Source organism: Narcine bancroftii, chromosome 12 (assembly GCF_036971445.1).
Source record: "Narcine bancroftii isolate sNarBan1 chromosome 12, sNarBan1.hap1, whole genome shotgun sequence".
Lineage (NCBI taxonomy): Eukaryota > Metazoa > Chordata > Chondrichthyes > Torpediniformes > Narcinidae > Narcine > Narcine bancroftii.
Genome location: NC_091480.1, coordinates 91,353,350 through 91,416,696, shown reverse-complemented (window position 1 = coordinate 91,416,696; position 63,347 = coordinate 91,353,350). Strand labels below are relative to the sequence as shown.

General features: G+C 41.1%; 1 protein-coding gene and 1 long non-coding RNA gene across 2 annotated transcripts; one reads left to right on the top strand and one right to left on the bottom strand.

Annotated features, from left to right (window-relative positions):
• Positions 1-3,819: 3,819 nt before the first annotated feature.
• hrob (homologous recombination factor with OB-fold) lies at positions 3,820-30,873 on the bottom strand. Its single transcript, XM_069904702.1, has 10 exons — positions 30,774-30,873; positions 27,215-27,265; positions 25,127-26,374; positions 23,541-23,624; positions 18,309-18,449; positions 16,942-17,050; positions 13,201-13,286; positions 12,749-12,871; positions 9,244-9,445; positions 3,820-4,051 (listed from the first exon to the last, which is right to left on the bottom strand). Exons 3-10 carry the CDS (start codon positions 26,177-26,179, stop codon positions 3,996-3,998), a joined length of 1,854 nt encoding a protein of 617 aa, XP_069760803.1. The 5' UTR covers positions 26,180-26,374; positions 27,215-27,265; positions 30,774-30,873; the 3' UTR covers positions 3,820-3,995.
• A 2,844-nt stretch (positions 30,874-33,717) lies between these two features.
• Positions 33,718-48,005, top strand: LOC138746501 (uncharacterized). Its single transcript, XR_011346996.1, has 3 exons — positions 33,718-33,968; positions 38,837-39,102; positions 47,833-48,005. It is a non-coding gene; the product is annotated as an uncharacterized lncRNA (long non-coding RNA).
• The last annotated feature ends 15,342 nt before the right edge of the window (positions 48,006-63,347 follow it).

Genomic DNA, 63,347 nt, shown 5'->3' with positions numbered 1-63,347 from the left:
TACTGTCTCATGAAATTCAGCCCAGTTAACCTACTAACCACATATACTTGAAGGTGGGAGGAAACTGAACAGGCGGAGAAAATCCACACAGATCTCAGTGAGAACACGCAACTTCAAATTCCTGGGTGTCAACATCTCCGAGAATAGGTACTGGAGTCTTCATGTCGACGTCATCACGAAGAAGGCTAACTAGCGACTATACTTTGTGAGGAGATTCGGTAGATCACCAAACCCTCAAAAACCTCTACAGATGTACTGTGTCAAGTTTTCTAGCTGGATGCATCACTATCTGGTATGGTGGTGCCATTGCTCAGGGCAAGGAAAAGCTCGAGATGGTGGTTAACTCAGCCAGCATCACTCTTCACTCCATCAAGGACATCTACAAGAGGCAGTGTCTTAAGAAAGCAGCCTCTATTCTCAAGGACCCCCCCACCACCCAGGCCATGCCCTCTTTAATCCATTGGGTAAAAGGTACAGGAACCTGAAAATTAGCACCCAGTGGTGCAAGGACACCTTCTTCCCTTCTGCCATTAGATTCTCGAATGAACCACAGACAGTTTGACTTTTCCTTCCAGTATTTTGTAAGGTGGTTCATATAAATATTTGCCCCCATGATTCCAGCTGCAAAACAACGAATCTTGTGACATGTTGATGACGATAAATTCTGAACTCCTTACAAGCAGAGCCAGATTTGAACCCGAATCTCTGGTGCGATATAACCATGCTGCCCTCTGAAGGAAGTCAGACAGAGGGTCAATGCAGAAACATGGCACTGGCACAAAAGATCTTACTGAATAGCAGAGCAACCACAAGGGACCATGGCCTACTCTTGTTTGTTTTTTAAAAAAAAATGTTGCCATCTCAAGTACGTCACAACAATTCCGACAGAAAAGGGCAGTAACACTCAGTTCTTTAAGTTATTCTGTAAAAAGTGATGGTGGAAACTTCTATTGTCATATTTTAGCTCCTCCGAATGTGGTGCTAGGTTGCTGCTTTGCGCAGTTATTGACCCCCTGCCATTTTACCATCAGCAGATTGAGTTACTGCAGCTGATATTTATAAGTTCAGGCAAAAGCATCCTGAAATAGAACTGACCAATCACTCTTAAACAACTTGCTTGCATTTATATGCAACTCATTTACACACAAACATTTACTTAATCAAAATCCTACTCTAAAATTGATTCAAATCTGGAGAAAAAAAAAAGTTTTTGATCAGCATTAGAATTTGGAAATAAATAAAAACTTCCATGGAAGAGAGGTTCGACAATACCACTGAAGAATGAATAACTCAGCAGAATTTTAGATTAAATTATCATGTCTTTGTGACAAATGAGAAACTTTCATGGAGAGATACATTTTATGTCAGTGAAATTTCATCTAGATTGGAGGAAATCAAAAAAACAAAAGTTTTAACTTTCAAAGAATTGTAAGGTATATAGAGAGAAAATTTGAATATCTGTGACGGAGCCAAGGCCATGACAATCTGTAATCAAAATTGGATAATCTAAGAGGGGATCATTAATCATAAATGACTCATCTGCAGGAGGCAAGAACAGAGAAAAAGTAGGGAAAAGGAAAAATGTTGAAATTATGAGATAAATACAAGTTGATGCACATCTGTAGAGAAAGTTGTAAAATGAATACTTAGCAGGTGGTACATGTCGTGAAAAAAATTAAGATTCAAAAGATACCCATCCCACTTGGATGAAAATGCTAGAGCCATTGTCTAAACAGCAGAATAAACTAGCTTCCCATTGATGAAAGACAGAATTCTTTGGAGAACCTAATAACCACCAATATGAGGCAACTCAGTTATGGCTGCAGATTACTAGTGGAGTAAGGAAAAAAGGCAAATATAGTTTCTCTATTTTATGCCAGAGATATAGGTGGCATTAATACAATTACATGAAGATGGAGGACATTGAACTTTGCCCATTTATTTAAATTACTTATTTCTGTGATGTACACAAGATATGATGCAATGTCTTTCTATGGTGGACAGTAAAACAAACATATACAGTTTGAAATCACATTTATCAATTGCCATTCCAAACATCTAGAAATTTAACCAACTCATCCCATTTTAACTCTTGTGCAGACAACAGTTGGAGATTTCTTGAATATTTGACTTTCCCCAAAATCAGTCATCTTTTAAATGACAGGGAACAAGGAAGGACATGTTGCACGTGAAACACCTGCCAGAACCAGCTTCACAATCCAATTCTGCCTTTGAACCCACACGCCATTTCTTGAAACACCTCAAATAATCTGCAAATAAATATGGATAGTGAAGGTTAGAAGGACATGGACCAAACCTGGGCAAAAGGTGCCAGATCAGATTGGCAATTTTGTTGGTAGGGTCAAGGGCCCATTTCTGTGGTATAGCTTTGACTCTTTGTAATTGGTTCACATATTAATAACAAATTACTAGCATTATTTCCCTCACATGGGCATCATCCAGAGAGATTTGGACAGTCCACGTGATAAGCATTTTTCCTAAAGACCAACACAGCCAAGGTCAACATTTTCTCAGACATTGCCATGCGAGATGGAAACATTATATGGGTTATATTTTACAATTTTAGGTAATTTGGTTGTAGATTTGCAGACCAGTTCCAATCATGTAACAACGGCATTAAACAGTCAAAGAATCTTGCATGTTTAGCTTTTCTTCTCTTAATTGTTTGGATGAGAAAGCAAGGCATTTGTGCAGCACGGAAGCAGGCAAGACCATTATGTAGTGAATTAGATTTGAAGATTAAGGAAATAAGCAAGAAAACAAATATGAAAGTATTCTTAAAAACACTCTGCACCAATGAGTCTCAGAGAGACAAGAGCCCAATCCTTAATCACCATCACATGACATTAAAATGTAAAGTACTGCGCAGAAAAAAAATATGCATTTCGATGTGAAAGGTCAACATGATGACTTATTTGTGCCCTTTCTAAATACCAATCTTTCCTTTCTCCACATTCATAAATTGAGAAACTGCAATCTTTCAATTCAATAATGTTCAATTTAGAAGTTAAAATATGACAATAGCAGTTTAGTACTTGGGTATGTCTAACGCACAAGCAAAGCTGATCCAGGATTCAGCAGTTACATTAAAAGCCAAAAATGCCGGAAGCTGGAATGGTGCACTTTGACCACCAGCCAGTGCTGTTGCCTTTAATATTGATTTATAAAGAGCAATACTTTTGCCCTGGTGCATTCAAATCCCCAGAACAATTCTATGATCCGGAACCAAATCTAGCTCTGAATATCTGTCGTAGCTAGTAGGGGGGGGGGGGGGAACCAATGCAAATTGAAGTTCGGCGCACTGGCAGATTATATGCTCACGATGATTGAATATGCATAGAGCAACCTTGGTAATCACGAACTCTTGAGTATGACCCTTAGTAGAACTTTGCAAAGAACACTTCAATTAAAACTGCAAGCCACAGAAGCAGAAAGTTTCTGGCTCAATGAAAACAAAATAGCACAAGTATGTTGTTTGTTCCTTATGAACATTAAAAATGATGGAAAAGTGAGACTGCAGGGAAAGGTACTCAACAGAAAAACTTGCCCTGGGATCAATTGGTTTTCATCTTCTGTGATGTGGAACTTTCTTCCACTATAAGCTTTTGAATACAGACTCCATCCTTCTAACAAACAAAATCCATATTTTAATATTTTCCAAAAATCAGAAATCAATATACAGCGACTTAACAAAAAGATCCAAACTTACACAATGACAACAAATTAACATTCCAGTTTGTTTTAACTGAATAGAAGTAGAAGACTGTTGTGATACATCTGAAAAAAAAAGGTTCCAGATCAGAAGGAAAATGTCTTCTTTATGACCATAATTTCAAGTCTTAAATGGATCTGGATGATCTAGTGTTAATCCAAAATCCAGTGCAGATTGCAACCCAGATTTATCATCTTGAACAAGAATAAAATAAATAATTAACCAGTTTTCCAGGATTAAATTCTGTACTTCATTGGAGATTCTAAAGGGCTGTGAAGAGTTCCTCTGGCAGTTCAGCCACCAGGTCATCAAGATCATCTGAAAAAACAAAAACAAAATAAATTGCAGACAACTAGGAAACAAAGCATGCTAATTTAGAGTTTACATCTTACTCACAAGAATGATAGAAAATTACTATCTGCAAGTTTCTGCAGTTGATTTATAAGTTTGATCAATGGCATTCCTAGCATGGAGAACTGAAACATACGAATCAGAATTTATTGTTATGAACAAGTCACAAAATTCAGTGTTTAGCAGGCAGTAATCACAGTGCAAACATTCTTATTATGAGTCATTTTACCACAGTAATATATAAAATATAAATAGTAGGGCACGAAAAAATAAGGCAATGTCTTTGGTTCATTGATCATTCAGGAAACTGGTGGCAGCAGGGAAGAAGCTCATCTTTCGGCTCCTGTACCTTTCACCAGCCAGCCCCCCCCTCCCCCCCCTCCACCCCACCCAGCCATGGAGCAGAATGAAGAGGGGAAGAGGGCATGGCCTGGATGGTGTGGTCTTTGAGGAGAGATTTTACTTTCCTAAGACACTGCCTCATGCAGATGTCCTTGATGGAGTGGTCTGGTGCCTGTAATGTCACAGGCTGAGTTAACAACTCTCTGGATTTAATTCTTGTCCTGAGATTTGCTGCCTCTATACCAGACAGTGATGCCACCTGCCAGAATGGTCTCCTGTAGAAGTTTGAGGGTCTTCAGAGACATACCAAATCTCCTCAAACACCTCACAAAGTATAGCCATTTCTGGGCTGCCTTCATGATTGCATTAACATGGAGGCTTGAGGACAGATCCTCAGAGACGTTGACACCCAGGAATTTGAAGTTCTTAACTCTCTTCACTACTGAGATCTCGATGATGGACACATTGATTCAATAATGAATGCTGTATTATCTTGCAAATTCCTCAAACCAGAAATCTCCTTGCAAACTTAGCTTTGACTTTGAATAATTCAAGAATAATATAGTGGACTCAATTTGTACATTATGGCTATTGTTGCTGTTTGTTTCTCCCACTGGAAACTGTGGTTTTGACCATTGACACAAAGTAGATGAACCACAATTGAAATTGCAACTTTCACCATTAACACACATTTCTACAGCTATGGTATACCCCTTGAAACATTAATCAGATACTGGAAAAAATAGCAAGAAGATGTTTAATTTTAAGGAAATTTTAAAGTAGAGGAACATGGAAATGCAAGTATTTTAAAGCTTAAACAGCTGAAGGCATGGCCACAAAAAGTTGTAGATAAGATATGGGATAGTATCTAATGAGAGAATTCACCAGGTAGTCATTGGCTGTATGGAAAATAAGATGGGGATTCCATTTCCTCTTCAGCATACTTATTATCTGGCAATCTTGGCAGAAGAATGCAAGACTCACTATAACTTCATTTGATCAGGCCTGAAGATGAATGCCAAAACCAGATTTGCGTCATGTGCCCTCAACTTCAATCGAGGTACAGGGTAAAAGAACAAAGTAAATCAAAGAACCCATCAGACTACAAAGCAAGGCAATAATATTGAAATGTGAAATATTTTGGAGTGAACCTTTTTTTGTAAAGATTACCGACACAAAAATATCAACTGATTCACAAATTTCCAGTAAAACACCAGTAAAGATTCTAGATCTCCAAACTTTACAATCAGAATATGCACAAGGGTGGGATTTTACCCAATAGATCAGTGGTTTTCAAACTTTTTTTTTCCACTCACACACACCATAACACCTATGCTATAGGTGCACTGATTAGTAAGGTGGTACGTGAGTGGAAAGAAAAAGTTTGAAAATCACTGTTTTAATCGTACCTATAACAATTACAGCACAGAAACAGACAAATTTGGATCTTCTAGTCCATGCCGAACACCTTCTCCCACCTAGTCGCATTGACTCGCACCTTCTACACCTCTCTCTTCCATATACCCACCCAACTATTCCTTAAATATTAAAATAGAGCCTGTATCTACCACTTTGGCCGGCATCTCATTCCACACTCCCACCACCTCCTGAGTGAGGAAATTTCCCCCTCATGTTTCCCATATACTTTTTCTCCCTTCAATCTCAATCCATGTCCTCTTGTTTTAATCTTCCCCACTCTCAATGGGGAAAGCCCATCCATATTTACTCTGCCACCCTCACAATTTTAAATACCTCTAACAAACCACCCCTCAATCTTCTATGCTCTAGGGAATAAAGTCCTAGCCTGTTTGACCATTCCCTGCAACTCACACCCTGAAACCCAGGCAACATTCTTGTAAATCTTCTCTGCTCTCTATTTTGCTGATGTCCTTCCTATAATTCAGCAAACAAAACTGCACACAATATTCCAAATTTGGCCTTACCAATGCCTTATACAACTTCAATATGACATCCCAACACCTATACTCATACTCTTGATTTATGAAGGCTAACAAACGGAAGCTTTCTTCACCACCCTGTCTACATTTGACTCCACTTTCAGGTAATGATATACCAGTATTAAACTCTATTTGCTGTCTTTCAGCCCATTCTTCTAACTGGCCAAGATCCCACTCAAACTTTGAAAACCTTCCTCACTGTCCAATACACCACCAATCTTAGTAACATCTCCAGACATACTAATCCAATTTATCACCCCTTCTTCCAGATCGTTAATATACATGACATCAAGAATTAATCCAGTACTGATCCCTGAGGCACTCCACTAGTCACCGGCCTCAAATTTGACACTGTTGAATCCATTTTACTTCAACATTAATACCAAATGATTGAACCTCTTATGCAGAACCTTGTCAAAGGCCTTACTAAAGTGTATATGGACAACACCCACAGTCCTCATCAACCTTCTTAGTAACCTCCTCAAAAAATTCTATATGATTTGTTAAACATGATCTACTACACACAAAACCATGTTGACAACACCTAATCAGTTCTTGTATATTCCATTTTTAAGGACATTCTCCATCAAGTTACCTACCACTGATGTCAGACTCACAGGCCTATAAATAACCCAGTTTACTTTTAGAGCCTTTTTTTAAACAGTGGAGTAAAACGAGCTACCTTCAAATCCTCTGGCACCTCCTCCGTGACTAATGACATTTTAAATATTTCTGTCAGTGCCCCTATTTCTACACCAACTTCCCTCAAGGCCCTCAGGAATATCTTGTCAGGACCCAGAGATAGCCAGATACTCATTAATCTATACATTTTCCATGACCTCACTACTAGTTTTCCTTGCTAGTAAAATCTAATGGACTCGTTACGTGGACGGTTTCATAACTCCAAAGGAAATGGGCCAATGACCATTTTTCTCAAGCAAAATATCTCAGTAACAATTGGTTCTCGAGCAGTGGTTCAACCCCTTCCTCCCCTCCCCCCCAACCTCCTACACTCACATTCCACCTTAAATAATCCCTTACTAATCACAGAGCTCCTATGGCATAGGGATTACTTAAAGTGGTATAGGAGTGGAAGGAAAAAGTTTAAAATCTTTAGATGCTTGCTGGAACTAACCTTTCAGATGGATAATGATTCAGTTATCTAATAGCATAGAAAGGGAAGGAGAGAGGAACTGGCAAAAGTTGATTTTGAAGGACACACGAGCAGGGAAGATGGAAGGAACTTTAAGAAGCTGTGAAATAAGATACTAAAAGCATTTTTTATAAAGTATATCAAGGGTTAAAAAAAAGAAATTACAGATACACGACTGATAAATGATGCTGGGGAAATTGCAATGGAAGACAAGACGGCAAAGGAATTGAATAAGTATTTTGCATCACTGTGGAAGACATTTGGACAGCATGGGTTCATAGGCCAGAATGGTTTCTACCACATTGTATCATTAAAATTTTTTAAATTAATAATTTTTCCCTTTTGTATACGAAAACTACAGAACCCCAAAGACAATTAATAATGTTATATTTGCACAGCAACTTCAAAGTGAAGAGCACATCCAATTTTTACTTTCTTTTTTCATTTGCTCAATTTCACATTTCTCTACTTCATCTACCCAATCACCATCGAAATTCTGCCTTAATTTTCAGTTTGTCATCCACGATATCATTCCTTGAAGAGAACCAGACCTACTTGTTACTGACAGTAGGAGACACTGTTTCCCCATGTCCCAAAAAGTAAGCTGGTTTTCATGTAATGCTTGGTTGTCTCTTTCGAGACAATAACAAGGGATTAATCAAATTTATTCAGTCCTTCATTTAAAAATTTCTCTGGATGCCATACAAGGTTTTATTCACCATATTTTAGTAGTTTTAAGCGACCAAGAGCAATCCTCGCAACTAATCTAATTTACATACATTCATACTGCATGGAAACAGGTCTTTCAACCCAGAGTCCATGCCAGCCGTCAGTAATGCAAGGTTTTTAAATTAAAAAATTCTGTAACATTCCAATCAACTCCCCCCAGATTCTACCAACACAGTTTACAGTGACCAACCTTTGTGATATGGGAAACTGGAGTATCTGAAGGAAACCCATAGCATTGCAGCGAAATGACCCTTTACACACAGTTGAACCTTTGTACCTGTGAGGCAGCAACTTTACTAGTAATTGTGCCAAATTGAAAATGAGACTTTATAAGTAGATGCCCCAGACAAAAAAGGACTCAAGAAAACAACCATCTGGTCATTACATCCACTGGCTTTGTCAATCGAATTAAGAAACAAAGATTTTTCTTCATTTTCCAAATGGCATTCAAAAACTAAACATTAATTTAAAAAATAATGACGTGACACTTCAAAGTAAATTAAATTCTAAAGAAAATAAGTGCCTTCCAAATCTGTTGCTATTCATGCAAATGAACAGGTTTGTTTTTCGGGCACAGATATGGCAACAGAATACCAAGGGAAAAACTTCTGTGAAATTCATGAAAGTCAGGATTCACAATTGAACTCCAAGGAGAACCCAATGCCAGAGAACAATGAGGTTCAGCATCTTTTGGACTTCAGCATTTCCGGAAAGGTGCCCACATTCTTGATGTCTCTGCGGGTAAGGCCTACGAAGGCTTCCTACTCCAGGTTCTAACTTTTACATTGGTAATCTATCTTATTCAAATCATCTCAAACACTGTAACCAAATGTAATATAAAAAAATATTTTCATAGATACATTATTTGAAGACATTAATTGGGAGTACTTAAAAATATTCACTATGGAGTTTTTACTTGCTCAAGATCAATGTTGGACAATACACAATTTCAAAATTCATCTCAACGATTGATCTACCTGGTTCCCATTCTTCATCACATTGTCCCTCCAATGCTGCACTTTTACTTCCAGATACTTTCAAAGCTTCCTTTTTTGTACTGGAAGGAGGCATTTCAAAATCCCATCGTGTTGTGGCTATGCAAACTTTGTCTGTGGTTAAACTGCTACAACTTGATTGTAGTGACTCAATCATGGATTGCTGTAAAAGTCCAATGTGGTTCTGAAAAAAAAGGAAAATATTTTGGTGAACAAGAAAATAGAAGCAAGAGGAGGCCATCAGGCCCTTCAAGCCTGCCTGCCCCACCATTCAAAAGGATCATAGGTAATCTATGATGACCTCTACTTCTCAAATGCCATTGCCATTTCTTTATCTGTCAAATATTTATTTGCCGTTACTTTAATTCTCTAATGTTCTACCTTCCACTGGGGAAGAGAATTCCAAAGATTTACCACCCTTTGCAAGAAGAAATATCTACAAATGTTTTAAATGACATATCGCCTCAAACCGTGCATCTTGGCGCCTCACAGTTCGGCGGGCAGCAACCTCCTTTGAAGAAGACCGCAGAGCCCACCTCACTGACAAAAGGCAAAGGAGGAAAAACCCAACACCCAACCCCAACCAACCAATTTTCCCCTGCAACCGTGTCTGCCTGTCCCGCATCGGACTTGTCAGCCACAAACGAGCCTGCAGCTGACGTGGACTTTTACCCCCTCCATAAATCTTCGTCCGCGAAGCCAAGCCAAAGAAAATCTCTCTATGATTGATGTTCTCACGTTAAAACATCCCAATTTTAAAAATCAAGACCCCTTAGGAAATAAGGTCAATCCTATTTTTCTAAACTCCAAGGAATACAATACCAAACTATTTATTCTCTCTTGGTTGGACATCCTGTAATCCCAGGAAATAATCTGTCAGATCTCCTTTGAACTTCCTCCAATCCATCAGATTTTCTTTGAGTCCACACCCTTGTACTTCACTCATTTGTAGTCGCTCTCCCTTTTGATTTCTCTTACCAAAGTAAATTACCTCACATTTCTCTACTTTGCAAATATTTTGACCACTTTTTATGTTATTATCCAGTTGCAGAATTGCAAAATTCCCTACCACCTATTTGTATCATCAGCTAATTTGGAGACCTTGCAGACTGTTCCTTCCTTCAGGCCAGAAGTGTAAATAGTGAATAACTGCAGACAAAGAATTGATCCCTGTGGTACTCCACTAATTATCTCTATATTGGACAATTCACGAGGGCAAGCACGAAATAATAAAGTAAGGATAGATTCCTGTGTCTTTATTTGTTTCTAAAATTCATTTTAATGATAGATATGCTTCACCTAATTCACTTCACACAAAATGTACCCCATTCTGACATTTTGGATTTTATTCCTTTAAATGGGGACACAAGAATCTTCTTAAGCAAATTTGTTTTAAATTGGCTTCTTCTGGAATACTTTGCTATTTTATCAAATTGTAACAATGATAACATATTTCTTATTTATTGCCCAATAATAAAATCTAAAATTGGGTAATGACAAACCTCCGTCACGTCTTGCATTCTGAAGTTAAATTTCATTTCTTCCCTAGCCATACAAATTATTCCAATGTATCAAAAAGAATTTTGGAATAAATATTGGTAATGATAGAAATAAATAAACATTTTGGTAAAATGTTCATTTTGACTGAATTAGTATTGACCGAATATAGAGAAAGTGGTGACCATTCATCAGATTACATTATTGATTAAATAGAGCTGCAAAATTTTCTTTGGAGGTTTTTAAATGTTCTTAGTTATCATGATACCTCGATATATAAATTGTTCTTTCACTCTTTTGAAAGGAAATTAGAGCATAGACGACTGCCCAAACTGAGTTGAAACCTTTTAAAAATTCTTCGATGTGGGCAGTTTCAGGCTCATCCTTACCTTTCTCTATTCCAAAATTAACAAAGAATTTAATAATGAGACAGAGGCTAAGAATTTGGGTTCAATTCAGGAAAGTTTGGTTTTTTGAGATTTTTGTTCACTCATCCAATTCTGTTTAATCATCTCTTCCAGTTCTCGTTTTTAGATGCAGGTTTTAAAGAATGGAATTGGATAGGGGTTAAAAGCTTTAAAGATTTTTTTATTCCACAAAATTTTGCATCTTATTTTACTTATTTATAAGTAACATTTTACTTTATTTATAAATAATATCTTATTTGCAACTGACGGCGGAATTTAATTTATCAAATAGACATTTCTTCAGGTATTACCAAATGAGGCATTTTATTTGATCTAAACCTCCAAAATTTCATCTTCCTGATCTGAATGTTATAGACAAACTTTTTCAACTACATTTTATACATAAAGGAATAATATCTGCTTTATATTATAAAATATTGAATATAAAGGCGTTTTCTCAAGACCAAAACTGAATGGGAAAATGATCTTCATTTATCCTTCTCAGAGGAAGATTGGTTCACAATTCTAGGCCTAATTAAGAATTCTTCTCTGAGTGCTAGATACAGTTCTAAAGTTAATCTGCCTAAAGTTTAACCTGATATCAATCCATTCTGTGATAAATGCAACATTTTTCAAGCTTCTTTGATGCTCATGTTTTGGTCTTGGCGCAAATTAGGAAAATTTTTTTAAAAAGCTTTTCAGACATCTTCAGGATCAATCTTGAACCCTGTCCATTAATAGCAATATCTGATTTCTCCAAAGATGAGAATATAAATTTAACGTCAAATCAAAGACAAGTTTTAGCATTTTCGACATTGCTGGCCAGAAGAGAAATCCTATTGAAATTGAGAGATGAATTTCCACCCACCCACTTGCAATAGTTTCAGAACATCATGTCCTTTTTGAGTTGAGAGAAAATTTAGACATAATGTCAGGAAAATTAAGGTCACAATTGATAGGACATGGGTCCATTTATGATTTATTTCTACAATTTGATTAATGAAGTTAAATGAATGCGGTAGGTTGGTGTGCTTTGCTGGACCTCTGGAAGTCGCCGTTCAGTTCCAAGACTGCTACTAATATTAATTCAACCTTGTTTAGTAGGAGGGGTTAGAGCAATTGGGTTTTGTTTTCATTTAGTTTTTTTTTGGGGGGGGGGGTAATAAATACTTGTGCATTCGATTGTGATTTCATGTACTATCATTAATGTACAATATGATAATCAATATAAATAATTGCATTTGGCTCCTTAGGAACATATTATGCCTGTTTTTAATTAAATTCAATAAAGATAATTTAAAAATGAAAAATGGAATACTTTGCTGTTTGTAGATTTCACAGAAAATTTAACAGAACTTAGCAGTCAAGACAATAGTGTGCATAATTTTTTAAAAAAATAAAATCAAGATTCTTAATAGCTACGAGGTTTCAGCTGAAGGAAGGATGCAAAGGGCAGGAAGTTTTGAAACAGGAGTCAAAGGACATCCGGGTTTGCCAATTATTTAGTACTATTGTCAATGCTGATCCAGTTTCAGGTGCAGAATGTGCAAGAAGAGATCACTGCTGACATTTACATTTCTTACCTGGGAACTCTGGGCCAGTTGGTTACGAATACATTCATTAGCACCTTGTGGATATATTTTAATCACATTACTTGGGGTTATATTCAAATAATGATTTCGAAGCGATGGAGAAAATACACCAACCTAAAAACAGAAACAAAAATACATGCCACTGTTGATAAATGAGTTTACCCATTATACTTAAATTACAGATGGAATTTATAGACGAAGACTTAGTTTTGATCGACATGCCACCCAAATGCTTATGCTGTATCATTAAAAAAACATTGAGAATTGCGCCTGCCACAAATTTAACATTAAATGTTAATGTCGACTGCCTGAAGCGTCCAAAAATGGTCATTTTACTGAGGTATGCATGTTATTCAAAGGTGGCAATCATATTCAATTGACACTAAATGAGCAGTAAAGTTAATGACCAAAGAATTGTAAGTTTCAAGTAACAAGCTAACAACCTGCTTCAGGAGGAGCACTGTTCCAACTTTTAAATCATTTGGTTGCTCAATAAGAAACTGTCTGTGAATAGTACCTTGCATCTCGCCTGTGGAAAAAATAATTAGGCTTCAGTAAATCAAATTTCAGCAGTGTTTTATAACATTCACAAGACTTCATTTTCCCAGAGCTTTCACAATATCTTGCACTGAATTCTTTTACTAAAGGCAAGAATTGTTGGCTGTCAGTTCACAGTGGGAGGCTAGTCAAGGGATTTCCTTAGATCAACCTTTTTCTGTCTAAGGGTCACTTGGCTTCCAGCCTAACATGCCATGTCCCATTAGTGGCAATAACTGAGGAATATTTTCAAGTCAAAGGCAGCTCTTTATTCAATTTGAAGTATTTTATTTAACATTGTTAAAGGACAAAAAACACTGCAAGCACATTCTGAATATAAAAACTCTCAATCAAAACTCAAGCCACTTTACTGAAACCCCTGTTCCTGATGTTTCTTCACCAGTTTCCACATCTTTGGTTCTGTTGTCAATAATGCACACCTGAGATCTGCCTCCACTTCAATATGGTTTCATGCATTTGCCTTCAACTGGAGCAACATTGAAAAGCTTAATTCACAAAGATAAGTGGTCACAATGGGCAGGATCTCCTGAAGACACTCCTTAGCAACGATGGGGTAACTATCCATCATTTTTGTCTCGTGTGGCAGTCTAATAGGAATTGTGACTGAGTGCCAAACCGATTAGATTGAGTGTGACTGTACTGACAAGTCATCCATGTATACATCAGGTCAACAGATAATTGCCACCCCCACCTCAGATCCATTGGAACCTGGAGCGCCAAAGAGACGGACAGATGACCTCACTAACCTCAGTGGCAGATAGCTTGCCAGCCCACCCAAGATCACCCGGGAGGTCTGAGACATGACCTCAGATCCACCCTGACCTCAGTGGGTTGGAAAATCTCCATGTGCCACGTAGAAACACGCTTTGGCCCAGCAGTGGACCAAATACTATTCAAAGATCCATTTTCAAACAATGCAACATCCATTTCAAGTAAAATAACAACCTTTCTCTTCTGCCTAGATAGTGCCTTTGCCAATAGAACACTCACACTGGGGCATTACTGAGGGAAAAACTTCCCATAGAAACACATCTCCACTTATAACATGGAATTCAATTTGGGGAAAAAGAAGGTTGTGTTAAGGAAAATTGTGATAGACAGTGTTCTAGGAATGCAACTTCTTTGTAAAAAAGAGTTGTTGTATTAGGGTTAAAATTGTTATTGCGCAGAGCTTTATAAAAAATTCAGGCTTCAAATATTGTTTATTCAAGAATTAATACTTTTAATCATGAAACAATTGGAAAGTTATATATTCTCCAAGATGAAACAACACTTTTCAATTGAATTTTAACAGTAACAAAGGGAGAAAAGTAATTAAAAAAAAGTTTATAGGCTATCGAACAGTGACATTTGACCAATACCAAGATTCCAACCTCACACAAACAGAAAAATGGGGAGAAATAAAAGATCTACATTAACTGTCACATGTTTTAATAAAGGAAACCAATGAAGGCTTTTAGATAGGTAGATAAACTAGGTGGCTCCCAAAAGCTATTTTGAGTAGATAAAGACAACCAACAGATATGGAAAACCATATCAATTGCATTTTTCGTCAAACGAAATTCAACCATGATGACTGGATTTATGTGCTAACAGATTTATCAATTCACATCCAGCCACACCTCATTTTGCAAAGTCAAGAATATGTCCGAGACATAAATATTCTGATCATTTTGACCAACAGTAAAGAAAGTCATTCCTATGAGGACACACAGATTACAGCTAGAAAATAAAGCAGGAAATGCTCGGGAGGAAAAAAAAAATCAGCATGGCTGTGGAAAGAAAACAGTGTTTTGGATATGTGCAGAGCTGAAACATTAACTGTTCCTCTTTCCATAGATGCTGCCTGACCTCCTAAATATGTTCCAGCATTTTGTTTTTAAATTCAGATTTATAATATCTGCAGGCTATTTTTGTTTTTATTCAGAGGTAAATGAACATTTCTCACCCACACTCACTAAAGAGAAGGTAAATGAACACTTCTCACCTGCACTCACGAAAGAGAAACACAATGCAGAATGAGAATATGGGGACATTTTAGAACATGCCATAATTGAAAAGGGGTATTAGACACCATAGCAGGTTAAAAAGGTAGATAAATGCCCAAAATGTATCTCAGGCTGTTTTGGAAGATATTGTTGAGTCCTTGACAGATTTTTGCCAGAGGGGAGGTGTCAATGACTGGAGGTCAACAAATGGAGTCCTTTATTCAAGGGCATCAAGGTTAAGTCAGGTAACAAATGGCCTGAGTCTAACCTCTGTGGTGGGAGAGTATTGAGGGACAGGATTAATCTACACTTGGTAAGGGAGAATTAAGCAAAGGTAACATGGCTTGGTTAATAGGAGATCTGATCAATTTCAGTGAATATTCTGAAGCAGTAACAAAGCGGACCGAGGAGGGCTGTGGTTGATATAGTGCACGTGGTCTATGCCCCAATATGCAAACAGCTCAAAACATTAGAGCCAATGGAATCACAGGCAAATGATAACCTGCATATCTTCTTTTGTCCAACACAATTAATAATACTTTATCAAGGTATGATGAAAAAGGGATGGGCATGTGCAAATGAGATCTTGCCACTTGGTGAATGTTTTAAACATCTTCAGGAAAGAACCAAGTTTGAGAGAGTATGGAGAAAAGTTGATTGAAACTCAGCACATTCAGATGGCGTGGAAAAGGTAAACAAATTGAAGTGGAAAAGAAATATCATAGCCCATAATTTCTGGGTTTTGCCCTCAATTGGGGAAACACATCATTCAAACCTTGCTTGCAAAGACCAATTTTTTTTTTTTTTTTTTTTTTTTTTTTTAATTTTTTATTTTTCACACCATAAATCACAATAGCCATGATATACACTTTTTCTTTTCCACACATTTACAGTGACTTTTGCAAAGACCAATTTGAAAAGGAATTAAACTGTGGTCCCTTTGAATAAAATGATTAGCAACCATAATACAGATGCTCCTCAACTTATGTTCTGGCAAACCCATCACAAGTCAAAGAAGAATACTACACCTATCATTTTTTAATAATTAACTTTTGAATATCTTTATTCCACACTGAAAGCATACTGGGCATGAAAAATGTTTGAAGCATTGAACTAAAATTGTTGCTGGATGATGAGGGCGCTAAAGCGACAGGGTCATTAATTTCACTCTGATGTCTGCATATCGCAAGTGCGGGAACAGATTGGAATTCAAAATTGAAAGTACGGATTCAAACCATCATAACTTTGAAAAACTGTAAGTTAGACCATTATCAGCAGGGGCCAGCAATAATAATTTTTTGCCCTTTTTAGGGCATCATTAAACTTCAAAAAAATCTTCAGAGTAGCCAAAGCAGGTAAAATAAACAGAGGGAACTTTTCCAGCTAAGTACAGTCATCAATGTAGCACATTGTCATTTTCTAGCAATATTGTGAATCTGCTGTCAAGATTCCTTTTACTTTGCTATACAAGCTAAAATCAAGGCAAACACATTGGTTGGTGGGAATTTTTTTTAATAAATGTAATTTAAAAAAAAATCTAGACTGATTTCCAAGTTACCAAACTTTTGCATAGAATTAAGTTATTCTAGCAGTTTCAATTATTAAATTCATAGTGCAACATGAGAAGGAAAACATTACCTGATGGATCTTTAAAAACAGCACTGGCATCTGTGTTTGTTCGTGTCAGTGACTTTACAAGTACAGCCATGTTGGGAACCTTCCCTTTAGGGAGCTGTTTCAAAGCTGCCTGAAGAAACAGAAGTGGGCCATTTAAAACATTGGAAATAGTCACCTACTTTTAGAATACATTGGAGCAGGTTAGTTGAATAAAATTTAAACTCCAAACTACTTTATAGCAAGTACTTTTCAAAGTCAAAGCCACTGGTTCTCAATCTCCCCACTCACATACTACCTTAAGTAATCCCTTACCAACCAGAGCACCTATTATATAGGCCAATATATTCTACCTAAAGTCTGGTGCCCAAAACGACTCAACCCATTCTTGGAGTGTTCCAATTCAGGCTTTGTAAAGCAGTAACCAACTTTTACATGCTCGGACTTCACTTCCATATATTTAAGGACTGGCATCCATCAGTATTTCTAACTGCCTTCTGTATTTTCACCTGGAAGACACATTCCTGAACATCAGACCACTCACCTTTCGTTTGCTTCAGAGCCATTAACTGCCTTCTTCCTACACGCCAAGTCCTTATACTAGTTACAAAACTTATGACCAGACTATTTATCCTGCTTCTAGCCAGATTTAGGTTGTCCCATGAAATATAACCTCTCTTCTTCCACTCCATTCATTTGGTCAACTCTTCACCTCCATAAGCCTCTGCTAATTTGTAGTGCTTTCAGTGTGAATTATACAATTCAAAGTGTACTCCAACAATATTGTTTTCAACATGTTGAAACCATTCCTGTAATTTTTATTCATATAAAAATTAATTGTCAACTGTTTAACAGTTATTTGATACAAAGGTCTGATGCAATTGGTCATGGGGGGGGGGGAAGGGTGGTAACGGAGGTTGAGACCACCTGCACCCATGCATAAAATGCTCTGTGCTCTAAATCCAGTGGCTTCTTATCCCTGTAGATTGTTATACTGTTACCCTCCCTACTTCCATTATTTGTGCTCTCATTTCACTTCACCATCTGACCTTGCCTGTGAAAGCCTTGGGCTACAATAATTACTTTAAAAACACTGATTCATCTCCCATGGGCCAGTGGACCAACTACGTTTCTGCTGCTTGCCTAGCAACCATCATTTTCAGCACATCTTGAATGGATTAAACCATAATTTCTTAAAGCAAAGGTGTACCAATTTTATTTTTTTGTTGACTTACAACATGCTGTAGATTCTCTCTCCAATCAAATTTCTCCCCCTACATGTGGCTTCCCAACTTTCAAAGCTCTTATTCCTAGATGTTATGGTTAATATTCTTTACAATTAATATTGCAATTATATAGGATTTGCCAGAGTACATGACTGTTAAGCTCACCTTTCGCAGAACCATGGCAATGCTGTAGTTTCGAAGGAAACAGCTAGTGTCTCTTTCATCCAACTGTAGCTCTTCTTTCATGGTGGCCCATGGGCCTTTCCCAAAGTCATCTTCAACAGATTGTTGTGAACTCAGATGTTCCTTAAATGTAAAAATAGGTAATATTCCATATCTTTAATATTACTAATCTACATCTGAATAATCAAAAAATTATTCTAATCCCTACTTGTGTCACCAACAGACCCATTTGGAGCTCCTTTCTTTATATTCCCTTTTGCTTATTCATCAAGCTTTAACATTACAGCAAAATTCAAACTCCCTGATTTCTTTTTAAAGAGCAGATTATTTGCGAGATTTCCAGCAGTCAGTTCCTTTACCATGAACAATTTTCAGCAAGAAAGAAAAGTAAAGGTTCCATTATTGTCATGTAAATCAGGTGCTTAACCTTTTATCTGGGATCATCGGGACCAAACACCTGCTGGTGTTCAAAATCTTCCGAATTTCGGAATCATTTTAAAATGGCAGCCCCTTTAAGCAAATGCCTCCCTCCTAGCCCCTGCCTGCCCATCAGCACCCCCTCATCCCCTCCCTTCCATGCCTGTTGCACCCCCCCCATCTAACTCCTGATGTGGCAGCAGGGGTGCAGTGCTGCTGAGCCTAGAGTTCACCGGAGCGCCGTACCAGCTCAATGAAGGAGAAATGGCCGTCTTCGTTACCCATGATCCCCCATGCAGTTGGAACCACTCTGCCAGAGCCTGGGATACGCAGAACAGTTCCAGCTGTGTGGGGAATTATGGGTAAGGAAGACTGATATTGCTCCTGCATTGAGCCAGCCACCGCATTCTTCTCTCCCACCACGAGGACGGGAATCTCCCTCTAAAAATGGAGAATATTTGCAAAACATTTTTTAAAACTCAGTTATACCTCATTCATCCTACCCCCACCTCAAACATCCTGCCTCTGAAATCACCGCAACTCAACCTTATTTAGTGTAAACGTCCTGCCTGGAGGCCATCCCCTCTGGAGGCCATCCCCTCTGGAGGCCATCCCCTCTGGAGGCCATCCCCTCTGGAGGCCATCCCCTCTGGAGGCCATCCCCTCTGGAGGCCATCCCCTCTGGAGGCCATCCCCTCTGGAGGCCATCCCCTCTGGAGGCCATCCCCTCTGGAGGCCATCCCCTCTGGAGGCCATCCCCTCTGGAGGCCATCCCCTCTGGAGGCCATCCCCTCTGGAGGCCATCCCCTCTGGAGGCCATCCCCTCTGGAGGCCATCCCCTCTGGAGGCCATCCCCTCTGGAGGCCATCCCCTCTGGAGGCCATCCCCTCTGGAGGCCATCCCCTCTGGAGGCCATCCCCTCTGGAGGCCATCCCCTCTGGAGGCCATCCCCTCTGGAGGCCATCCCCTCTGGAGGCCATCCCCTCTGGAGGCCATCCCCTCTGGAGGCCATCCCCTCTGGAGGCCATCCCCTCTGGAGGCCATCCCCTCTGGAGGCCATCCCCTCTGGAGGCCATCCCCTCTGGAGGCCATCCCCTCTGGAGGCCATCCCCTCTGGAGGCCATCCCCTCTGGAGGCCATCCCCTCTGGAGGCCATCCCCTCTGGAGGCCATCCCCTCTGGAGGCCATCCCCTCTGGAGGCCATCCCCTCTGGAGGCCATCCCCTCTGGAGGCCATCCCCTCTGGAGGCCATCCCCTCTGGAGGCCATCCCCTCTGGAGGCCATCCCCTCTGGAGGCCATCCCCTCTGGAGGCCATCCCCTCTGGAGGCCATCCCCTCTGGAGGCCATCCCCTCTGGAGGCCATCCCCTCTGGAGGCCATCCCCTCTGGAGGCCATCCCCTCTGGAGGCCATCCCCTCTGGAGGCCATCCCCTCTGGAGGCCATCCCCTCTGGAGGCCATCCCCTCTGGAGGCCATCCCCTCTGGAGGCCATCCCCTCTGGAGGCCATCCCCTCTGGAGGCCATCCCCTCTGGAGGCCATCCCCTCTGGAGGCCATCCCCTCTGGAGGCCATCCCCTCTGGAGGCCATCCCCTCTGGAGGCCATCCCCTCTGGAGGCCATCCCCTCTGGAGGCCATCCCCTCTGGAGGCCATCCCCTCTGGAGGCCATCCCCTCTGGAGGCCATCCCCTCTGGAGGCCATCCCCTCTGGAGGCCATCCCCTCTGGAGGCCATCCCCTCTGGAGGCCATCCCCTCTGGAGGCCATCCCCTCTGGAGGCCATCCCCTCTGGAGGCCATCCCCTCTGGAGGCCATCCCCTCTGGAGGCCATCCCCTCTGGAGGCCATCCCCTCTGGAGGCCATCCCCTCTGGAGGCCATCCCCTCTGGAGGCCATCCCCTCTGGAGGCCATCCCCTCTGGAGGCCATCCCCTCTGGAGGCCATCCCCTCTGGAGGCCATCCCCTCTGGAGGCCATCCCCTCTGGAGGCCATCCCCTCTGGAGGCCATCCCCTCTGGAGGCCATCCCCTCTGGAGGCCATCCCCTCTGGAGGCCATCCCCTCTGGAGGCCATCCCCTCTGGAGGCCATCCCCTCTGGAGGCCATCCCCTCTGGAGGCCATCCCCTCTGGAGGCCATCCCCTCTGGAGGCCATCCCCTCTGGAGGCCATCCCCTCTGGAGGCCATCCCCTCTGGAGGCCATCCCCTCTGGAGGCCATCCCCTCTGGAGGCCATCCCCTCTGGAGGCCATCCCCTCTGGAGGCCATCCCCTCTGGAGGCCATCCCCTCTGGAGGCCATCCCCTCTGGAGGCCATCCCCTCTGGAGGCCATCCCCTCTGGAGGCCATCCCCTCTGGAGGCCATCCACTGCGGCCATCCACTGCGGCCATCTACATGAAATTCTTGTCCTCTACCATAAGGCAGACAGAGAGTCAGCACTTTGTCCAATGACCCTCACAGAAACCTATAGCACCTGATGTTCATGGATGGGAGACAGCCTAAGTTCTGACCAGGCCTGAGCCTGCTTAGCTTCCAAGATCAGACACTCTCAAGCATATTCAGGCTATTAGGTGCACTCAGTTCAATGCATCTGTGAGTGAAATATGCAATGGTTTGCAACATTTGGTGGCATGGATTCAAGTTTTGTACAAGCAGTCGAGATATTCATTTGAATAACCCATGTACTGAAACACATATTGGCACTTTACATTTTGAAGTAAGCTGTCATTAGAGCCTGCCTATACTGATACAAAAGGAGGAAAACCCAACCCCAACCAACCAATTTTCCCCTGCAACCGCTGCAACCGTGTCTGCCTGTCCCGCATCGGACTTGTCAGGCACATACGAGCCTGCAGCTGACGTGGACATTTACCCCCTCCATAAATCTTCGTCCGCGAAGCCAAGCCAAAGAAGAGAAGATACTGAATAACACCTTCAAGCAAAACATTAAAAAATACAATCTACATATTGTCAAAAATCGATGAACAAGGACTACTGAAGTAAAGAGTTCTCAGAGGTGAAGGGGGGTGGGGGGGGTGTGTTTAAAACTCGACTTAGTCTTCAGTTTGCAGACATCTCCTAGCTTTCTTGACAGCCTAAATTTAGTTTGAAATTTCCTTCACATCAACTCATCTGTAATGTACCCGTTCAAGGTAAAAAAAAAATGTATTCAATTCCTTTATCTCGTTGTTCCCAATTAGAAAGGTGGATGACAGTACCTTTTCTTTTGTTTGTGATTATAAAGCATTGGGGTCGGCAGTTCAGAAATTCACTGCAACTAAGACATTTTGGGACAACTTTTTTTCCCCTTTATTGACACCAAATCTTGAACAAATCCCACTTCCTCAACATGTCCTTGAGTCTTTATTTCTTTCTTGAATCTGTTTATTTTGTCAAGTGAGATACAGCATAGAAATGGAGTCTGCACCAATCATCAACCAATTATTGATAGTAAATCCTCCATTAATCCCATTTTAAATTCTCACCACTCCCTCAACACACAAGGGGGCAATTTACATCAGCCAATTAAACCTAAACATCTCATTGAAACATATACATTTTTTTATATATAAAGAGTAGATGCAAGGATAATGTTTTTTGGTTCTTATGCAACCTTTTAATTTTACTTTCAGGCTCACTTCAAGTTAATGAATTATTAATTTGTCTGCCATTCACTTGAATAGTACTGTGGCTCAAAAACAGTTCTTGAAAGAATTACATCATTATTAATCTTTAAAACAAAATAGGATCTCTTGATGTTTCCAGTGATAGGATTGGAACCTCAAGATAAAAAATTTCAGTTGAGAACACTGGTGAGAACTTTCTTCAGCCAGAGGGTGGTGAATCTGTGGAGTTCACTGCTATGCTACAAACATTTGAGGAGATCGAGTCATTGGGTAAATTTAAAGTGAAGGTTTGTAAGTTAATTAGTAAGTGTGTCAAGCGTTATGGGGAGATGACAGGAGAATGGGTTTGAGAGGAAAAAGTGACTCAGACATGATTCAAATGGCAAAGCAGACTTGATGAACTGAATAGTCAAATTCTCCCTCCAAGTCTAATAGCAAGAATATTTTGGTCTTCACTTCTACACCCTTTTGAGGAAAATATTTTCTTAAATTCAGTAATTATAACTATGATCGGTATTCCAAAGGGTGTCCTCACAACACCTCCACTAAGCTCATCTTTGTTTTGTACACCAACTCTTTAATTTTATCGAGTACTTCTTCTTTCTTTCATTTACCTATGGCACTGCCATATTTTTCTTTTATCCCTTAAGTTTGTACTCCTGTTAACAGATTACTTTCAATTTTTCACAACAAAGTAGGTTCAGTTATCCAAGAAATTTAAATAATGCATCGGTTACCTCCTTATATTTCTTGTTCTACTTTGACAAGTTTTGCAGATCTGAAGATTTTGCTTGTAACTTTCTGCAGGTCATTAATTCAAATGAAAATAGCAAATAGCTTAGAATTTTTTTAAAAATAAAAATGCTGAGGGCAGGATGAATGGCCCTTCAAGCCTGCACTGATGTTCATTAAGATCATGGATTATCTTCTACTGTTAGCAGGTGCTACAATGAGCTGGTAAACAAAATGTCATCCCTCAAAGAAAAGTGGTACAATAGCTGGTGCAATTAGAAGGCATATTATTCTTTCTCTGATCAGAATTGAATATATTTGTACAATTGTAAAACCATAACTTTATTGCCCCAAGTGACAATCCTAATCTGGTTTTCCACAGTGAAACCACTCAAAATTCAGGACTTAAATGTGCAAAGACTGCTTATGGGAAATCTGCTAGTTTACCTGAGGATGTAGTTTTGGCACTGCACCATGTGCCGGTGTCTGTGGAGCTGAAATCAAGACTTCATCTAGGTTTTTGCCGTGATGCTGGAAGACAAGTAGGATCAGCAGTAAGCATTTAGTTTAAAAAGCATGCTCTGATATGAAGAGTTAGACATTAACCTGCAATCGGTTTACAAAGCTCTAACAAAAGGAGCTGCAGCAACTCTAACTTTACTTTTGGAATTCAAGTCTATTTACTCGAAGAAATTATGCTCACACATCTATCATTGGAAATTTTAAATATCTCCTCACCCTAGAAGATATACCCAGTTTATAACAGGAGCATTTTAACAGTCCCTGGGATAAAGATAAAGGTTCCATTATTGTCATGTAATATTACATTTAGAATATAACATACATCAAATTCTTCAACTTTGTCTACCTTAAGGAAGACAGAGTCGCCACTTTGTCTAATGCCCCTCACAGAAATGAGGCCCCAATGAGGAACAAACTCATGACCCCTGGTTTAGACCAGTGCTCATAAGTACCAAAAAAATTTCCAAATTCTGCCTTTTCAAATGCTCTTATAATGGAAATTGTAATCATTCTAAACAAAAGTCTCACTAAAGCAATGGAGGACAGCATTAAGTTTAATGAAGGTATACATCTTCAGGTGTTTCTTTCCCCCCACCCCCAAGATAATAAATAACTGACTGGTGGTTTTACATTTTTTCTGCACAACACCGGATATCCACGATATTGCTAACTACTATCACAGATGACCAAATAATAGCTTGCGCAAATGACGCTACCGTGCTTAAATGATTTAATTAGCAATTCAGACCACTTGACAATTTCAAATCCTTAGAACAGCAGGACAATTCAGGATCAGTTAAAAGAGAATTAAAAATCAAATGACAATAACAGTGACAGAAATGACATTGTACAGAAACCTGGCATATCCCACTTTAATGGCAATTAAAAAGGCAATAAAAGAAACCAATACAGGTAGGTCCAACTGAGAAATATAATAATCCTCTCATGCCTTTCCACATAGCTGTTAATTTTTATCCAAGTTATAGTCTTTATGAAGTTCACACCAACAATTTACATTAAGGCAACCAGTCCACATTTCCCTTGATTGGAGCAGAGATCTTAGCATCTCCAGTTGATGGGATGACAATAACCATTTCTGACTTTCAAAATTTTTTAAGAGCATACCTTGAGGGATCTCTAAATTTTCCCACTTTGAAGCCACCGTACTCTTGGAGTACCGGTATTCATCTTCTGTATTTGTAGCATTGCAATCTAATTTTGAATATTTTCTTTCAAAAAATTATACTACTTCCATAATTATGCTCAGAGACTGAATATAGAATGAAAGTCTAAATGTTAACATTTTAAATTTCTGATGAAGCAACAATATTTAGAAAATTTAGAACAAGGATTAAAAGGGTCTCCTTTGAGATTTATTCATTTTTTTCCCCATTCACAAAATTTGGCCAGAATTAGATTATAGCAAGTGTTTCAATTCAGGCTGACTAGCTACGTAACACGGAAGAATTTGTTTAGAACCTACAGTACTTAAGTAGCATTGGACACTGTACCTGTTGTGGAAGAATTCCTGCAGGCCCAGGAAAGCGTCGTTTTGCTCGAGGTCTGTCCAACTTTAGAATTTCTGGTGTTCGATTTGCAGCTGATACCAACTGAATTAGATGATTTGTAACGGGAGTTCCCACACAACTCGAATTTGCTGATGGTGAATATTGAGCTCCCACAGTAACTGAAGGGCTTTCTATAGAGCACAACAGAGGTTGCAGTTCACTTGTGGACGTGATTGGTCTTCTGAGGCCTCCATCCGTGAGTGTAGGGGTTAAAGCCCGTTGTTGCAATAGCGTTGAATTTGGGCAAGTTCTTAATGCAGTAGAGCTCATTTTCTGGTGTGGTGTAGACTGGAACTTTAAACTTGGGGAAACAATTTTGCATGGGATAATAGCATTTCCCATTACGTTTTTACCTAAAGGATTTTCTGGCAGAGGTGTTATTAATTCTTTCGTTGTGATTGTGCAAGATGGAATAGGACTACATAATGTAGTCCCAGAGCTAGATAGTTCAGCTGTGTAACCATGATTATCAATTACCTGACCACATAAATTATTGCCATCTCTCATTGTAACAGCATCAGTCTTGGTACAGCTTGAATTATTTGAACAGTGGTTGAAAGCATGTGATGGATGATTAGTTTTGTTTGCATTGTCAAAATTATTCATTTTGGACTTCTCTTCACCATTCTTATAAATTCTACTCTTGCCCTTATCGTATTCTTCATGCCCTCCTGGCAACCGTGGAAATTTGGCTGGTGGAAAAACATAATCACCTCCTGAATATATTTGAGGAGAAGCATTTCCAGGGATCGAAATACTCTTTACGTAAGAAGTTGAATTCCCCATCTGGGAATTATGTATATTCCCATCCTTCCTCAGCTCTTCACCTGATTTCCATACACCAGTGACTGATTTTATGGTGGTATTCTGCGAGACATTGGTCTCGACACTGAAGGTACGAGTGGAGATTTGCTTGTTTAACCATGATGGTGACTTTGAAGAGGCATCAAAAGATGCCGTCAATGTTTTCTTTGTAAGATTTTTATAATTGGTCATATTAGTTGAGACAGAATCAGGTTCTGATCGAGAATACTTTTGACCTGGCGTGCTGCAAGCCACGTTTTCAGATACATAATGCGAATTAGCTGGTGTTCGAAGGGCTGAAGTAATAGGCCTCAATCTAACACTTGGGGTTGTTCCAGAAGAGCCGATAGCTACGCTTTCAGCATCCAACGCTGCCAACAATAAATCCTGCCCACAGCAGAGTAGAAAATTAATTTCACAAAACTGGAAAACAGATAGCACTTATAAAATTTATGAATTTGTATTTCTTTTAATTAATAAATTTGTTAAAATTGACAACTATTTAAAATAGTAAAAAGACAAAATGCAACTGTTTATGAATTCAGAATTAGTTATTAATGAGGATCCACATCATAAGACAATTAATGTCAAATATTTCATTAAAACAAAATTTTAATAAAAGATAAAAAAATTAATCCTATTATGGTGAAATAGTCAGTTTTAGTGGAATCAAGTACAGTATTAAAAATGTATTTTGGATAATCAAACTTCCAATAAATCCCATGATTTTTCCTTGTCGCTTTCAACAACTCCTGCACTAATGTGTCCACTAACCACAAGTATTGAAGCAGATATATGCAACTGGAAAGCCTATTTCAGTAGAACTTCAACACAGTCTGTTCAGTTTGCTCCCTTAAATACGGACAAGTCCCCTGAACTAAATTTATCTATCCGACTTTCATTTGCTCACCTGATGTCGGAAAGAATTTACACTGTGCACAAAAGTAAACAATACTTTGTATTTTCAGAGCAAGACATTCCCAAGCAGTTTATCCACTGTGAACCAACTTTTTAAAAACACCACTTAATGGATGCCTTTTTATTTCTAGGAAAGGAACCTCAGTATTTTTATTATATAACTCTCCCCAAAGGAGTTGTATTTTAAAATAGCAATAGCCACTTTTATCTATTGATTTAAAACTAAAATAGGAGTTATTTTAGTCAATTACTATTCTGTGAATATGGAATATACAATGGAAGCTGCAAAGTGTACAAATTATCACTTACATCATCATCAAACTCTTCTCCAACAGAAAACAAGTTCTGTAAACTACAAGCCTTGAAGGAGAGAAAGGAAGGAAATTAAAAATTGAGTACACAAACATGAACTATAATGGTCATGATGCACTCTTAATTCTGTACAATCCTTTGTTACTACAAGAAATAAATGGCTTCCAAAAAGTTACAGAATAAATTTTGCATGGATTTATAAAAATATTGGATTTTTATTTCATTAATTAAAAATGCCCTGCAAAATTCCAGGACCAACATCTTTAACCAACTGCATTATTTTCAACTTTGTCAGAGGCAAAATCGAAATGAACGTTTTTTTCCTGAGTCAATTATTATTGTATAAAAATCAACAATTTATAACTCTGCATATTCTCATAGCACCATTAATTTTAATCTTAAGTACATGCGTAGACAGGCATGCAAATTCATGATTCAGAATGTGTAGAACTGTGTTTGGAGACAAAAATCCATTATCAACAGACATAAAATTAGCTGAAGAATGCAAGAACTGCACTTTTGCTCAATAATGTGGAATTAGATATTTCCATTTCACAACATACACCATCTGATTCATTTAAATAAAGGTGAATAAGACAGATAGAAAAACAGTAATGTGGATGATAACCTCTGGGAAAGATTATTAATACCTATATTCCTCCATATCTATCATTTTTGTGTTTCACATGCTGTCCATTCACGCTGCAGCAATATATGGCACCCATATTACCTAACAATCAGCGTGTCTATGGAATGGACAAAAATCACAGATGAAGTCAAAGAATGAACATGCAAACACCACCAATGCAGCAGTGGGGTTATAACACAAGAAAGCTGCAATACTTGCAGTTCCAGTGTGCCAACCCATGGACTTCCCCTCTTCACATCACACCAGTGACAGAGCTTGATTATGAACACAGGGGTTACAAAAAGCCATGGGACTAAAATTTGAGGAAGGCAAAGGACATTCATTTCAAGGGGAATGGAAAATCAAGAGCAGGGATGTGATGTTGAGGTTTTATAAGGCACTCGTGAGATCTCACCGGGAGTATTGTGAGCAGTTTTGGGCTTTTTGTTTAAGAAAGGAGGTGTTGACATTGGAGAGGGCTCAGAGGAGGTTCATAAGGATGATTTTAGAAATGAGAGGGTTATCATTTTGACATCTCTTGGCTTGTACTCATTGGAATTTAGAAGAATGAGGAGGGATCTCATGGAAACATCTTGAATGCCGAAAGGCAGACAGAATAGAAGTTGAAAGTTTGTTTTCTATGGTGGGAGAGTCCAGGACAAGGGGGCACAACTTCAGGATTAAAGGGTGTCCACCTAGAACAGAGAAGCAGTGGAATTTCTTGAGCAGAAGGTGGCAAATCTGTGGTATTTGTTGCTACATGGGATTGTGAAGGCCAGGTCATTGAATGTATTTAAGGGTTCTTGATTCGCCAGGACATCAAAGGTTATGGGGAGGCGGCCTGGCAGTAGGAAAATAGATGATTAAATGGCAGGGCAGATTTGATAGGTTTAAAGGCCTATTTCTGCTCTGCTAACTTATAGACAGTGGCGACCACAGTAAAAAAACCAAATGAAGCATGTTTTTTAAAAAAAAACATGAAATTATACATCTGTTAATTTTTAATATAAATACAGGCAAAATAATTCAGAAAAAGTAATTGCTAACCTACACAAAACAGAAATGTTATTTAGTGTATGTACGTTTGAAGCTCTACACAATTGCTTTACTTTGAGAACAAAAGTAAATCAGATGTCTGTCTTTGGTTCAATACAATTTATACAAAGTTGACAAACTCTTGTATTTTGATAGCAATAAAAAGAAAAAAAGACATGTAACAATGAGCAGTAACAATCCAAATATGATGGATAATCTGTTATTACATTGCAAATTGATGATGTTTTGATATTGAAGTAAAACCCTTCTTTAAATAAATGATCTCTTATTAGTCTCTCTGCAACTTTAAAGTGCACTTATGGCTACTAAGTAGGCTACTAATGCTTTATAACTGGAACATTGATCATAAAGGCAATTGGGCACAAAATTACTAAAGACAATCTGTATCTTGACTTTAGACAAGATTAAGAGACAAACTGGAAAAAAAACTGCAGAAAATCATATTGAAAGCCAACAAAGACCAAAGACTACATGGGGTTAAAATGCACTATCCCAGCCATAATCACACAGGCCACTTAAGCAGATTTGTATTCCAGTGCCCAAAATGTATGTTTTTGTGTGAAGACAGCATCTGAGACTTCATTCAATTTTTATGTTGCTTTTTGCATTCAGCCCTTCATGTTTGTTATTAAGAGAAACAGAAGCATTAACACAACATAGCAGAAAATTATTGGTTTTATGTTCTCATTCCAGAACCTTGAGATTCTTCATGCTTTGGAAATCTAAAAGCTTCTGCATTTCCATTTCCTGTGCACTTAACTTTTTGACCAAGTATTTCAGAATTGCTCTAATGTATCCTCAATGAGAGGAATATTATTTTTGTCTGATTATTTACTCTTGAAGTATCTTAGAACATTCAAAGCACTAAAATATTGTGGGTTTTCAGGTGGATTGAGCAACTCAAATTCAATCTATTCAATGTACCATGCATTGGTAAATTACTTGAATGTGAACATAATTTCTGCTCTCTTTTTTTTTATGTTGGAACATTACTTTGAAGAGCATCTTAAGTAGATTTCTGGGAAAACAGACATCATTTGACATTATGGTCCTCTGGTCTGTTGCAATCATAAAGTAAATGAAAAATTAAATGCAGATATCTCAGCTACTCCTGATCAACCATGCCTTGCCAACACCAGAGAATGTGATAGAAACCACAGATGGTATGCATTTTCTGCACCATTTGGCAGGCTTGAAAAAAAATCTTCAGGACACAATTATGAAAAAAATTGCAGAAAATAGTTACAGATCTTAAAAAGTCACCAAAGCTTTTTCGTCAGGTGCAGGAAGGGATTACAAGGCCACACTGATAAGAATGTTAAACTTGTTCAATTGGGCATTCAGAAATAAAAATCCTAATTCTTTGAATTTATTGAAATAACTTATAAAACTGTAGTATGCAGGTGGCCCATTTGTAAATGCAAATTTCTAACACCTTTTGACAAAATGCGATACATCAAAAATAAAAGTGAAGTGTGCAAGTTTGTCTTAAATCTTTGCATCATTTATTGTCATTAAAAATCATCTTGTGTATGTACAAAATTGATGAAAATCTGTGTCCCCGTTAAGGCACAGGTAATTAAGGTAACTTCAAAGTAACTTCAAGTAAAACACAAAGGTCAGCAGAGACACCAAGACTGAACTAAAAAAAAGCGAAGATGGTGAAATGGCTGATCGATCCATTTGTGCATTGAGTCATAAAGCCTTCCACAGAAGGTGAAATTGGATCCAATCATATATCCCTTATTCAGGATCGAAGAGTTTGTTTGCGACTTTTTTTTTAAAAAAAGGAACATGTCTATAACAGACAACATTTTAGAATTCAATTAATAGAAACCCCTTGAACTTAAGCCACAGACAGCTCTTTTATACCTCGTGTGTGGCTGGTGGAGCTCCCCACGAACACCCTGACCGGACGGCTCTTGCCGGGGCCCCAGCTGCCCACTCCTCCTGACGCCCAAGGCCACCCTCCCATCAGAGTTCCCAACAGCGGCTAAGTGTCAAGAGTCGACTTCCAAACTTTTACCCCAAAAATCAGTCCACAAAATCCGACTGCTACCCAGGTGGATACGGTAGGTGACCTTCTTGATGACTGAAGCGAAGACAAATGGGTAGCTTTTAAAAAAAAAGCCACGACCCTGAATCTTACTGCACAGATGCATTTCTTAAAAGCTTATATCATTTACATTGACCACCACCAGTGGGCTGATATCGTCTCAAACCGTGCATCTTGGCGCCTCACAGTTCGGCGGGCAGAAACCTCCTTTGAAGAAGATCGCAGAGCCCACCTCACTGACAAAAGACAAAGGAGGAAAAACCCAACACCCAACCCCAACCCACCAATTTTCCCTTGCAACCGCTGCAACCGTGTCTGCCTGTCCCGCATCGGACTTGTCAGCCACAAACAAGCCTGCAGCTGACGTGGACATTTACCCCCTCCATAAATCTTCGTCCACGAAGCCAAGCCAAAGATGGAGAAGAAGATGGATATCATTTAAAGTATGCATGCAAGACTAAAAACGTGCATATCAATCTTCTTCATGCCTTGCAGCTCTCAAGCATCTGAAGTTTATGGGATGTGGCTCTTGAGCAAGTTTGGCCACCCCTGTACAAGGGGGGCATCTTTGGCTTGGCTTCGCAGACGAAGATTTATGGAGGGGGGCATAACACCGGCCTATTTCACGATGGTCACCGAGCCCAACCACAGGCAGGGTCCCGGCTGCTTCCACCGCCTCCTCCCCCCCTCCACCCCCCTCCTCCTCCTCCCCCCCCTCCACCCCCCTCCTCCTCCCCCCCTCCGCCCCCCTCCTCCTCCCCCCCTCCGCCCCCCCTCCGCCCCCCCTCCGCCTCCCCCCCTCCCTCCCCCTCCGCCTCCCCCCTCCTCCGCCTCCCCCCTCCTCCCCCTCCCCCCCTCCTCCTCCTCCCCCCCTCCCCCTCCCCCTCCGCCCCCCCTCCCCCTCCCCCTCCACCCCCCCCGCCCCCCCCTCCTCCACCCCCCCCGCCCCCCCCTCCTCCTCCTCCGCCCCCCTCCGCCTCCTCCGCCCCCCGCCCCCCCTCCGCCCCCCTCCGCCTCCTCCGCCCCCCGCCCCCCCTCCTCCCCCCCTCCTCCTCCACCCCCCCTCCTCCTCCACCCCCCCTCCTCCTCCACCCCCCCCTCCTCCTCCACCCCCACCCCCCCTCCTCCTCCACCCCCCCTCCTCCTCCACCCCCCCTCCTCCTCCACGCCCCCGCCCCCCCCATCCGCCCCCCGCCCGCCCCCCCCTCCTCCGCCCCCCCGCCCGCCCCCTCCTCCGCCCCCCCGCCCCCCCTCCTCCACCCCCCTCCTCCGCCCCCCCGCCCCCCCCTCCTCCACCCCCCCCCGCCCCCCCCCCCTCCGCCTCCTCCGCCCCCCCCTCCTCCGCCCCCCCGCCCCCCCCTCCTCCACCCCCCCGCCCCCCCCTCCCCACCCCCCCCGCCCCCCCCTCCTCCACCCCCCCGCCCCCCGCCCCCCCTCCTCCGCCCCCCCTCCTCCGCCCCCCCTCCTCCGCCCCCCCTCCTCCGCCCCCCCTCCTCCGCCCCCCCTACCTCCTCCGCCCCCCCCCCTCCTCCGCCCCCCCTCCTCCGCCCCCCCTCCTCCGCCCCCCTCCTCCGCCCCCCCTCCTCGCCCCCCTCCTCCGCCCCCCCTCCTCCGCACCCCCCCTCCTCCGCCCCCCCCGCCCCCGCCCCCCCCTCCTCCGCCCCCCCGCCCCCGCCCCCCTCCTCCGCCCCCCCCGCCCCCGCCCCCCTCCTCCGCCCCCCTCCTCCGCCCCCCCCCTCCGCCCCCCCCCCCCCCTCCTCCGCCCCCCGCCCCCGCCCCCCCCCCTCCTCCGCCCCCCCGCCCCCGCCCCCCCTCCTCCGCCCCCCCCGCCCCCCTCCTCCGCCCCCCCCGCCCCCGCCCCCCTCCTCCGCCCCCCCCGCCCCGCCCCCCTCCTCCGCCCCCCCCGCCCCGCCCCCCTCCTCCGCCCCCCCCGCCCCCGCCCCCTCCTCCGCCCCCCCCGCCCCCGCCCCCCCTCCTCCGCCCCCCCCGCCCCCGCCCCCCTCCTCCGCCCCCCCCGCCCCCGCCCCCCTCCTCCGCCCCCCCCGCCCCCGCCCCCCTCCTCCGCCCCCCCCGCCCCCGCCCCCCTCCTCCGCCCCCCCCGCCCCCAGCCCCCCTCCTCCGCCCCCCCCGCCCCCGCCCCCCTCCTCCGCCCCCCCCGCCCCCGCCCCCCTCCTCCGCCCCCCCCCGCCCCCGCCCCCCTCCTCCGCCCCCCCCGCCCCCGCCCCCTCCTCCGCCCCCCCCCGCCCCCGCCCCCCCTCCTCCGCCCCCCCCCGCCCCCGCCCCCCTCCTCCGCCCCCCCGCCCCCGCCCCCCTCCTCCGCCCCCCTCCTCCGCCCCCCCGCCCCCGCCCCCCTCCTCCGCCCCCCCCGCCCCCGCCCCCGCCCCCTCCTCCGCCCCCCCCGCCCCCGCCCCCCCTCCTCCGCCCCCCCCGCCCCCGCCCCGCCCCCCCTCCTCCGCCCCCCCCTCCTCCCCCTCCTCCGCCCCCCTCCCTCATACCTCCGCCCCCCTCCTCCTCCTCCGCCCCCCTCCTCCTCCTGCCCCCCTCCTCCTCCTCCGCCCCCCTCCTCCTCCTCCGCCCCCCTCCTCCTCCTCCGCCCCCTCCGCCCCCCCCGCCCCCCCCCTCCTCCCCCCCCTCCTCCGCCCCCTCGCCCCCCCCTCCTCCGCCCCCTCCTCCGCCCCTCCGCCCCCCCCCCTCCTCGCCCCCCCCCGCTCCCCCTCCTCCGCCCCCCCCTCCTCCTCCACCCCCCGCTCCGCTCCGAAGGCACAGCCCCTTACCATCCCTCGCTCAGCCACTCGCAGGAACAGGTTCGGTCACCCACCCACAGCCGGGAGGCCGCACCGTGAGCCCACACTTCCCCCGTCACGGCGCCTCGCCGTTGAAGGGACCGCCGCCGTGACGTCACAGACTCCCGTCATCCCTCCCGCGGCCGGGCTCGGTTGCCATGACAACCACCCAGGAGCCAGAGGCCCTACCGGAAGTGGCAAAGAAGTTCCATTTCATTGTCAATAGGGGTAATGAAATAAGCTTCTACTTATTCACTTAAAAATAAACAGCAGCCCAGGAATAGGCTTTAAGATATTTTTATTTTTACCCTTTTTACTTTGGAGGATGCACGTGCTACTTATTTGGAAAACTTGCCCAAAGTTATTGGAGCTAAATTGGGGGCTGCTGGAAAAGTCAATTTGGGTCACCATTTTCTTTGGCTGAATGCAGACCTTGCCCAGTGTGTCCTCGTGATTTCAGTTAACGCACGTTTGGCAGCGAGTGGTAACGTGGCCTTTGGTCCGGGCATGTCCAGGGACCAGGGTGAGACACGCACGATTGCCGTGGTTAAAGACCCACAGAAATGCTGGAGGGACTCAGCCGGTTGCAGCATTCCACAACTTGGGCCTGAGCTCCTCTCAAGGGAGAAGCAAAGAGCAGCCAGGCGTCAGAATAAAGACTTAAAAGATGGCCAGGGCAGGAGTTCAGACTAACAGAAGGTGTTACCTACCCCTTCTTCTTCTCCCCTGTCACCTTTCCCCCAGCTCTGTCTCTCTCATCTCTTTTCCCTCTGTCTCCTTTCACAGAGCCAAAATCAATTCTCACCGTTCCTCTTATTATATCCAATTAACACCTTTTTGATGGTCAGGACTCCTCCCCCTCCCATTCTTCAGTCTTTATTCTGACTGTACTGACAATAACCACACCAGCAGTGCGAGTATAAGACAGCTTTAATAAACTAACATGTACACGAAGAGGTCTTGTCTCTCTGCAAGACGAACCTGGAAGACTAGACTGTAGCTCTGGACTGCTTTATAGACAAGGTCACCGGGATGACCCCTGGTGGCCCAATGGTGCAATTATGTACGGACAATAACCACACCAGTAGTGCGAGTATAAGACAGCTTTAATAAACTAATATGTACACGAAGAGGTCTTTTCTCTCTGCAAGACGAACCTGGAAGACTAGACTGTAGCTCTGGACTGCTTTATAGACAAGGTCACCGGGATGACCCCTGGTGGCCCAATGGTGCAATTATGTACGGACAATAACCACACCAGTAGTGCGAGTATAAGACAGCTTTAATAAACTAATATGTACACGAAGAGGTCTTGTCTCTCTGCAAGACAAACCTGGAAGACTAGACTGTAGCTCTGGACTGCTTTATAGACAAGGTCACCGGGATGACCCCTGGTGACCTAGTGGTGTAGTAAATTGTACTGACAATAACCACACCAGCAGTGCGAGTATAAGACAGCTTTAATAAACTAATATGTAAACTAAGAGGTCTTGTCTCTCTGCAAGACGAACCTGGAAGACTAGACTGTAGCTCTGGACTGCTTTATAGACAAGGTCACCGGGATGACCCCTGGTGACCTAGTGGGTAATTACATCTCACCACACTGACACCTTGCTGCGTTTTGCTTATACCTTTAAGAAGGGCTAAGGCCCAGAACATCAGTAATATATCTTTGCCTCCTTTCAGCTATATCTGCCAAAAACTAGAAACTCTCAAGATACTCAGCAGGTCCACAGGCATCTGCAAAAATAGCAAAACAGAATTAATGTTTCATTAGGTGGCACGGCTAGTGTAATGGTTAGTGAAACATAGTTAAAGTGCCAGTGATCCAGGTTTGAATGTGGCGCTGTCTATAAGGAGTTTCTACGTTCTCCCCATGTCTGCATGGATTTCCTCTGGGTACTCTGGTTTCCTTCTGCCCTTCGAAATATATGGGGATCATTTGGTTGTAATTGGGCGGCATGGGCACATGTCCTGAAATGGACTGTTACTGTGCTGTATGTCTGAACATGAATTTAAATTTCCAGTTAACTTTCATAACAAATACAACAGTGTTCAAAACTCTACAGACTACTGCTTATTTTGCCGATTAATATAATTCTTGTACAAATCCAGATTATTCAGTGTTGATATTAAATTTCCTTTGGTACCCATCTATTAATAACTTCCTTAGTGTTTACCTGCTTTAAACTGGTATTGGCAGCTTTGGATATTTGGAAGTAATTAAAATCTGCCTAAGATTTATGTGGCGATATTTGAACATTCTGTTCATGGCTATTAAGGCAAGAATATGTTATTGAAATTTATTACTCCCTATGTATTGACATATGATTTCTATTTTTAAAACTAAAATTTACTGGTGGAGTTGAATTAAAATTTTCCATGAGAATTAATTACTTTAATTTTGCCTTGTAAATTTAAATTTGGTCCTTTTAGTCCTTTTGAAAGGACTGTTACTTGTGAAACAGATTTATTTATTTCCTACACAGATACATCAGTGGTTGAGGCCAAATTTGAATTAGAGGAATAACACATCATAGTCCTCACGAACTGCCTAAAACTAATGGCATGAACATCGATTTTTCCAGTTTTAGATTACCTCATCATTATCTGGTTCATCAAAGATGTAAATAGTTCTATATCTACTTGTGGGCTTACTTTTTTTAACCCTCTTTCTTATTCCACCCTTTGTGGCCTCTCCTTCTATCTGTCTTTCCACCTCATACATCATATTGAAGATTCATTTTATTGTCATGTAATAACACAGAAAATGTGATATTACACAAATTTCCTTTAGTCTATTGAAAGGCAGACAAAGATTCTAGCGCCTTTTACACCTGGAGAAAGAGAAACAAAAGAAAATGCCCACAGAGTCATTGTGTCTATGAATTTGCCTCCTGTGCTCCGTCAACCTCCGCAACCACACAGCCTTCGGTCCAAACCATCATCAACCCGAGCTCGAGATGCATATCTCTGACATAATCAGGAAGCCTCTTACATCTTGGTTCTGATACCTGGTACCTCTTCAGCCAGACTTGAGCCAGTCTCCAGCAGTCCACAGCCTGGTGTGAGTTTATTGACCGTACCCATCAGCAGCCCTCAGCCAGCGTGGGCTTCTTGCCTCAAGTCACCAACAGCCCGCCTCAGGTGTATTCTTCAGTGCCAGAGCCTCTCGCTGGTCCCCCGCCCTGGTTATCATTCCCATGTATCGTCTCTGCTTCTTTTCAATTGGGGGGTTGTTCTCCCAGTTTTCTGGTGACCTGTGCCAGTCCCCTCCTTCCCTAGAGTGCAACTCCATGAGGCCATTGCCATCATCTTGGGCCCAGACCCCATGGTTGCAGGATTTTAAAATAAACCACCATCAGCTCCTTTAACAGGCCATTTAAAGCCTGTATGGAGCTGGTGGTGGTCAGACTGAGTGTTTGAACCCCGCAGGAGAGTGCTGAGACTTTGCTCCCCCTTCTCTGCAGGTCCACACCAGCGGCAGTGCTGCCGTTACAACAGATCAAGCACCACCACCATTTTTTTTCTTTGTTTTATCACTGATAATTTTTGTATCCCCTCTGGACTCCTCCACTAGCTTCCTCCCCCCTTTTATATATGCAATTTCATCTTTTCATCTTTGTCGTGACCCAAAATGTTGACTGACCAGTTCTATCCATGGATGCTGTCTGACCTGCTGAGTTCATCCAGCAATTCCTTGTTTGCTCAAGCCATCACCATCTGCAGCTTTTGTTTTCCTCTGTCACACAAACAACTGTGCTAGATAAGCATTTCTACAATACATTACAGATATCTTTCAGAATTTTGATGACATAATTTGGTTCAACACCATTAAGTTACATTTCCATTGAAATATTATTTACATTTTTTACTGAGGCTCAGACAATTAGACTAAAAATGAAATCAACTACGGTATTTCTGTTAAATCACAGATGAATGAATCCATGTTGCTTCATATTCTCCTTCTTCACAGGCTGTCCTTTGGGATTGACTTGCTTTTATTCGAGTTATGTGGTGACTGATGGGAATTGAAAGTCTCTGCCATATCTGAAGCAGGAGTATTTGGTGTGGCAAGAGGGGATAATATGCCATTCCAAGGATTATATGAAAATGATTTTAAATTATTTTCACTGCACACATGATAATGTTTTACGATAACAGAGATCAGATTAATAATGTCTGTTTGGGTGTCTGCTATTGGTCACTCAAATTATATAGTCTGCTCATCAGAGCTCACTGGATATAATTAGTTCCTTGATGCAGGATATGTTGCCCTGGGAGAGGATCCTGACATTAATAGATTTAGAGATGTTGCCGAGATCTTCTTTATGATATCAGTCCAGTGATTTGGTGTGCCTTCTGGAGTAGTTCATGTCTCTGAAGCATTGTGGACCACAAGCTCTTGCACAGGTTTGAGCTTTAGTCTTTCAGATGGCTACAAAGGAAGTGATGGAATATGTGGACCATACTCCATATCTCAGGAGCCATCTCTAAGCCATGGTGATGATAATGAACCAACAGTTCATTCAAGTGAACCCAGTTTTGAAGTTATTTGTCTCTTAGATTTGGTATCTGTCAAGATAATTTATTTTTAAAAATTGTTTTAGGAATTATCAGCTAGTCTTTTTAAATGGCAGCCTTTCCAGTAGATGTTCTTGATAGTGGGGAGGGTTTTGCCTGTAATGTCCTGGGCTGTGTCCACTACCTTTTGCAGGGCTTTACGCTCAGGGAAAATGTTCACTGCAAGTTCCATTGGTTAATTTGGAATGCTCTGAATTGAAATTCCATTTTATTCCAAGACTGAACAATATTCACAGTTAAATACTATGCTATAAGTGGTCTATGGTTAGTAAGGGATTACTTAAGGTGGTATGTGAGTGGCAAAAATGGTTGAGAACCACTGATCCAGACTGACATGGAACTAGCCATGACCCCAAAGAAGCGGTTTCACTTTAATTACAACTCTGACAACACTGAAGAAAATTACTTGGTTATCTCCTGTTGGCAAAATGGAAGGTGATTTTAACAGTGTTATCGAGTAGCACATACCTTACAGTACCTTGCTTACCAATGCCTTGCTTATATTCCACCAGGGCAATGAAGTGGAAGATAGGTGAAACACACTCAGCCACGGTGATAGATGTGAATGGAATGCTACTCAAGCAGGGTGCTTTGACGTGGACGATGTCTACCTTCTGGAATGTTTTTGGAAATATACTTATCCTTCAACTTTTTGCTCGATCTCATCACCAACCTTGGTGGACAAAGGGACCAAAGAGCTGAACTCCAGAAGTGATGCAGAAGGGACTCTTCTGATTTTGTCAAGTTTGGCCACAAGGAGCCTTTGGTAAAACTGAAGGTAAGGTCCATCAAGGGAAAAGCACAACAATGGTTGGGAGTCATATCCATGAGTTTCTGCAGGAGCTCATCAGGGCAGTGTCTAAAAGTCATCCAGTTTCTCTTTGTCTCTTAGGTCCAATGATCTTTAATTGCTTTCATCTTGAACTTTCCTTTTTCTTAGAGTAGAGATGTTCACTGATGATGTTCTGTTTAATTTACATAATCTTCAATTCTATTTGCATCCAGCAACACAAAATTCAAGCATGGGTTGGTAAATGCAAGTAAGTAACTTACTAGCACAAAAGTGAGACAATCCTGGACATTATTATTTCTAAATCCATCTCTAAGTCAAACTGAGGTAACTATTGCCCAGAGACTGAATTGAATCTGACTGCAAAAGCAGCTTAGAGGTAGGCATACTGGTGAATTACTTGCCTCCTACCACCATCGAGTAATTCCATCATCTACAAGACCATGTCAAAACCATGATGATATATTCTCCACTTGAAGGATAAGTATATTTCCAAAAACATTCCAGAAGGTAGACATCATCCAAGTCAAAGCACCCTGCTTGAGAAGCATTCCATTCACATCTATCACCGTGGCTGAGTGTGTTTCACCTATCTTGCACATCATCTACTCCACTTGCTTATTTTCAAAGCAATTACGAATTTGGTAATCTCAAAGGACAAGGGTAGCAGAACTCTGCCAACACCAACACCCATAATTTCCCTAACTTGGAAACTTGTCCCCGTTCCTTTTTATCAATGCTGAATTTAAATCCAGAAGCATTTAGTAACAATGGGCGGCAAAGTGGTAAGTGGAACATTATTATAGCGCAAGTGACCTCTGCTATCTGTAAGGAGCTTGTACATTCTTCTCATGAGCTGCGGGAGTTTTCTTTAGATGCTCCAGGTTCCTCCTACCTTCCGAAGATGTACATGGGTATATTTGGATGGTAAGAGCTTGTGGTCCGAAAGGGCCCTATTACTGTGCTGTATCTCTAAACTTTAGGAAAATTATTGTGGGAGCAACTTCATGACAAGGACCTGCCATAGACCAAGACGGCATGTTACCACCACCTTCCAAAGGGTAGTTTAAGGTGAGCAAAAATTGCTGCTCTTGCCAGCAATACGCACATTCTGAAAAATGAACCAAAGGAAAAAAAAATCTATCTTTTCCTTATGGTTACTTCACCTCCAACTGTACTTCTGAAGCCGTAAATTATCAGTGATGCTCATTGGCTTCTGGTTAATTACTTCAGTCAAGTGAGTGATGAGCAAATTAGGTGCAACATCTGCTTTTAAGAAACCTGATATCCTCTGTGGGAAATTATCTTTCATTCTTTAATGTTCAAATATGCTGAATAATAACATTTACATCAATCCCTGGGTGTTGTGATATAAAATATTCTATGAAATGATATAAATTCATATTCTGCTTTCACAGGGCACTTAATATATTCCTATCAAGTGCTTTTGTCGACTCCAGCACTGTGTATTCATCTATTTCTTTCACAGCTGTATGTTAGCAAGGTTACCTATTCAGTCTGGCAGTGGAAAATAGGATGTGAGCAGTACACGGTGGTGTGGGAAATGAGCTGTGTTGTGAAACATGAAGAAAGCAGTTTTGATGCAGGGAAATGAAGAAACTAGTACAGAATTTCAAAATTTCAAAATCATCAAATAACTTGGTTGGTAAATAGTATTGGAAATGTAATCATAGGAGATTACAAAGGAGAAAAGAGGAAATATTTTTGTCTGTCTGAAATTTCAAATCAGAAGATTGTATTTAGTAACAAATCCTTAGAGGTGCTATGTTTTATAGATTTAATTTGTGTAATAGGATATGTAATCAATCTGTTCACTTTACACTATAATAATTCTTACTCTACAATCAAAAAATTGTGCTGTTGCAAATACACTATTTTCAAATTTCACAGTAAAATGTTATTTTATAAGATTTACTCTATCTGCCTGATGATGTTGGTACAGATTATGAAGAACTATGTTCCATGCTTTAAAGTAAGGCTTCAGTATATATTGTAAGATGGAGAATGAAACCTAATTAAATACCCAGGCAGAGAAAGAAATGCATAACAAACCTTCTTGATATAATTTCTAACAAATATTGGCTGCATTGAATGTTCCTTCTAAGAAAATACTTATTCAATTAGTGGCATGTGGAGGAACTGCACATGCTTTGTGTGAGGCACAAGTGTTTCAAAATTCTATTGTACATGAGCCTAGCAAATTGAATGCATGCATAGGTGTCTTTTCCAAGCAGGTGAGACCTTTATAAAAAGGACAGGTTGAGCCTAAACTGGAGGGGCACCAATATCCTTTGCAGGGAGGTTTGTTAATTCTAAATGGGAGGGTTTAAACTAATGTGACAGGGGTTAGGAAATGGAACAGTAGGTCAACACATGGAGAGATTGAAAAGAAGCAAATCTTGGAGGAAGAACAGGCAGGGACAGGTTAAGGAACATGGCAGGACTGATAGTGCAACATCTTGACAGCACTAGTGATCGGCACCAGGATTCGTATCCCATGCTGTCCGTAAGGAGTTTGTATGTTCCCCATGTCTGCATGGGCTCCGGTTTCCTCCCACCATTCGAAACATACTAGGGGTGTAGGTTAATTGGGTGTAAATTGGACAGCATAGATTCATGGGCCGAAATGACCTCTTGTCGTACTGTATGTCTAAAAAAAACTATACTGTATTTATTTCAATGTAAGGGGTATAACAGGTAAGGCAGATGAGCGTAGATCCAGATTTAGTACATTGAATTGCAATGTTGAAAACATCATAGAACTTTAGTTGAAAGAGGGGCATGATGTTTCAGAGTGCAGTTGTTGCAAGATGTGATAGAGAGGGTACAAATGAGGTGGAAGAGTTGCATTACTGATGAGAGAGAGTGTGCCATATCTACACTTGGAGAGGACATCTTGGAGGGTTAATCCAGTGAGGCCACCTGGTTAGAGCTCAGGCACAAGTTGCATTCGCTATGATGGAGATATATTACAGTAGTCAAAGGGAGATAGTGAAAGAGCTATACAAGCAGATAATGTTAAGATGTAAAAATAACATGATTGTTGTAGTGGGTAATTCCCCATATTAACTTGGACTTTTAGCATCACTGATTTATAACAGCTTACAAACAAATAAAGGATGCCCTCAGGTTCAGATTTCTTGTCAGAGTACATACATGAAATCGCATACAACCCTGAGATTCCTTTTTCCTGCGGGCGTGGCAGAATTACCCCTAAATGGTAGTGAAAAAATAAGTTGTACACAGCGTGAACATGTAAACAAATAAATGATAATGAATGTAAACAAACTGACTGTTTTGGTTTATACTCATCCACGGGCATGTATTGAATCTGTACATTTGAACTTTCTCTGATATCAATCATCTTCATTCACTTGCCTAAATTATTCAACTTGAGTTGCAACTTGATAGGGCCCACTTGTTACTTTCTGACTTTTTATTGTCAAATGACAATATATAGTATATGTATTTTTAGTGCAGGTAATACCAAATGTCTTTTTTCCGTGTTTGCCAGCATTCAAAACTTAAAAATGTCACCTTAAAATCATTTCTAAAATCCGAACATTGACAGCAAAGACTCAATACTGCTGCCCTCTTCCCACAGGCTCTGACACAATCTTGCGCATGTTCTGTTACTTATCACTGAAGTATCAGCACACCCCCGCGGGGTCCATCCGCCAAGTCTGACTGCTGTCAGGTCTGTACAGGCTTTAAACAGTCTGTTACAGGAATCGATGGAGCTAATAAAATAAAAACCTTTACCGGATAATTTGGTATTAAAATATCGCGATTTGCTTTTAACAGAATCCACTTGCCAGATTTGGGGGTTGTCTTAAATAAAGGCTATCACTCAAAACCTACATTTTAGTTGGAAATTCTGGGGTCATCCTATGCATGAATTGTCCTATACACCAGCATGTACAATATTTTGCTTTGTCCCTTTGGTTCAAATATAATTTCTGAATTGCCTTGCAGAGCCACGATTATCAATGAGTGCACTTTTATTTCTTTGAACCTTATTTTGCATTTCTCATATTATCCTGAGAAATAGTTTCCTCCTATCTTTTAATTAGCAAGATCTCTCTTCAGTGATGTATGAACCTCCAAACCACTATGACTGGTTTGAGTTCCTCATCATTATTGTCCTGTGGCAGATGGAGAAATTGTCACTGGAGAGCAATTCCATCCAACTTCAGCTCTTTTCATTTGCTTTGCAGGATTTTTTTGGCCCTACGCATGCATCATTTAATAAGATCTGGGAATGCCTGCCAAACTGATTGGTATTTATATGGATGTTGTATAATTTGATGACATTTTTGCATGCAGTGATTTCTATGTAATCTTTTAGCTAATGGTCAACCTTTGATTAACTTGATTGACTCAAATGTTTTCACATGATTTGATGGATGCAGTATTGATGATTTGCCGAGAAAAATCAGTACAAATTCCAAATCTTGTCACCAAGTATTCTAGTTGCTTTCAAAGTTTGTCTCCAGGCACAAAATTCCAGCTATTTAAATAGCCTGTTTAAATTATTTTGAATGTTTAAAAAAAATGCAAGGCAAAGTCTTTGATGCAAAGAGAAAGGTCAGTGTTGTAATAAAATATCAACCAATCATAACTAAATATTTTTCAGTACACAACAGGAAGGGTTCAGTTGATTAGAAATGTTCTATATAGCACTTTGTCCACTGCGAATATTCATGCTGTATAAGAAACTGACTAGATAATAAAGTTCTGTGGAGAAAAATGCAAGTGCTGGATTTCTGAGTGAACAAAGAAACTGGAGGAATGCTGCAGGCTAGACAGCATCCATTTCTATCCACTGACTCTATCTAGCTTCTCTTTGTTCAGCTGATACAAAGTTATATGTCAATAACAGACTGACATAGTTCTTAACATGTTGTGCCAATTTTACATCTCCATTTATAATTTTGATTTCAACGGAAATATTTTGTTGTGAGAAAGAAGGCAAGTAACACATTACATCCAGGCATATAATATTTTATTCAGGCGCCTGCCAATATTTTTCCGCACCTCGATAGAGGGCTCAAGCCTGAAATGTCAGTTATGTATTTTTACCTTTGCTTGGCCTGCTGAGTTTCTCCAGCATTGTGTTTTTACACAGTATTCTCCACAGCAAAAATCTAATCACGTCTGGAACCTTCACCGAAAAGTTCAACAATTGGATCTCTTAGTTCAGATTTGAATTATTTATTATTCCTTCCACACATGTTCTCTAACCTGCTGAATGTTTCCATTATTTATTCTTTATATTTCTGCCCATGCCCCCCAAATGCACCAATTAATCTATAACTCCTGTATGTTTTGGATGGTGGGTGGGGGGGAACCAGAGCCCCACAGAGGAAATCCACATAGTCAAAGGGAGAACACACAAACTCCTTACAGACAGCAACAGATTTGAACCTGGGTCACTAGCACTGTAATAACATTGCGCTAATTGCTATGCTAACTGGGATGAAGGCACGTTGTCATTTGATTTACAGCAAATATCACTAATAGGGCTACTCCTGCTTCAGCTTCTTATATTTGTTGATATTCACCATTTAGTTACTTTGGAAGCCCAGTGACCGGCATTCAATACAGATTGCTAGATTTCGAGAGGTAAAGGAATTGAAGGGTAGGGAGTGAGTGCAAGAAAAGTAGTGCTGAAATAATAGATCAGCTGCTATCTTATTGAAAGGTAGAGAATGCACAAAGGGCTGAACAGTTTACCTCTATTTTTATTTCTTGTGGGAGTTACTTGTCTGTGGATATGCAGATTTGAGATCTTCTATCTCATGAAACTTGATGTAAAAACGATGCTGGAGAAACTCACAACTGACATTTCAGGCTTGAGGCCTTCATACCTTGATGAAGGCCTCAAGCCTGAAACATCGGTTCTGGATCTTTATCTTTGCTATTATAAAGGACACTGTTTGACCTGCTGAGTTTCTCCAGCATCAATTTTACTTCATCCACAGTGTCTACCAACTTTCATGTTTTACTTCTTGAAACTCGATTGCGCCTATTAAAGCCTGCACCTCTTTAATCTGGCAACGTTGGGACCTAGCCATTGCCGGACTACAGAAAGCACTGGAAAACAGAAATGGGCCCCTAAGGAAACTCCCTATATAAAAATATCAAAGGTAGAATAAAGCTTAAAACAGGAAATAATACTGTGGGGTATCACGGTTACCATAGCAGTTAGCATAAAGCCTTTACAGCACCAGGAATCAGGACTGGGGTTCAAATCTGTCACTGTCTGTAAGGAGTTTCAACGTCCTATGGCAGTTGCTGGACCACAGAGTGCCAGATAAGAGAGCTACAACCTGTATTTCCTTTCCAAGTATTTCTTTACTTGTTTTTTTTTAAACAATTATTCTGTAGACTTCCAAATACTATAAATCAGTGGTTCTCAACCTTTTTCTTTCCACTCACATACCATTTTAAATGATCCCTATGCCATTGGTGCTCTGTGATTAGTAAGGGATTGCATAAGGTTGTATGTGAGTGGGAAGGGCAAATTGAGAACCACTTCTCTAGACCCAATTGTTACTGAAGTATTTTGCTTGAGAAAAATTGTCATTGGCCCATTTCCTTTGGAGTTATGAAACCTTGCACATAATGATTCAATTAGGTACTATTAAAACAGTGGTTTTCAACCTTTTTCTTTCAACTCACATACCACCTGAAGCAATCCCTTACTAATCACAGAGCACCTATGGCAAACGGAATAGTTAAAGTGGTATGTGAGTGGAAAGAAAAAGGTTGAGAACCATTGCTTTAAATATTGATTCAATATTTAAATATTGATTCTTCCCTCTATGTTGCATAACTGGAGCAGTTATATTTTATTGAGCCTAGAGGGGTACTCCTCACCCTCAAAAAAATAATTCCATACATATCCTTGGCACTTCCACCTAGTAAAGCTTGGCAGAATGTACATTCTGTCTAATAGTGCCTCATCTTTATAACTGTGACATTGTATCACAGAACCCTATCTGTATTTAGAGAACTTGCCAACTGCTACATGGAAGACACTTTTCAGGACAACCTAATGTAAATTTTACATTGAACCATTTTTAGGGCTTTAATGCCAATTAGTCCATGTTTAAATCTGTCCTCATCTTTCTTAGTTCAGAAATTAATGTTTTCTTAAAAGGTTATGCAAACTGCAATTATTCATCTGAGCTATTATGTTTTTTTTTGTACTTCCTCACTTTCGAGGTTTGATAATTTATCTCAAACTCAGAGGATTGGGTAGGTGAATAGTGATCATCAACCATGAAAGCTATTTCAGGGAAGATTAATTCTGATTACAATCCAGCAGACACTTATCTGGGTACAATTTTTTTTTAATTACTTACTCTGAAGTGCACTTATATTATCTTCAATTTTGAATATTTTGCCAAAATCACATATTATCTAATGCTACCTTCTCACAGATGACCAACTACAAGCTATGAACTATATTAAAGTGTCTATTTGTCACATTAGGTAACGTAAAGAACTCTTTTTTTTTAAGTGTCCAGACTATTTTTATTAATACTTTTACTTGACGACTTTATAGAATAAAAATTACAACAAAAAACTCCAGAGGCTGGAAATTAAAATGAAAACAAAGTGAAAGAGATACTCAGAGGGATAAGGGATATTTATAGAGTGAGAAGCTTAACATTTTAGGCAATCACTTTTCACCAGAAGTCTCCAGGATTTCTGCTTTTATTATTTTGAAAGACTTGGTGTAAAAATTGAATTGAGTCTTTTGGGTAACATGTTTAAAAAATGCTTTCAGTGCAAAGGTAGCTGTTTCACTAGTATCTCACACCCTGGTGTTTCCTTCATATCCTGGCAGATTTCAACACACTACTTTTACCATCTTCACAAGCTGAAGTATTGTTCCGAGGAATCCCAAATGAAGAAAAAACACAGAACTGCTGGAGGAACTCAGCCAGTCTCATAGCGTTCATAGGGGTAAAGATATATTGATTATGTTTCGTGCCTGAACCTTACTTCAAGGTATCAGCAAAAACAGGCAGGCATCTTAATTAAAGACAAGAGATTAAGGGAAAAAAATTGGAGGGGGAGGCGTCCAGACCAAACAGCCAAACGGTGTTAATTGGATATGATAAGAGGAAAGGCGAGAATTGTTTTTGGCTCTGTGAAAAGAGACAGAGAAAAGAGAAGAGAGAAAGAGAGACAGAACTAAAGGAAAGGAGTCAGGGGGACAAAGTAGGGGAGGAGGGTGGGGGAGCCCAGAGAAGTCAATGTTAATATCATCTGGTAGGATGGAAGATAATGTGTGGTCTAATGGATTGGCTTGCTCTTTGCTTATATCTTGAAGGAGGGCTCAGGCCTGAAATGTCAATATATATCTTTACTTCCTATGGACCCTGCGAGACCGGCTGATTTCCTCCAGTATTTTTACTACAGTTACAGGGTCTCCAGAATTTAATCTTTCCAAATGGAAATATTGCCCATAATTTGAGAGATTTCCAGTGTTTATAAGTCCTGAAGCACCCCTCTCTGATTCAAGTGTTCTTCAAGACTTCACAATCCAAGCCAATTCCATTTTGTGTAATAGGTCACATAATCTGTTCATTCACCTTTCTTGTAACTATTCTCAGAATGAGTGTAAAAAAATTTAAATAAGCAAGTAAAGGAATATTTGATAATAAGACCATTAATTTTCAGTTCTAAAGGTATGATCATCAAAGATCCACATCACCCAGTACATGCTCTGATCTCGCAGCTACCATCTGGAAAGAGATATTGGTGCCACAAGACTCACAGCACCAGGTTCAGGAACAGCTGCTACCCCTCTACCATCAGACTCCTCAGCAATAAGCACAATCAGGCACTCGTTTAAGGACTCTTTCATTTATACTTTATTGATTCTTTTCTCTGTATTGAAATAAGCAATAAACTAACAAAATTCTAAATGTATTGTGATCACTCCGAAATCCAAGTCCCCTCCACAGGGAGCATGATGGAAGACAGAGGAGAAGAGTTGTAGACCTATGGAAAAAATTCACATATCATCTAAAGAACAAATATGACAACCATATATGGACTATATGGGGCCAAAAAAAATAATAGAAAGGTACTACTCATTGAAATGTAAGTGACCTCCCCAATGAGGTCAACTGTAAGTCCTGACGGTATGCGGATTGAATGGGGTGGGAGAGAGGGGGTTGTTGCTTATTGCTTTGTTCTGTTTTGAACGAAAAAGTTATATAGACTGTATGAGCACAAGTACAACTCTGATGGTCCGAAATCTGAATCTCGTTTATCCGGGTTTTTTTTCTGGAACTGAACTGACCGCGGACCTCGGGCTCCCGGCGGCGGCAGCAACGACTCCGGACTCCGGACTCCTGGCGGCAGCAGGGGCGCTTCGGACTTCAGGCAGTACAACTCCCATTACCCGAGTTTAAAACTGAAAATTTTGATATGTATATTTAAGGAAAAAAAAACAATAATAAAATATTCAACAAATAGTGTCGAGAGAGAGAGAGAGAGTGGAAATTAGCTCTGCAGTTCGGACTTTTCAATTTAGTAATATTATGGGATCTCATTTCTCTGGAGAGTTGCAGATAAAACCCAGGGACAGCCTACCCATGACTCCACTACCCTGGTGGAGGTGTGTTCCAGATTTAAACCATCTCTTCAGGTAAGAACATTTCCTCAGATCTCCTGTAAACATTTTTTTTCCTGTGCGCTATATTTGTGTTGATTGGTATTTGACAATTGCAAATGGAAAAAAGAGAAAAAAAGCCATTGAACCCTGATATGATTTTATAAAGGAAAGAAGCTACTGTTCCAACTTTCATTTTTTTTATTTTTGCAATTTGGCAATAACGTTTTCAAAGTGAAAATTGTCAATAATTTTCCTTTAAGATTGCTAACTCCGAAAGTCTTTTTCATGCGTTGGTGATCACCTGTAGTTTTTAATTAGTTTTAAAGAATTGAAGCCTCAAAGCCTTATTCAACGAGTGTTGACATATTCTATTCAAATTTAAGAAATCCACATTAGCAAAGAGAGAAAGAAGGATCTGATTTGTGGAAAGATGTGCCTTGTAGGTTCTTCAGATGAAGAATTCATCAGCCACATCATTAGGTAGCATATCCTCACTGCAAAGATATGCTAATTTCAAATAGTCCATCACATGCAAGTAAAATACCAAATTTTGCTTAAGCTGCAGGAATTCCTTTGCATTCAATTTAGATAGAAAAGCTTTCATCAAAATGCTTCATAAATATATTTGCTCAGAATAAATTGTATATATTTTCTGTTGTCTGCAATCATTTTATTTGAAGCCATTTCATCAAACAATTTGTCACAAGGTAAAGGAGCAGAAGAAGGCCATTTGGCCCATGGAATCTACTCCTTTCTTTCATTGTTTCTGTGTTGCACACTTTGGCTGACAATTACATAATTTGTGGTGTTGATATTACAGTTCTATAAAGGATATCAGAAATTGAGACTGGCTGGATGGCATAGCCTCAGTTGTTAATTTTTGTGATGCCCACTCATTGACTAAAAGCTCTTGAGCAAGAGAAAGCAAGATTTATTATTTTATTTTTTATGTCCCAAAAATGTTAGGCCTTTGGAAGTCAATGTCAGAGCATTTCTGGGGTCCCACGATAAATATAGGAAGAGGATGCAATATTCAAGCTGTGCACACACAGTGGACATGGGTTGGCTTTGCATTGCAGCCATCCAAATTTCAAAGTTAAGATTTATTGCCAGAATATGTACATGACATCACATACAACCCTGAGATTCTTTTTCCTGGAGGCCAGACAGAATTTCTACTTGTGCTTGATTCTTGCTTGGATTTCTGAAACACACAGATATAAGTCATTCTCTGTCACAAGGGTGATGATGTACAAGATGAATAGTGAGGTTGAGTTGGTTAACGTGTATGGATATCAAGTTTCTTTGTTATTGTGGATTCAACAATTGCTATTGTCAGAGTGAATGGATATTAATAAATCAAGCTTCCGCGGCAATGTTTGGCTCAATATTGTGGGTTGAAGGGCCTGTACTGTGCTGTAATGTTTTAAGCTTTTTTATAACCCATTGAATTTCAAAAAGTGATCAGCATTTGGGCAAGGTCTGGTAACATACTTGAGGAATGAAGAAAAAACAATCCACTCTGATAATAACAATGGTGGAATCCACAATAACCAAGACATTTCACAGGTTCAATTACCACCTTGGAGATTGTATTAACTAATTCCACGTGTGATTACTTTGAAATGTTTAATTTGAGATACAATTATTCAAATATTAGTCCAGGAAAAAATATAAACTTCATCAGTTCCTGAAATTGTTCTTCTTAATGCCTGGAGTCCCTAATCATACATATTCTCTCTAGTTTCTGAACTCTGCTTGGCAGCATCTAAATTTAAAAACAATTTAGACATACAGCACAGTAACAGGCCTTTCCGGCCCACGAGCCCGTGCTGCACAATTACACCCAATTAACCAACAACCCCAGTACGTTTGGAACAGTGGGAGGAAACTGGAGTGCCAGAGGAAACCCACTCAGACACAGGGAAAACGTACAAACTCCTTACAGACAAAGTTGAATTCGAACCCCGGTCGCTGGCACTGTAACAGCTATGTAAATTGTGCCGCCCTTAAATGTTTTCTAAAAATTTTATAATTGGGCAAAAATAGAGGCAATCCACAATTAAGAATAACCAAAGTGTCAGAATAACATTTGCCTTCAATGCCAGGAAAAATAAAACAGTAACAGATAGAAGGCCTGACTTTGTCAAGTAAGCAGTAGTCTGTCCACTGGACATGTACCTTTGACCAACACTTGGACAAGAAACATCTAATTGTCAATGGTCAGCATCAGTCAAGTCAAGTTTGTCATCTGATTGTACAAGTGCAACCTGATGAAACAGCATTCTCCAGTCCTCTGTTCAAAACACACAGACACACAACCAGACATAATACATACAGTGAAACCCCCATAATAACGTGATCATTGGTCCATAAACTCTCATTGCAAAAATAGTGGGGTTGTGCTAAATCAGGGTTTCACTGTATTTCCCTGTTTAATTTGCATACCTACATCATTACTATTTCTCCTTTATTTGGAACATCCCAGTTATTCTCTATGTATTTTAAATCAATCTGGGAGTCTGACGCCCCCGCTTCTGCCGGGACTCTCGAGTCCATTAACTCATCGCGTTATATCCAAATTCAGAGCGAGTAAAATTGGGGTTTCACTGTATGCAGGACAACATTAATTTTTATAAATAAATAGATAAACATATTTTGTGAATATGAGAGTCTTGGATGGTTAATGCGAGGAGTTCCTTTGGTCGTTCAGCGTTCTCACTGCCCGTGGGAAGAACCTGCTCCTCAGCCTGGTGGTGCTGGCTCTGATACTTTCCCGATGGGAGCAGCTGAATGATGCTGTGTGTGGAGTGGAAGGGGTCGTCAATCATTTTCCATGTCCTCTTCAGAAAAACAGATCCTCAGGTCCAAATAGTTGCCCTTACAGCCATATTGAAATGGATCAAATTGGCTTCGAGCTCGCACAGTAGTAGGCACCAGACTCCAATAATTTTTAAAAAAAGGAACAAGTTCTCAGATAGACTGCAGCTGACGTGGACTTTTTACCCCCTCCATAAATCTTCGTCCGCGAAGCCAAGCCAAAGAGAGAGAAAGAGATGTACTATGTGGCTGGTTATTATTGGACAGTTTCTCTCCAGGCCTACAATCATTATCTGAATCTGAATTACTTGCAGAATATATTCCCCGCATGGTGAGGAAGCTGTGAGCTACTGAAGTTCCACTCACTGGTTTTTCCTTAGCAGCTTTTTTGGTCATGTTCACAGTAGGCATTTCATTCTGAGAAACTGATGCATTCGAGAAAAAGTTGATTAAGGCAATTGAAGCCAACAATTTTATTGGGTTGTTTTCTTAGTGTTTTAAAACCGAGATGAGGAGAAATTTCTTTAGCCAGAGGGTCATGGATTTGAGGAATTCATTGCCATGTGAAGGCCCGATCATTGAGGAAGTTTAAGGAGATTGATAGGTATCTAATTAGTCAGGGTATCAAGGGATTTGGGGAAGAGAGTGGAATTTGGAATGAGTGGTGAGAATGGTTTAGCTCAGGGTGGAGTGGCAGAGCAGACTCGGGGGGCCAAATGGCCTACTTCTGTTCCTTTGTCTTGTGACCTTGTGAAGGTGGGTAGAAAGGATAAGCAGTGTAAAGTTGATGGATGTGGGAGAGAGTATACATTAGCAGGAAATGTGGGGAGTAGGATTTAGAGGAATGCCCTGAAAACAGACACTGACCGACTCAATGGGCAGAATCACCTCTTCCTACAATGAGGACTTCATTTTCAATATTGGTAAGTTGAAGTCTTTGGAGTTAAATAATGTATTCAGTAATTTCAGATAACTAATGTTTCCACTTTGTATGAGAAGTAGGCGGCTCAGCTGCAAGTTTATCCACCTGTAATATTGACTCAGTATTTCTCTCTCCATTTAGTTTATTAGAATTGAAATCCAAAGAAAGGTTCTTTAAAGAGTTTTCAAATAAGTAACCGCATATGCTCAACTTTTGTGAATAATCATTGTCCTTCACACAATTAGGGAAGACCTAATCTGGACTTACAACATCTAAAATGATTTTATATGTATTGAATCTCACACATGAATTTGTCTCTTTCTTGAGATAGGATGGATTCATCTTCTAGTGGAAGTATCTGAGTAGGTTTTGCGCTCTTGCAGCTTCTGTTTGGCCCGAATCATTATGGTTTCTGTCGGGCATCATTGAAAATATTTGCAAAGTCTGTGACAACAAATAAATAACCATAAAATTCTGATCATTTTGCTGTACTATAAATGTTTAATGATCCATGAGTCAGTTTAAATAAAAATTTCTGGCATTCTTTTATCTACTGAGGGATATTCCATAAAAACATAATTTGAAAATTGTTTTTAAGTTTTGATTTATCGTTATAAATTAGTTATTGTATTTTTTTTTCCTTTTAATTGTCCTTAACTTATGGAATAGTTGTTTATTGGTCATCTATAGCAAAAAAAAATATTATCCTCAATGTTGATTTTGCATCTCGTTGAATCACATTCTGTTAATATGCATAATAAAAAAATGAAAATGAGCCATTGCATTTCAGATTTAAATAGGACGAAGAACAATGAAGATAAATGTTCACAATATAAATAGGAGCCAATGTAGTTGACTTCCTAGACTAATTCTGTGTCCAAAAGCAAAAAAAAACCTGAAGATAATTGTGAAACCAAATTGAAACACGAAATATAGATATTTCAGATCTAACACAAATGTCAGACTTGAATAAGTCGGTATCTAATTTGAAGGCTGTATTTAAGCCTGAAGTGATATTTGATATTTCAGTTGCACAGAACAATAAATATTCTGCCTAGTCCAGGAAATGTGCCAGACAGCATTATTTGAAGAGCACATTTTCACTGCTCTCAGTTTTTGGGTATTGTCAATATTTTTATTCTTTGATCAATAAGAAGATATCTGTCCTGTCTTAAACTAGGTTTTACTTCTCAATCACTGCATTCTTTCAGTCTCACGCTCCATACTGCCTCTTTGTTATCGAGAAACTAAATTTAAAAGCACTTCTCAATCCTCCAGCTTCTCCATCTCATCCTGGTTCCTATTCTTTAGGAGCTCAGGTGAAACTATCCATTCATTCTCTCTCTTCATCATCAGTGTCTTCACTGATCATGTCCAGCCAATATTCGGCTCTATTAACAGTTGCCTTCAGATCAAGCAATGTGAAAATTGAGTGATTTACCAACCAGAGTGTTTTGAAATGCTACCATCGATGATGCTACTGAAATAAGTTGTACATCTCGTGTGAAGGTCATTTCACTGAAGCCAAAAAGGTTGAGCCAATTCCTTATGCACCACTTCTGCAGGAACAGACATTGAGGTTTGGATGCCAGGCTCTCATGTTCCCATGCAAACCATCTGTTCCCAACTTACCAATGGTTAGAAATTCTGTGGTGGCCACAGATGTTCATGTTACAAGCTGGGTAGTCAGGCTGAATGGTGGCACATCTAGCAGCTTACATTGAAAAGCACTTTGTCTTTGAAATTGAAATGAAAGAAAGAAGGACTCGGGTGAGTTTCTGATTGTTGATCAGGCTCTTGATGTATCTCAGGACCTTTATGCAAATCTGGGGCAGAGATCATTTGAGGGATCATCAGTAATTCTGTTAATTATCTTGTTCTCTGCTTCCCTCACTGCTGCCATCAGGAAAGAGGTGTAGGTGCCATAAAACTCGCACCACCAGGTTCAGGAATGGCTGCTACCCCTCCACCATCTGACATCTCAATAATTAACTCAATCAGGGACCTCATTAAAGGACTCTTAATTTTGCTTTTCTTCTTCTCTGTATTGCACATCAGTTTGTTCCCCTTTTTTTTTGTTTACATGTGTACACTTTTTTTGCACCACCAATAAGTGTTAATTCTGCCTCAACAACAGGAAAAAGAATCTCAGGGTTGTATGTGATGTCGTGTACGCACTCTGACAGTATGCACATTTAAGGGGCATAGTGAAGATACTTCCTCTTGCTGCCATCATTCAATTACTTAATCATTCCTTAGCTGAATGTTACAATTTAAGTTTCAATCTTTGAGATGTTTTGCATTAATTTCACAATCCATGCACGAATGTCAATCCAGCTATTTCAGCTGACCTTTCTCATAGATTTCATTGTTTGCCTTTGTGATCTGGGGCAGCAGAGTTGGTGTAGCAATTAGTGTAATACTTTTACAGCACCAGCGATCGGGACTGGGGTTTGAATCCTGCGCTGTCTATAAGAAGTTGGCTTGTCTTCCCTTTGTCTGTGTTTGTTTTCCCCGGGGGGCTCCAGTTTCCTCCCACCTTTCAAAACATGCTGGGGGGTATAGGTTAATTGGGTGGTACGGACTCGTGGGCTGAAATGACCTGTTACCATGCTGTATGTCTAAAATATTTTAAAAATGTAATGCTCTCATGCTTTTCTGCAATGTGATTCATGGAAATTTAACATCATGATCACCCGGGCAATGTAATTAATGAAAACAGATGAAATAATAATGGGTATATTAAATGCTGACCCCGTTTGCGTCCTTCACCATAATTGGCATAAATTTTATTAGAAACCCTGAAAGCACCTCACTTTTCTAGCCTTGAAATGAAAGGGGGAAGATATTAAAAAAACCCGGAATAAGAAGAACGAAATTTAAATTAAGCAAGCTTTCTCATGAATGATATTGTTTCTTATTCAATTAATTTCTGTGAGCAGGCTTTGAGAAAACTTGCAAAACGATTTTTTTTAGATGAATCATTAGCTGTGTGCCTCCATATCAAGTTGGTGCATTCTGCAGTTTTCTGGTTTGTTTGAAATCATTAAAAGGAAACACTATTTCTTTCAAATAATTCATAATGGCAGTATGTATTCAAGTATTGTATGTATTCACATGTATTCAAGCTTAATAAAAGACATCCATGAGAATTAAAATAATTGAAAGGGATCGAGGCTGCCTGAAAGCTTACTCTGAGAAAATATAACAACAATTTTGTTAATTTAAACAAATCAAAAGAGATATACTCGGGTTCAACTGAAGTATAAATTGCTTGGAGCAATATAATTTTTGCATTGTGGAAATGTAATTGTATCATTTATAAAATATTAATCGGAAAAATATATCGTGGGTGATATTTTGTGGGCATTTTCCTTACTCAGGATGCTGTTTTTTCTTTGGCTTGGCTTCGTGGACGAAGATTTATGGAGGGGGTAAATGTCCACGTCAGCTGCAGGCTCGTTTGTGGCTGACAAGTCCGATGCGGGACAGGCAGACACGGTTTGCAGCGGTTGCAGGGGAAAATTGGTGGGTTGGGGTTGGGTGTTGGGTTTTTCCTCCTTTGCCTTTTGTCAGTGAGGTGGGCTCTGCGGTCTTCTTCAAAGGAGGTTGCTGCTCGCCAAACTGTGAGGCGCCAAGATGCACGGTTTGAGGCGATATCAGCCCACTGGCGGTGGTCAATGGGGCAGGCACCAAGAGATTTCTTTAGGCAGTCCTTGTAAGTTGTAAGTTGGTAGTAAATACATCTAAATTCTTTCATAGAGTCAGCATTCCAATATTCTTTTTTTGTTGCACTATGTAGTGGGAAACTGAAATCCTTTATCATGATGTAATCACACTGCATCTTGCTAATTGGGGTTGGTGGGGTGCAGTTTATTGGCCAATTTCAAAGTTGAGCAGGGCTGGAGGTTTAGATAGGGATGGGCTAAGATGAGGTGACTTCATAGAGAACGAGATCACTGAACTCAATCAACTCTGAGCAAGAGAATTATTAGGGTTCACAACTTTGCCTGTTTTCTTTAACATCCTCAGGTGAAAATGATGGCAATATTGTGGGGGCTGCCGTAACTGCAGTGTTGCCGCTTTTATGTTTCTGGGAGAGTGGGAAGCAGAGACAGAGCATCACTCCGCAGAGACCTATAGCCTGGTTGAGATGCTGACAGTTCTGTATATACTTTAAACAGCCTGTTAGCGGAACCAATGTTTTTTTTAAATATCCTGTGAACACAGAGGGTCTGTGTCCAAGATGCCTGTGCCTGGCAGCAGAACATGAAGTGTTGCAGACTCCGGACCAGTGCAGGGCACCAGAAATGGGAGAACTCCCCCCCCCCCCCCCCGCCCACCACACTGCTGAGAAGAGGAAACCTGGGAGACGTCGCTACAGAAGGTGATCACGGCAGCAGACCAGTGAGGAGCTCAGTGGCTTAAGAACCCTGATATGTATCCCCCTATTTCCTGCATATTTATATGTCTATCTAGATGCTTTCAAAACTCTACTATCATCTGCTTCCATCTGGAAGCCCATTCCAGGTACTATTCACAGTGGTCCTGCATATCATCTTGAACCCACTCTCTCATCTTAAACTGATGTTCTGTAGTATGTCAGAATTTTGGAGGGGGATAAAGATTGTGATTGTCTATCCTATTTATGACTCCTGTAATTTTATTGATGCCTCTCAAGTTTCTCCTCAGCATCTAATGCACCATGGACAACAAACCCAAGTTTGTCCATGAGATGTGGGGCATTCATTCAAAAATGGTCCAGACATCAGCAATGATCTATAATAAAATGCAAAAATACAAAAACGGCGTGATGGCCAGGTTTCTGCTATCAACTAAACCTAACAATGAGAAGAAGTTCGAGCACCTTTCATGGCTCTGAAATCAATCTGAGGAGTTAAAAGGAAGAGTGCTATTACTGCAAAGCATGCTTGGTTGGTAATTGTCCAATCATCCACAATCCAGCAGATGACAGATTTAAAAATAGCACTTGCATTTCTAGTTGTGACAGTGGAGTGTTTCTCAACCTTTTTCTTTCCACTCGCATACCACTTTAAGTAATCCTTATGCCATAGGTGCTCTGTGATTAGTGAGGGATGACTTAAGGTGGTATGTGAAGCAAGGCTGCGTTCTCGCACCAACCCTCTTTTCAATCTTCTTCAGCATGATGCTGAAACAAGCCATGAAAGACCTCAATAATGAAGACGCTGTTTACATCCGGTACCGCACGGATGGCAGTCTCTTCAATCTGAGGCGCCTGCAAGCTCACACCAAGACACAAGAGCAACTTGTCCGTGAACTACTCTTTGCAGACGATGCCACTTTAGTTGCCCATTCAGAGCCAGCTCTTCAGCGCTTGACGTCCTGTTTTGCGGAAACTACCAAAATGTTTGGCCTGGAAGTCAGTCTGAAGAAAACAGGTCCTCCATCAACCAGCTCCCCACCATGACTATCAGCCCCCCCCACATCTCCATCGGGCACACAAAACTCAAAATGGTCAACCAGTTTACCTATCTCGGCTGCACCATTTCATCGGATGCAAGGATCGACAATGAGATAGACAACAGACTCACCAAGGCAAATAGCACCTTTGGAAGACTACACAAAAGAGTCTGGAAAAACAACCAACTGAAAAACCTCACAAAGATTAGTGTATACAGAGCCGTTGTCATACCCACTCTCCTGTTCGGCTCCGAATCATGGGTCCTCTACCGGCATCACCTACGGCTCCTAGAACGCTTCCACCAGCGTTGTCTCCGCTCCATCCTCAACATTCATTGGAGCGACTTCATCTCCAACATCGAAGTACTCGAGATGGCAGAGGCCGACAGCATCGAGTCCATGCTGCTGAAGATCCAGCTGCGCTGGGTGGGTCACCATCGCCTTCCCAAGATCGTGTTATATGGCGAGCTCTGCACTGGCCACTGTGACAGAGGTGCACCAAAGAGGTACAAGGACTGCCTAAAGAAATCTCTTGGTGCCTGCCACATTGACCACCGCCAGTGGGCTGATATCGCCTCAAATTGTGCATCTTGGTGCCTTACAGTTCAGCGGGCAGCAACCTCCTTTGAAGAAGACCGCAGAGCCCACCTCACTGACAAAAAACAAAGGAGGAAAAACCCAACACCCAACCCCAACCCACCAATTTTCCCTTGCAACCGCTGCAACCGTGTCTGCCTGTCCCGCATCGGACTTGTCAGCCACAAACGAGCCTGCAGCTGACGTGGACATTACCCCTCCATAAATCTTCGTGCGCGAAGCCAAGCCAAAGAAATGTGAGTGGGAAGAAAAAGTTTGAAAACCACTGTTGTAATCGTACCTAATTGACTCTTATGTACATGATTTCATAACTCCAAAGGAAATGGACCAATGACAATTTTTCTCGAGCAAAATATTTCAGTCAGAATTGGGTCTAGAGCAGTGATTCTCAACCTTCCCTTCCCACTCACATATCACCTTAAGCAATCCCTTACTAATCACAGAGCACCGATGGCATAGGGCTTTCCTGAAGTGGTATGTGAGTGGAAAGAAAAAGGTTGAGAACCACTGCAGTTGGAGATTTAAATTTTCCACATATTGACTGGACTCCCATACAGTAAAAGGGCTAGATGACTTGCAATTTGTCAAATTGGTTCAGCAAAGTTTTCAAAATCAATATATAGAGGTACCAACAATCCACACCACCCAGCACACGCTCTTTTCTCACAACTAACATCAGGAAAGAGGTATAGATACCGGAAGTCCCACACCACCAGGTTCAGGAATATCTGCTACATCTCCACCATTAGACTCATCAACAACAAACTCAATCAGAGTTTAATTAAGGACTCATACTTTATGGATTTTTTCCCCCTCTCTGAATTGCACAGTCAGTTTGTTTACATTTCTTTATTTGTTTACGTGAGTATATTGAGTTCAGTTTCTTGGCCATTCTGCCTTGCTCACAGTATATAGAATCTCAGGGTTGTATGTGATGTCATGTCTGACAATAAATCTGAAATTGGAGAACATGTTGCCAAATTAAACTAAAACTTGAAAGAGTCTGATTAAAGGGCTCCAATCCAAAATGTTGATTGACCATTTCTTCCCATGGATGCTGTGTTCTAATAATAGTTTCGAATTGTCATTTAAATGCAGACTTGCAAAACTTTAGGTTGTAATATACATTAGTTCTTCCTGGGTAAGGGATTAAAAAGAATTAGGTTAGACTTTCCACAGAGATAAACAGGGTACAGATGGTCTGTGATCTGCTAAAAGAGCCCAAATATCATGACTTTGTAATTAGTTAATTGAAAGGCCATTTACACAACATATGACTCTGTGAGGATCACATTTCTACTTTATTTGGAATTCTGTGATTCTATTACATACAAGAGGAGACGATCCATGGGGCAGAGACCACAACGGGGGACCAGTGAGGGAGGGGTCTGAGGCAGAAGAAGACTCAGGCACTGGGCTGTTGGGGACTCAAGATAAGGAGTCCACGCAGGCTGCAGGCTGCAGGCTGCTAGTAACTGTGGTCGAAGGATTCACACTAGGCGGTGGACTGCTAGAGACTAACTTGAGACTGGCTGAAGGGGTACCAGGTAGCGGAACAGGGATGCAAGGGGATACAAGGGAGCTGAAAGGTACCTAATCATGTCAATGGACTGGACTCTGTAGCCCCTTTCACACTGGCACCTTGTCCTAGTAATTGACGGTCAGTCTACTGATAAGCGTCCAGTGCGAAAGCTCATTAATCGGCACGCAGGCTTCAAATCACCCTGGAGATGATCCAACCTAGGTAGGTTGTATCATTCCCGGCGTCTTCTGATGCCTGCGTGCCGATGAGTCCGGTGTGAAATGGACATGGACTATTCATGTTGATGACATTTTCCATGAGGGCAGGAATATGAAGATAACAAAAGATTAAAAAGGTATAACTTTTGCTGACCTATATAAACCTTTATAAATTTCTAAAGGACTGTGGGATAGTCGCAGCAGGAGAGAGAGCGCGCGTGTTGGTGAATTTGCCCTCCCAGAATTCCCTGTAGCAGAGAAACCCTTCCATGAGTGTTCCGTGAATACAGCCCTTTCTCTGCCACAGGGAATTCTGGGAGGGCAGGTCTGCCATTTCTCTTTCCCATGGTCTGTATAAATTGTGCTGCTATGTATTTTATACTACTTTCCCATTTATATAGGTTTGTATGTCGGCAGAACAAGAGGGGCTGAAGGGCTCACACCGTACTATACATAAAGCTTAATTATGTTATAATTAGGCATGATTAATTTTGTTTAAATACAAGATCATAATACATTGATCAGGATTTAGAGCAGGTCCACCATCACTTGATACATCATTCTGGTGTCACCGGGTGGAGGATAGAATCCCCTATCCCTGGGAATGCCTTGTGATGAGTGTGAAAGGACACAGAGAATCAGTTAACCAGTGTAAAAGCCAAAAATGGCTTCTTTAACCGGTTGTCGCAGACCGAGTGTTAGCAGGGGGCAGGACTTTGCAGCTTTATGGAGTTGAACTAATTTTTTGAGGATTGTGATGTAATGGCTGCTTTTGCACACTAGATGGCATTTATTCTGTTCTGATCAAGGTTTATCATTTTCTTAATGCTCATTAAGGAATAATTGACTTTTTTGTTATATGCTGTATTAAAATTGGGCACATCTATAAATGGAACCTTCCAAGTAGCCAATTAGGATACGCAATTGAAAAATATTTTAATTTTAACGAAGTTAATAACTGAATGTTTAATACTAAAATAATATTGGAATGATAGTTCTACGATTTCAAGGAAAAGTGGACTTTTTGATTGTGTACAACCAAGTGACTTTCTACGTCACTTTTGAGAGCAGAAGGCATGGGACTGGGGTTATTTGTTTTGTTTGAGCAGTGGGTACTGTTCCCTGATAATGCAACAGATGAGTTTTTACATCCTTTTATTGTAAGTTTCCTGATCTTAACCAATGAATTAATAAATCTTTTAATTTAAACTCAAAATGCTACTAATTTGGCCTTTATTTACTTTTTATGGAAAACCACTGTCTTCCTTTTTAAAAAAACCATTTAGGTATACAGGAGGGTAACAGGCCATTTCAGCCCATGAGCCAGTGTCGCCCAAGTCCACCTAATTGACTTACAACCCCTGGTACTTGTTGAAGGGGGGAGGGGGAAGAAGCCAGAGCCCCTGGGGAAAACCCAGGCAGACACGGGGAGAACGCACAAACTCCTTACAGGCAGTACGGGATTCGAACCCCGGTCCCGATCACTGGCGCTGTAACAGCGTTGCGCTGACCACTACTCTAATCGTGCCACTCTTCACTTTGCTTACATCAAATTTTCTGTAACTCTGAACCCAAGTTGAGTTTTGAGCAGATAAATAAAAATTAACACATGAAGCAATTGGAGTTTGCAATTTAATACCCCTCGAGGATTTAATAGCTACTCATTAGAAATTCATAATTAGAAACAACTGTTGCCTCCCTCTGCTCCAGTATTAAATACAATGCTCTATCGTACCTGACCTAGATACCTTGCACCTTTCCTCTGAAGAATTCTGAGATGATAAGGCATTATCTCATTACCAAGAAATTCAACCCCAGTCAGCAGTGCTTAAAAACATTATTAAGATCGCAGTACTGTAAATTTAGTTCCATTCAAGGCACTTAAGTGCAAAATTTCATTTTTTTATTATAGTTTCACCAGCATCTCTTTTTATTGAGATCGCATACCTCTTTATCATTCCCTAATATATTTATCATCTTCTACAGTTAGCTAATTTGTACATTTTCGATCTTTATCTTCACATTGACTTGTATCTCTTTATTACTTAATACAACTCTCCCAGTCTGCTCAGATTCCACTTTTCATTTGTAAGTTTTTATTTAGAACATAAGACATAGGACAGTATAGTAAAGGAACAGTCCGTTCAGACCTTGATGTCTGCATTGAACACAATGCCAATCTCTTCTTCTTGCACACGACCCATACCCACCTAGTCCACGTTTAAGGTTTAATATTGTTCCTTGCCTTATTTGTTGCCCGTGATTGCTTCAACTGACATCCTTGTACAGGGCATAACTCATTAAAATTCTGTAGTGGCAGCTGATGCAGTCACAGGCTGAGATGTGGACAAGAGTCTGCTGTTATGAGCTGACAACACAAAGGCTTTAAAAGCTGCTCAGAGGGGAGAGTGATACAGTGCATAGAACGTCAGATACAGGAGGTGTAAAATGTTCTCACTTAGATTGGGAATACAAATGACTTTCTGCAATCTTTCATATTCATGCCAGGAAAACAATTTGTATTGTAGGCTCTGGATTACTTGCAGTACTCATTTGATTTCCCAAATCCATGCAAAGCACACCTTACTGCTTTCTGGCTTTTTTTCTACCTCCTGAATTACAATGCATCTAAAATGAAAGACTAATTATTGTTAACTGATATGTCGGATTGATATCAGATAAACAGTGTCACCACTGGATCTCACATCACCTGAGAGTTAAATGATTATTACATCTTGTCTGAATTCATCATTTGTCTTTCACATGACGTAAGAGATGATGTCCTTTTAAATGATCTTTGGTTTTGTTGTCATGAATGATGATAACAGCATGCAGACAGGAAGAATCCAGGAATGTTTTTCATAGCCAGCTTGTTCATGGAATGGAAGGAATTGCGCAAAGGCTAATTTGAATGCAAAAGTAAAAGTACAGCAAAATCTGGAAATATAAAAGAACCTCCCAGAAACCACAGAATGTAACAGATGACAAAAACCATGAAAAGAGTAATGTAATTATGCTTCTCCTCAATAGTCTGTAATCAGAAAATGTTGC

Coding starts and splice junctions, on each gene's coding strand:
- hrob (XM_069904702.1), bottom strand. CDS start 26,179: ATGACCAATTATAAAAATCTTACAAAGAAAACATTGACGGCATCTTTT. Junction 23,625..25,126: donor CAGGAATTCTTCCACAACAG/GTACAGTGTCCA, acceptor CTTGTCTTCCAG/CATCACGGCAAAAACCTAGA. Junction 17,051..18,308: donor TTGCCATGGTTCTGCGAAAG/GTGAGCTTAACA, acceptor CTGTTTCTTCAG/GCAGCTTTGAAACAGCTCCC.